The 60,948-nt window shown below is 44.7% G+C and overlaps 1 long non-coding RNA gene across 2 annotated transcripts; it reads left to right on the top strand.

Moving 5' to 3' along the window:
* Positions 1–352: 352 nt before the first annotated feature.
* On the top strand, positions 353–33,883 carry LOC150006977 (uncharacterized). Of its 2 annotated transcripts, none has more exons than XR_016511777.1 (3): positions 353–604; positions 28,758–28,876; positions 32,849–33,883. It is a non-coding gene; the product is annotated as an uncharacterized LOC150006977 (long non-coding RNA). The 2 variants fall into 2 exon arrangements; XR_016511776.1 differs by lacking the exon at positions 353–604 and adding an exon at positions 3,102–3,560.
* The last annotated feature ends 27,065 nt before the right edge of the window (positions 33,884–60,948 follow it).

Raw genomic sequence — 60,948 nt, 5'->3', positions numbered from 1 at the left:
AAAGACGGAGTCAATACAGCTTGGCTTCAGGTGCGCCGCAGGAGTTGCCGGTGTTGACTACAACGTCAAACCGCCTTAGGGACTCCGGCTCCGGATTTTCTGTCGGGGTTTACTCCCTTAGCCTTTCCCCTGAAGAGGTATGCCGCAAGGCAGCGGAGGTTTTTTGGAGTCAGAGTTTTCCTTCTCTGATGTGCCCTGACTGGAAGATCGAACCAGCGACACTTAGCTCGCAGGCCGACGCTCAATCCACTGAGCCAAACCAGCCAGGGCCAAGGAGTGAAGTAAATTTTAATTATAGGATAGATCTATTATTGAATTATGTGGATCATTGGGGAAATAAATTTTTAGAACTTTTACCCTGAAAGGAATTTAAGGAACCATGGTCTAGCTTCCTTATTTTACAGATGAGGAAACTTAGGTCTAGAGAGGTTAAAGGCTGAGGAGGAAGTTAATGATGGACATTAACTGAAGAATAGAACATGGGTCACTGAACCAATTATCCTGTGTGTTTGCCACTCATCTATCACATCTGGAATTACATATGGAATTTCATCCAAATGTCTGCCTTCAGTAACAAACCTCTTACACAAACTGAAGTATATCTGTAAGTAGCTGTCTGGAAAATTTCCATTGTGTACAGTCTGAGAAGTGAATTGGGCTTGAAGGGTGGTTGGCAAGATCTGGCCCAGGACCAGAGCAGAACAACAGTGTAACTAACTGGGAGGTGGCTTGAGAAGAAGTAAATTTGCTTCTGGTTTGGGTACTAATTTTTTTTTCATATCAGCCATACTTAGAAATGGTTCTTGTGCATATAAAATAGGGCCATTGAGTTAAATAATAGATGACAAGAGACCATGGGGGTGGGAAAGCAAAGGCAAGAGAGGAGAAGTCTGATTTCAGCTTAAACTGGAAAGGACACTGGGCTGCTGAGAGACGGAAATGGAGGGTAGAAGGTCCTGTGGTGACAGGAACAGAAAAATAACTGACCAAAAGAAACATGTGGCTCTTTACAGCCCCAGGAAGGCTGAGCAAGAGGGCAAACTCAGTGTGGAAAGAGCAACCGTCCATCAGGAGTTTAGAAAGTGGGGGGATCTTGAAGTTATATTTAATACTAGAGAATAAAGCGAACAACAACAACAACAACAAACCAAAAACCAAAAACCAAAACAGAGAGTAGGTCCAGAAGTATTGACTCTTCACGGTGAAGGGGATTTTCCTGAACTGGATTGATCACAAACATGGCCTTAAATAGAGTCAACAGGGCATGGCTGATTTTGTCATGTTGTTTGGACATAGACAGGGAACAAGGCTCATCTGTGCTCGGTCGTCAGTCAGGATGCTGAGAGGAAGGAGGAAAGGAAACGTGGAGGAAGCTAGCTGAGCTTTTTGGATGGTGCCTGACTCCCCAGCCCCAAGGTTAGCTCACACCAGTCTCATCCATTTTCTCTCTAATCCATTGCCTCCCGTTCTTGCCACAATTCATGCTACACCTGCCACTGTTCTCATTTCTTCTAACCCATTCCATTCTAGTTCCAATCTATCACAGTCTTTCATTACACTTTTCAACTAGCTCATTCCCATTTTTATCCTTTCTCATTTCATTGACAAATCCCTTTATTCGGTGCTCATCACTATGACAGCACAAGCTTTTGTAGGATTAAACTCCTAAGACACTAGACGGTAGGGGTCTAGGAATTTGACATCCCTGAAGAAGGGCATTGCAGCCTTTGTCTTTTCATGAGTACACATGTTATTTGTACAGCCCACTGGGGTGGAGGGCTCCAGCCCAACCTAGGCCCCACCTAGTTACCCCATGGGCTGAATTATCTAGGCAAAGCTCAAATCCGTTCTCAGTACACAGTTTAGGAGGCTCTGCAAAGGACTGCTGGATTTCTCATACCCCCAATCACAGTATGTTCTCTACAGAGTTGTGTGTTGCCTATTTGCCCTTTGGCTGACTCAACAAATGACATCAGTTCCAGTGACAGGAGGGTCTCATTTCTCCTCTAGTATCTAAGGTAGCAACAAAATGGAATAGCTCGGTGGTGATACAGTTCACAGCAGGGTTGGCTCGTTTGCCTTAGTCAGGGAAAAGCAGCCGTGGTGTTCAGATACATTTAGGGGGAAACCACTCTGCTCGTTACAGAGCTAGTAACAGAGCTCAGGGCTGAAAGTGAGTATCGTGTATTTTATGCTTTTGTGAGCTTTGATCCTAGTAGTGGGGATGAGACAAGCCTGGGAGGACTGTAACAGAAGCCTGGGCAGATGAGAACCACAGGAGAAGTTCACAGGCCCCGAAGGCTGAAAGGAGGCAGAGGGTCTGTTCAGCTGGGAGCCAAGCTCCACAGAAGTCACCTCATTTCAGAGGGGCCTGAGAGAAGGGCAGGATTTGCCCAGGGGTAGAAAGGGCTGAACAAGTACACTCCAGGCCCAGTGAGGAGCATGAGCAAAAGTATAAAAGGGCCAGAACAACAGATGGGGCAGAGAAAACCACATAGTTCAGGAAAGGCGAAGAGGGTGTAGACTGTACAGGAATAGCATAGAGCAGTAATTTTTGACTTTTTTCATCTTATGGTACACATAAATTAATTACTAAAATTCTGTAGCACACTAAGGAATATATTATATTTTTTGCCCATCTGACAAAAAATAGGTATAATATTAATTGACTCCCAAAAAAGAAATAATAACAGTGATTACCTACCTTTTTTTGCTCCAAAGTGACTTTTTAAAAAAGTGTTTTCTTAAACTTTATTTATTGATGAGAAAGAGAGAGAGAGAGAGAGAGAGAGACAGAGACAGAGACAGAGACAGAGACAGAGAGAGAAGGAGGGAGAGAGAAACGTCCATTTCTTGCTCCACTTATTTATGCATTCATTGGTTACTTCTTGTAGGTGCCCTGACTACAAGAACCCTCAACCTTGGTGTACCCAACTGAGCTCCCTGGCCAGGACCTCAAAATGACTTTTAAAAAAATCAGGTGCCTATATTTGTATATAAGGATTTTGTTACAAAGAATTAACCAATCATATGCAACCTTATTATGCAATGTGACCAATAAGATGCAATTCTGCTATATGACCTATATATTTATGATTGGAGACAGGGCATTCACAGTGGATGGACCTTGTTGTGTTGGCTGTTATCATTTTGAAATTTGACAATCTAAGGGAAAAGAGGTCAGTACCTCTGACTAAATAGTCAGGTATCGCATGTTTTAAAAATTCTTGTGGCACATTGGTTGAAAATTGCTGACATAAAAAAGTGAATTGGGGACAGGTGGTGTAGGACCTTGACTCCAGGGTGAGGAGTGGTATGGAGTTAGAGGCAACAGGAAACCACTCACCCTAACTCTCCTTCCGGACCGTGGAAGTCCTGGGTGCTGGCTGTGAGAGAACCTCGTAGCTAGGGACTGACCTGGAGGACGCAGAGTCCCAGGCATGTAGACCAGAAGAGGAATCAAGACTGAATTCCCCCTGAAGCATACATTCAAAGAGATGCAGATGAGAGGTGAGCTCCAGAGCTGTGCTACCAAACAAGAACAAGAGAATTCCACACAGGTGAGAGAGAAAGTGGTAAGCTCCCTTGAACTTCTGGGAGAGAATGGTAGACCTCAGCCATAAGTGGGGAGGGAGTGACTAATGGCCCTGAACCAGCTCAGACACTACTGATAACTGAGGAAAGGGCTAGCAGCATGCAGGTGTTAGGAGAGGCAGTCCACCATGGACTCTGAGCTTGTCAGCTTTTGTCAAATGCTCCAGAATGCAATGCTTATCTGTCTCCTGAAACTCAGCAGTTCTCTTGCTGGGCATACAGGTCACCAAGTAGGTCAAGGCGACTATAGTGTGGCTACTGTGGAATTTGTTCCTGCTGCAGGAGGTGGGGAAGGTAACTGGATTTTTTGCTGCTTGCTGTTGTTAGAAACCCTTGGGTTTGGGCTCTTTTCCTGTAATGTAGTCCACCATGTATGCAGGTGCCATATGGGCCCACAATTTTGCCTTGTGGGACTTGAAAGCAAGGGGAAGCCATGCAAACATGCTCCTTGCTCAACCATGAATAATGCAGTCTTTTGCCTCTGACCCAGGAGGTCTTGTGCCTTTTGTTGTCATTCAGTGACTTTACATCAAATATGAGATGAAAGCCCTGGCTGGTGTGGCTCAGTGGATTGAGTGCTAGCCTGTAAACCAAAAGATTGCCAATTCAATTCCCAGTCAGAGCACCTGCCTGGGTTGTGGGCCAGGTCCCTAGTTGGAGGCGCGCGAGAGGTAACCACACATTGATGTTTCTCCCCCTCTCTTTCTCCCTCCCTTTCTCTCTTTCTAAAAATAAATAAATAAAATCTTTAAAAAAATATGAGATTAGAAAATTCCAGGATTGCTTATTTTGGCAGCTCACCAGGTCCTGGATTTGCTTCTCTATGGTTTTCTCCTTTTTTTCTTCTTCTCATGGTCCCAAGATTGCTGCCATAGCTCCAAGCATCACAACCTCACCGCGCAACAGATCCTCTTTCCCATGAAAAGTGTATATGTTAGGGGAAGAGGTTTCTCTTTGTGTGACTTCCTCTTTCTTTCCTGGAAGCCTTCCTGGAAGAATTCCCTTCATGTTTTATTGGCCAGTACTGGGTCACAGGCCCAATGAAAACCAATCAGTAGCAAATGGGAATGTGATGACCATAATTAATTTAGACTAGTGGTTCTCAAATTTGAGTGGGCTTGTTAATCCTTGGGGGGCTTTTTAAAATAGAGATCTCTGGGACCCACGCCCAAGGTTCTAATTCAATAGGTCTGAGGCGGAGCCCAAGAATTTTTCTTTTTAACAAGTTCACAGATATACTGATGCAGCTGGCTAAGAACAAATGGTTTAGAGAGATGGTTCTCAACTCTGGCTATGTAACAGAAATACCTTGGGAGAGTTTATGTATATGTAAAATATAAATCTCAAGGTGATTCATATACACACACATATGTACGTGTGTGTGTGTGTGTGTGTATGTAAAAAATCCCAAGGTAATTCATATACGCACATACCATATATGTTTGTATGTATAAATATATATAATATAAATTCCAAGGTGGTTCACGTACACACTCAGCCTAAGCCTCATCTCCATCTGGAGTGCTTCCTTGACCTTCCAAGGTAGAGCAGCTGCTTTCTCTTGGCTGCCCCACCTGGTCCTATTCCACCATTGCAGCACTGAATGTCATTGAGGCATATTCATTTTTTTGATGGACTTTGCATACCCACTTTACTGTGCAACTTAGGGCAAGTTGCTTCAGCCCTGCAAGTCACTACCTTAGCTATAAAAGGGCAAGTGATACCACTGTGTAATTTTATTATGAGTTTCAAACAAAATGATTTGTTTCCAGTATGGAGTATGTACAGCACAGGGCCTAGCATAGCAGAATGAACTGAAGATGTTACATCTGACTTTCTACCTCTAGACTAGCCCAGTAGAAATATAACAGAAGCCACAAAAGTGTAATTTAAAATTTTCTTATAGCCATATTAAAAAGAGAAAAAGGAATAATTTTGAATAGTGTATTTTATTTAACTCAATATACCCCAAATATTATTTTTTACATTTAATCAATATAAACATCAATGAGCTATTTATATATATTTCTTCATATGAGTCCTTGAAATTCACTCTTATTTTATAGTAACAGCATATCTCTTTTTCAGTTTAGCCATATTTCACATACTCATTAATCATATGTGGCCAGTAGCTATTATATTGGACAGTTTAGTGCTAGATTCAAGAAGTTCTGTGAATTTCCTGAGGGTAGGACAGTGCCTGATTTTTCTCTGTGTCACTCAATGTTTGACACATAGTGTAACAGAACCTACAGTCTGCCCCAATTGAAATAGAACCCATGGGCTGTTTGGTTATGAGGGACCCGATTGCCCGCCGCCAAAAGCATAACTCTCAATACCAGAGTTTGGTGAAAAGAAAATGAATTGTTTACTTAAAGGTTATACAGATTTAGATTAATGGCAGATTTCTGCCGTTAAGTCTTATTCTATTTAAAACACCCACAAACACATAGTTCTGCCTCCCCCTGCCGAACCAGGCCAGTTTTAGAAAAGTCAGAGATACTGTTTTCCTACTTTGCAGACACAGTTCAGCTTTACCACCAGCTCCCAACCATCTGAGCCTGATTGGGGAGGTTTTGCCTGTGTCATGGTGCTCTCCAGCTTTTAATACAGAGCCACAAGGAGTTTCCAGCCTCCTTGTAAACCTCATGAAGTTCTCCTTTCTCTTTCAAAGTTTCACAATTCTCCCCCTGTACATCCTTGCAAGCTGTGTGGTTCTCTCTCTCCCAAGATTGCCTGCCGTCTTATTTTTAAATCTCTGACTCCATCCTGTGACACAGTGGGCAGGATGACTAACTTCAGCCACTTGTAGAATTTTATGTAGGCCCCGTAAGCTTTTGTCACCGTTCTATGGTCAAAGCCCCTCCCATCTCTTTGGACACCCCACCCTGTAACAATAGTAGTGTTCAATAATGTTTATAAGATATTATTGAATTAAGTCAGGTAGTTACATAGCCATAAGATTGGGGACTAATTTACCTATATTTTCAAACTATAGTGACAGGCTAGGGAAACCAGGCAGTGACCAAAGGTGAGGCACTGCCTTCTACCTGCAAAGCCAGGGCAGAGGAGATGGGTCATCTATGCAGCAAGTCTGAGTTTAAAATCCTAGAATGGGAAAGGTTCAGATCTTGGTCCAATATTTGGGTTCCCTTCAAATTAGTCTAATATTAAATTAGAGACAACCAATTACCTAATGACAGAATGAATGACCTTTTTTTTTTGGTAGGATCTTGGAACTCTAATGATTGTTTATATGTATTTGAGTTCTAGTTCCACCATCAATGAGCTGTGTGACCTGGAACACTTAACCTCTCTGAGGTTTAGTTTCCATACCAGTGAAATGCAGAGGATAACAATATAATTTTTCTCATAGAATTGTTTTCAGTAGATCATGTACTGTGACCATGTCTTGAGATCATGTGCTTCTGACATGGCTCCCAATAATCCCTGCCTCCTGGTATTCACTTCCTATGTATCCCCTCCCTTTGACCATGTGCGGAACCTAGTAATTTTATTCTAACAAATAGAATATGGCAAAGTGATGGCATGTCACTTCCATGATTATGATGACAAAGTGATGGGATGTCACTTTCATGATTAAATTACAAAAGGCTGTGACTTCCATCTGGCTAGCACTCTCCTCACCGGAACTCTCTCTTGCCCTCTCACTTGCTTGCTCTCATGAAACAAGCTGCCAGGTTATAAGATGCTCTGTGGAAAGTCACACACGATAATAGACTGTGGAGATCTCTGAGTCTCACAGCTGAAGAGCAAGTAGATGTTGACAACAACCACATGAATGAGCTTGGAAGTGGGTCCTTCCAACTGAGTCTTGAAATAAGACTGTAGGCTTGTGTGAGCCAGAGGACCCAGGTGAGTTGTACCTTCACTAACAAAAACTGAAAAAATTTATGTGTGTTGTTTTAAATTGTTAAGTCTTGGGGTAATTTGTTACACAGCATTGGATAACTAATACACGCAGGCAACAGCTTGACACAGTATCTAGAACATGAAAGTTGTTCAGTAAGTTTAAATATTCTTCTTGGCTGGTGTGGCTCAGTGGATTGAGCATTGGCCTGCGAACCAAGTGTCGCTGGTTCGATTCCCAGTCAGGGCACATGACTAGGTTGCACATCAGGTCCCCAGTTGGGGGCGCGAGTGAGAGGCAACCACACAGTGATGTTTCTCTCCCTCTCTTTCTCCTTACCCCTCTCTCTAAAAATAAATAAATAAATAAATAAACAAACAAATTATTAAGTATTCTTCTTAGCAGTGGTGATGGAAAATTCTGCTATTGGTAAGGGAGTCTTGTTTTATACCAGAGAAAATCTCTACATTATGCAGTCTTCATAAGTAGCCAGGATTAAATCAGATTCACTTAAGTGGAGACATATATATTTTTAAATTGCAGTTCATTCTTTGCACTGGAGTCTGCATTTTCCTGCTCACCCCAGGCATGGTTTCCATCTCATCCCATCACATCCCATTGACAACCAGTGCCCAACATATTCACACTGGGAGGACACAAGTTGGATCGCTTTCTGAGATGGGGACCCATAGGAAACTTAGGGGCTGAAAGCTGTGATAGGCCTGAGAATAAGGTATAATCAGCATATATGTCAGAGGAGTATTTATCCCCCATTTTTCAGAATGTGGCTGTCCTTTGAGAGAAACATTAGTCTCAAGAATCTATACGTCATGGAGTTAAGCATCTGTAATTGTGAAACCTAATCAATTGTGAAATCTAGTTGATCACAATATGTCTGGTCTGGGAAGCAAAAGTGTTAGCTAAAGGTGGTGGTCTATGCATCATCTAGGGGAGGGGGACCCCAAGGAGCAATGACTTGTCAGTGTTTTTTCTGTGCAGGCCAGAGCAAGGGGGCCTTTCTGGCTGGCAGAAACATACACTCTGCTTGACAGGTGGCAGAGAGGAGCTAGAGCATCACACGATCATAACTCTCTGACATGGGCCATTAAGAGCATCCTGCTGCTCTGTGGCACCGAGTCCTTGCTTATTGCACAAACTTCTGATGAGAATAACTCATTTCCCACATATGGTGGCTTCCCACCAATGGACATGAGGTTCTGATTTTCTTGGAACTTACTGTTCTCTCTGGAACTAACACACTGATATTCTGGCTTATTTGTGGGTCTCTTGAGAGTTTGCACAGCCTGGGTCTGCCCCTGGCCTCTCAGACATTAAACAGATATTGCTGCTGCTTCTCAACGTGGAGAACAACTGTGCAGGACCTAGTGACCTCAGGTCCTTCCTCCCTCCCTTCTATTTTTCCTCCTTCTCTTTTTCCTTCTTTGCCCTTCTTTTTTCTTTGCCCATCTTCACCTTCACACACACACACACACACACACACACACACTCAGTGTTTCTTGCATGGATCATGGGACAGTGTTTTGGTTAAGCTAATGGTTTGAGTCCTGGTTCTGTCATTTCATAACTGTGGGCTCCTGGACAGGTTACTTTAAGCTCTCTGTGTCTCAGTTGTAAATATATTGGGAATAATAGCATGTGCCTTCTAAGGTTGATGTCAGGATTAAATAAATTGGTGCAATGCCTGCACTGATATGTGCTCACTCAGCGTTGGCTAAATAATGAGTACTGGGTGCCTGCCACATGCCAGTTCTGAGCTGGGGGCTAGTGATGGATAATTGGGGGACCAGACCTGCCTCCAGGGAAGTTGCTGGGAAGAGAGGGAGGCTGGGACATCAACAGGCCATTTCAAAGCATATCCCAGCCAGATGCTGGCTCACTGCGGGGGCTGGTGTCCTTCGGGGATATTTAGGTCTCATGGCTTTCTATTTTCTCACTGCCATAGGCATCACTGCACAGGGCCAAGGGGTGCAGCATGCTGGTCCAGGAGCCTTGTGTGGGAGGTGGCCTGAGAGAGGGGCAAAACCTATCAGGAGAGGTGGCGAGAGCCTGGGGGACTAAGTTTGCTTGTGTCCTAGGCTTCCAGGCATGCCTCTCCTTGGGCGATAGGGGCTGGGCTTCACACTCTGTACCACTTTGTTGATTAGATGCTTGGTGATGAGGGCTTCTCTCCTGGTTTATGAGCACTGTAGCCTTGGTGGCCTTCTGAGCAGACAGGGGGTGTGTTGGTGAGGATGTGAGTGTTGCATGATCCTGATGAATCTGTGTCAACATAGGGACTGACAGTGGTCTGATTGCTGATGCTGGCAGTGTCCAGGGAGACCTGATATCATTACCAAGAGTGAATGAAGTGATACAATTGCCTCTTTAAAGTTATGGGAAGGGAGTAATAAAATTCACACCGTTCTCTCCCAGGGACTGTGTGCTTTGCTTCTCTGAACCTCCCACTCAAAGGTTTGCTGCCATAGTCTGTTCTCCTGAGGCCTCTGTCATATCCCACTCTTCTTGTTTTGAGAAATGCATGAATTCTGCATCTTTGCTAATAGGTGTTGCATTTTCAGACAATTATAAATTAAATTAATTTCTTTTTGGAATAGGTGATGTTCTGGCATGCATAAAATTCAAAAGATACTAAAGGGTACGCAAAAAATGTCTCTGCCGTTCCTTTCCCCACCCCTACCACCTGGTTCTTTTCCCCAAGACAATTTGTGTTAACAGTTTCTTGTGAGATAGTGAAATCTTCAGATAAAAGAGACCAGGCTTTATATGGTTTATATCAATTCAACACTTCTTTTCTGAGCACGACCAGGTACCAGGAGCTGGAGATTCAAAGATCATGAGGGAATGGTCTCAGCCCTCCAAGATCTCATGGTCCACTAGGGGGCAGCCAGGTTGGCCAATAATTATAATCTGATTCTATTAAAGGAGAAATAGAGATGTATGTGAGATGCAGAGGTGCACCAAGGGGTAGAGAGAGGAAAATAATCTAGCAATGAATACAGGAAAGGGTTTGTAACCCACCTTTAAGCTTTCCACAGCCACCAGGATGAAGTGTTATAGAATTCTTGTCTTCCTTGGTGAATTACTTTTTGATTCTATTAGTCTGGTCTCATAGAATTGAAATCCGTTTTGGACCATCTGCCAACTCTTTTTTAAAAACAGCTTTATTGAGGTATAATTCACATACCAGACAATTCACCATTTAAAGCGTATGATTCAATATCTTTTAGTATATCCATGGAATTGTATATTAACACCACAATTAATTTGAGAACATTTCATTTCCCCAAAAGGAGACCTCATACCTCTTAGTTGTTACCCACCAGTCTCCCCTCCTCCAGCTCCTGGCAACCACTAGTCTACTTTCTTTCTGTATGGATTTGCCTAATTTGGACATTTTATAGAAATGAAATCATACAGCCCTAGCCAGCATGGCTCAGTTGGTTGAAGCATCATCCTGTAAACCAAAAGGTCGCAGTTCGATTCCTGGTCAGGGCACACGCCTAGATTGTGGGTTCAGTCCTCAGTAGAGGTGCATGCAGGAGTCAGCTGATAAATTTTCTCTCACATCGATGTTTCTCTTCCTCTCTTTCTCCCTCCCTTCCCCTCTCTCTGAAATTAATAAGCATGTCCTCGGGTGAGGATAAAAACAAAAAACTATAAATGAAATCATACACATGTGGCCTATGTGTCTGGCTTCTTTCATTTAGCATCATATTTTCAAGGTTCATCCATGATACAGCATGTCAATACTTCATCTCTTTTTATGTTTTTGTAATACTCCATTATGTGGATATACTACATTTTATTTATCCATTCATTAGTTGATGACATTTGGTTGGTTTTCATATTTTGGAGGGGTGTGTGTGTGTGTGTGTGTGTGTGCTATAAACATTCATATGCAAGTTTTTGTTTTAAAAACTTGTTTTGAATTCTTTTGCATATATACCTGGGAGTGGAATTGCTGAGTCATAGTAATTCTATATGTAACTTATTGGGGAAGCACCACATTGTTTTCCACAGCAGCTGCACCATTTACATTCCCACTAGCAGGGTGTGAGCATTCTAATTTCTCATCTTTCCACTTTTAAAATAGGAATTTCCCCCAAGATGCTCCTCTGTGATCACCCACTCAGCTCCTCCCTCTGTTCCTGCGGTGCTCCTGCGATCACCCCACCAGGCCTCAGTGGCGACTTATCTGATAGCTTCCCTGGACAGAGTTCCTAAACTGTGTCTATCTTTTAACTTCACATGTGATACCAACAGGTCACCACACCTGCACTCACTTCTGGAGAGAAGGGAAGATGTTAGGAAGCAGAGAAAGGGAGGTGGGGTCTATACGGTAGCTTTAGTAAGCTCCCCTTTGACCACAGAACAGTGAAGAGTTGCTTCTTTCTCTTGCTCCCCCACTCAGGGAGGACACAGCCCACTCTGGGCGGGTGAGCCCAGTTGGCAGGAGAGGACACAGGGCCGGTCGCCTCGCCGGTCGCCTCATAGGTTTGGCTGAGCTGCCTCCTCCTCTAGTGTCTTGGCCAACATCCCTCTCTGCTGCCACTCTGTGGCCACTCATGTAGGTCCTCTAGCTTTCTTCCATTTCTCCCTGTCTAAGGTACCAGATTTAGCAAAAATACAAAACAAAATAAAAAACAAAAACAGAAAAACAAACAACACAAAAAATCCCACAAAACCAGAACTTCCAGTAACAGTTGCAGTTCAGAGAACCAAAGAATAATTTTGTAGAATAAGTATGCCCCAACTGTTGCATTGTTATATTTGGGACATACTTATACTACACAATTATTTGTGGTCTCTCTGAAATTCAAATATAACTGGCAGTCCTGTATTTTATCTGGCAGCCCCATCTCCGTTTTCTGAGGTTCATTCTGAGGTCATCTAAAGGTGAAGAGTTGTTGCTGTGAATTCTCCCTCTTCCAGATAGTTCCTAAACTATTCACTTTCTATTGTCTCAGTGTGATTTTGGGGAAGTCACCATTAGCAAGTATCTATCAAGACATGTGTTTATTTAATCCTACTGTGCATTTCCAGATTGAAGGCCATAGCCTCACCAGTCCCTGAGCAGATGAATGCGTATGAGCCTGTGCTTTAAAACCACACCACAGATTTTTGAAATTCTAAATATGTCCTGTACATTGGTCCCTTCCCCCTCTCTCCCATCATGCCTCTCTATTTGCTTTTCTTTTAAGGGGAATTTGCTTTCTCTGAGTTTCTTTTGGGAAGTGCTATGCCAACTTTTCACCAAATTCATGTTCTTCAGGTGTCCCATGATCTCTCTTACAGGCCTGTTTGGAACAGAAGTCAGAGCCATCGCTCTCTGGTTCCCAGGCTCCTCTGCAGGCAGCCTTGGAGGTGGGAGACACTTTGACCATCATCCAGGCTTCTGGGACTAAAGGCCTTTTATAATATCTTTTTTTATTTTTATTTTTGCAACTGGCTTCTTGTCCTTGGGCTTGTTGCCTCGTGGTCACAAAATAGCTGCTGCAGCTTTAAGCATCATGCTCATGTTTAAGGACGGGTAGAACACCAACTCTTTTCCCCTTTTCCATCGGAAAAAGTGCTTTTAAGAAGCACTCTCTCCTGCTCTCCCTCACCCCCTGTCCTCCCAAGCCCATAGTGCAAGATTTGAGCTCATTTATCATTGGCTACTACTGTGTCACATAGCCACCCTAGCAGTAAAAGAGCGTGGGAACATGAGTGGTTAGGCTTTCCAGCCTCTTTGGTGAATGTTGGCAAGGTTGGGAATGGGTGTTTGGTTAGCCAGCTGACAGCGTCTGCCTCAGAAGGAAGCCATAAACATGATTCAGATCCAGCAAATCCTTTATTCCCCCGGTTTCCCTCTTAGATGGAATTCAGAAGTCAGGACATTTCTCATGAACTGGAGGTAGACATGGGACTTGAGTTGTGCCAGGAAGGGTGGATGAGAATTAGACATTTTGGGTCAAGAACATGCTAGGCTGGGGAAATGATGGAAAGTCCTAGAGATGAGGATACATAGCAGTCTTGAAGGGTAGTGGGCATGGAGTGGTGATTCATGCAGAGGAGAAGGATATTCAAAGAACTAACTTTAGTTGATTTTCCCGAAACTGTACGCTTGCCTTTGTCAGAGCTGCAGTTTGTCTACATGCATGGAGAGTAAGCAGTGTGTGGGGAGCAAGTGCCCGGAAAAGTTTGCTTCAGTTGTGTCATGTTACCCAACATCAGCTTCATGGGCTCTGAGAAAGTGCACTTCTGACCTGCTCATGCTGAAGAGCCTGTTTGGCTCCAAATCCTACTTCCGAATGGGTTCTTGTTTCTGGAGCCGACCCTCCTGCTTCTCATCTCTGTAATCCTTTCCATCTCTAGGATGATTCCATTGCCCTGATCCATTTTGGGATGTTGTGCTTTGTACACAGATGTTGGCAATTATATCCCTTTCCCAGACTTGACCTCTTTTTGATCATTAACAACCCTGTTTACATTCAGCTCTTGACAACTGGTACCCTAATCTTCATGCTTGAAATCTTATCTTGGCCACCATCTTGGCCCATCCCTCAAGTGGACTTGGCCAAGCCATTCATTCATCCCTTAGCTATGGGTCAAGAGCTTTGAGTGCCAGGCAATGCATTTGTTCTTTATTCAATGGCACAAGGTAGTCACTGAAAGCCATAGTTGGGAGAACCCAAGCCAGGAAAGTGCTGTCTTGGGAAGCTCCCTTTTCAAGTGGTATTTAGAAGGAATGAAGAGAGGTGATGCAGTGATGAGCAGCCAGGAGGATTCTGCAGAAGCCTGTCAAATCTGGACTGGGTTGGGGCAGGGAAGGGCCTGATGTAAAAAAAATATGGAAGTGTATGTCAATATGAGTTGGGACATGATGAGTTTGGTTTGTAATCAAAGAAGTACAAGAGGAAGCCAATGTTTCTAGCAGAACTGTTATCAGGAATAGGAGATGAGGATCCGTTGAACCAGTTTTTGTTTGTTGGGTTGGTTTGTAAGAAGATGCATTTGGCTTTGGGCAAGCTTAGTGTGAAGTGGCAGCAGGGCTTTTAAGGGGGTGTGTCCAATAAGCAGTTGGAGAGATGGCAAGGGGTTTGAGGACAGGACCCCCTGGAGGTGGAAATGTGTAGGAGCTGACTGGGAACAGGGAGGAAGTGGGGCTAGGAAAAGGGAGAAACGAAGGACCTTTGGAGCAGGTGCTGTGTGGAGGTCAGGCAGAGACGAAGGGAGCTCAGAGAAGGAGCTGCAGGCAGGAGGACAAGTGAGCGTCTGAGAAACTAGAACAGGAGAGAGTATTAAACAGGAGGGAATGGCTGGCAATGGCAGGCCACAAGCACCATCCTTTGCAAGGTAAATAATTTGAGTTCTTTTGCTAGATCCGTATCATTTCTGAGTCCAGTCCTGGCCCCATGACAAAGTACCTTCTCTCATCGCCAATTTTCTCCCTTGGGATTTTTTTTTTTTTTAAATCTTTGGAGTAAAGTCATATCTTGCAAGATGCTTTTCCAATATATTAGACTTAAGTTAATTCTGATTTTTATCTGCCTATCACAGTGAGTGAATTCCCCCATTTTCCCCAATTTGAATATTTCTCAGTTTTCAGATTCTTTAAAAACAAAGAATAACTTATGTGGTGTGTTGGTTTTCCTTTTCTTTTTTTTTTGGCTTCTTGTTAAACATTTTCCTTGTGCTTCCTAAGGGGTGCTAGTAGACATTCTTCAGGATTTCTGTGGCCTTTCTCCTTCTTTCTTTTCTTAGCTCATTCTTGTATTTTCCTGGTTCCCATGTCAAAGCCTGAGATACCATATCATGGATTTATTTTATCTTTTCTCAGATTCTTGAAGTTAATTTTGTTTTATAATGTTAACAATAGCTAACATTTGTGTAGTGCTTTACAATTTACAAAGCATCGCATACATTTTCTTATTTTATCTTCACAGCAATCGTGTGAACAAAGTTTAGGTACAATTGTCCTTATTTTATGAACAGGGTGGCTGAAGGCTAGGGTGGTAATAGAAGGAGCCAGGGTGATGTTAGATCTTTGACTGTTTTCTTTCTTTCTTTCTTTCTTTCTTTCTTTCTTTCTTTCTTTCTTTCTTTCTTTCTTTCTCTCCTTCTTTCTTTTTCTTTTTTCTCATCTTTAAAGGACTGATATTTTTCCTCCAAAGAGAAAAAAAAGACAATACATGATTATTTGAGGAAATTTGGAAAATCTGGGAAAGGCTAAAGAAATATATATCACTGGCCACTCCACTGACCAGGAACTACTTGGTCAGCACTTCACGGTATTTCTTTCCAGTAATATTTCTATAGGCTAGTGAAGATTTTATGAAATTGGAAATTAAGTACATCTTGATGTTTGACCCCAACTTTTAAGCATAACATTTTATTGTGAGCATTTTTTCATGCCATTTATCTATTTCAAAGTCTATTCTAGCATGTAGATACATTATAATCTATGAAACCATTCCCCTCTTGTGGGACCTGAAAGTCATTTCCATTTTGGACTTGTGCAAAAGCACTCTGATGACCATTCTTACACCAGAAACACCTGCCTGAATCTCTGTTCTAAGCATTGGGGTGAAATGACTAGACAAAAGAGCACATTGTTCAGCTGCACTGCACAGATGTGCCAGTTTTTATTCCAACAAGAAGCATGCATTTATGTCTATCTTACCACACCCTTGCCAGCATGGAATATTATATTTTAAACTAATTGTGAATACTAGGCATAGAAACAAAATTTCATTGCTTTGTTTAACATTTCTTTGGTTGCTTTGAGACAGAACATTTCCCCTCAACTTATTGTCCATTTGTATTTTTTCCAATAATCTTATTTGTGTGCTCTTTGCTCCAGAGTTTATGGTGCTTTCAAATTTGTCACTGATATTTAAGGCCTATATGAGTTAAGTGCTCCCTAACTCTTGACATCCTCCAGGCACTCCATGCATTCATGCTGTCTACCCCCACTGAAGAAAACACCCTGAGAAGGTGATTGTAGTCCATTGTTAGAGGAAAAACAATAAACTGAATCAACTCATACCAAAGTATAAATGTCATATCCTCCCCTTCTCCAGTAGCCCTCATAGGGCCTATTATCTGGCACAGGTTAAGTAAAGATTTAGATAGGTACAAATATGGTATAGATACTTGTTGAGCAAATGAATTCACATGGTTCCAACGGATCGAATGGGATTAGGATGAGGATGGAGGGGTGGGGGAGCTCTGGTGAGACAGCTTTCCAATCAATATAACCCTTCTAATAGACTCAGTTGCTCAAAGATGGAATGAGCTACAACAAGCAATAATGAGATATCTTGGCAGGGACATCCTAGTCTCGGGGAACTCTAGCATCATCTCCAGGTCTAGTACAGATTGTTCTGATGTCCCCACGGCTTCCTTTCAGCCCATGAATATGGCCTCAAACATTAAAAAAAAAAAAAAAAAAAATTCCCTCTTGGTACCATTGTCCTAGGTCAGGAATGGCAAATATACTTCATCCCATGTATCAGTACCTACAGGCCTGTAGTGGCTGCCTAAAGGGCTAGTTGAGCAGTGTGATACTGCTACTCTGAGTTCTGCAGAGCTGGATACTGTGAATATGAGGGTTTATTTCTGGACTTACAATTCTATTCCATATGTCAGGCATGGATGACATTTAAATTCCTTCCCACATTCTGAGATTCTTGAATTTTCTGCATAGACTCCTATTTGACCATATTAAAGAATTTGTTTTTCAATCTATCTACAACGTTGAATCCATTACACTTTGATGAAGTTTGTGGTAGGCAGACTGATGTTTACCTGATAAAGCTTGTCTCTAACAAAACTGACTAAAATTGACTTAAGAAATATGGAAACTTAATTGTTTCTTTAACAAGAAACCCAGAGGCTGGTAGCTCTAGAGGGCTCATTTAGCAGCTCAGTAGAACAGAGTAAAGAGCAGAATCCAGTGAAACTTGAGTGGGGGCTGGGGCGTAGGGTGGGAGCAATTCCTTTGACCCTCTCCTGGCATGAGGACAGGTTTCCATGAGCGGGCAGGCACACGACATAAGTAGGTGGGCCTGGCCAAGAGACCAAGGAAAAGGGCATACTATCGGTGCTTGGCACCATGTCAGGTGACAAAAACATGTCTAGGGCTCTTTCCTACTTTCAGGAACTTTCAATCTTACCATTTATCCAGGGAACATGACTGACAGGTATGAAACAAAGGCCATTTCTGTCTTAGCTTGGTCTTCATTCAACACAAGTTCGTGTCCTGCCTCAAACTTCTAAGCCAGGGGAAGCTAAGTTCCTCCAGAAGCAGCTCTTAGCCCTAGGGATACGATCTTTCACAATAACGCCCGTCACCAACATTTACTGAGTCGTCACTATTTGCACAATTCTAATCGTTTTTCTTGTGCTACTAAAACTTTCATCAGTTCAATGGAGCAGATAATCATATGATCATTCCTATTTTACACATAAGGAAACTCAGCCATTGAGAGGTCAGTCGATGTTCTCAAGGTCTTGCATAGATAGAACATGGTAGGTCAGGCATTCAAACTCAGGCAGCCCGATGCCGAAGCATGACTGCTCCCACGGATCACCCCTTTCTGTGGAAGAGATTCTTGTGTATCTCTCTGAGACAGTTGGATCATGAATGCTGGAAGAATGTGCTGATCCTGTGCTATGTGGTCCTCGCCTCTCTGTGCCTTGGTTTGCATATTTGCGAAATGAGGTGGTCACCTAATATTCTCAAGGTTCCTTCTGCCCAGAGGTCTGTGAATAATCCTCTAGAAGGTGGGCAGCCATGGCTGATGTGTGGAGGAAGTTAAACTCTTTCTGCTTTTTAAATCTTAGTTTCATTGAATTCTCACAGACATAGTGACAAAGAGCATCCGATAAAAACCCCCCAAAACATCTCAAATGGTATTGATAGAAGCTAGGGGGATTCCCAGAGGGAGGACCAGGCAAAGGCAAAGGATGTGATGGAGCTAGAACCAATATGTGTCTCTCCTGATTCCTCTTCCTTTGGAAGAGGCAGGGAGTGTGAGCAGGCCAGTTCATTATAAGTGTATTTACTATATTGATTTCTGTTGCTTTAACGAGAAAAACTCCTAACAGGACATGCAAATTGCCTTGGGACCTACAAATCCTGCCAGTACAACCAGTGTGGTGATTTCTTCTATGAATAGTGTCTCTGGGTGTTGGAGTGGAGAAAGAGAATAGCCCAGGGCCATGGGGTGGGGAGATCTGACCATGCGATCTTGGCCTTGAGAATCTCCACTGATGAGGATCTTGGCTCCCCAGTCTATGGTCACAAAAGCTTACCTCCAGCAACATGCTGCTGTGGGTCAGACAGCTGGCTCTACCACCAACCTCTTAGCCTCAGTTTCCTCATCTGTGAAATGGGAAAAATAGCAGTACTTATCCCATAGAATTACTGTGAAGAATAAGGGAGTTACACTATGTAAAGCACCTTTAGAATAGCAACTGATCTTGTGAAGTGCTAAAAAAATTTGTCTCTAAAATATTTCCTTGCCAGTCTGGAAGCTTCCTAAAGGCAGAGGTCTTGACTCCCTGTTATAACACCATGCCCACAGAGCTGACTACAGTGCCTAGTCTGTAGAGAGCCTCCACATGTATTTATTGAAAAAACGTTGATGAATGAGAATGCTTTGCAAACTGTTAGTGCAACACAGGAATCTGGCAGAAATATTTATTCCTTGTTTTTACCACTGGGCTTCCCTTGGGATTTTACTGTAGTTCAGAAACTGGAAGGTACTGGACACCTCAGGTCTGGTTCACTGGTCTTCCTTTAGGCTCTTCAGGGTCTTGGGACCCAGCCATTAGTTATCACTGGCCAAAGTCTTGAAGACACAAAGGTCAGCTGAGAGAAAGAAGACAATGGTTTAGTATTGCAGATCTACTGCATACCTTTGGCAGAAAACTGCTCTTTCAACCAAAGCAGCCATCTGGCACGCAAAATCTCATCAGGTCCAGAAAGGTAATATCACAGAGTAGAGCTGCTGGTGGTGGTGTGTGTGTGTGTGTGCAGTTGTGCATGCGTGTGCATGTGTGCATGTGTGCTTGACTTTTTACTGAAACTTGTTTGGGCTATATTGTTTTGAAACAGACACATATATTAAGGCTCTGTAATTACTCTTCACTTCCATCAAAATTACACTCACTTATATTACCTCATATTGGGCTACCCTTGTGGATCAGTCTTGGTTTTCCCAGTTCTTATACAGACACCAATATAGAAACAGTGTCCTCACTGTGAGAAGAAGAGAAGAGGCTCCATGATGTGTGTCACCCGATTCCCAGGCTCAGGTGGGGACAGTGGCAAAATGGGGAACATGGCCCCCTCTCAGTTCTGGCCAACTGATGTCAGTGGATTCTAAACAAAACTCCAGGACCACCATTGCAGGAGGTTCCAATTTTTCAAGAGAAGGTAAAAATCTGGAGCCTTATGACACAACAAATGAAAGAAGCATTTCGCATGCTGTGAATCAAATAACATCTCCCTGCATCCCCATTCAGCCTGCAGCCTTCAGTTTGGGGTCCTGCCAGAAGGTAGGGAGAGAGTTCAAGCTCAGATGAGGCAGCCCGGAGCACAGTGAGCACAGCGCTCCTCCCCATTGGTAGGGCTGATCTTCATTCAGTGGCTGAAGGAGTTCCAGGGAGCAGCGGCTCATGTTTGATTACGAGGTAGAATGCATGGGTGAGGGAGCTGAGGGTTGGCGAAATCCGGAGGCCAGTTTAAGGCAAAGCTGGGGCACAAAGCACGTCTCCTGACACCAAGCCAGGGGCCTCTGCTTACAGAGCCCCACAGCACTCGGTGTTGTTTGTGAGACGTGGGGCTCGTTAGGGCTTGGCCCCTGCAGGCTGTGTGTGTGATCTTCGACAAGTGACTTTCCTCGGCGTCTTGCTTCCCTCATCTATAAAACGGGGCTAGCAATAAAACCTACGTCCCAAGGTTGTTGCAATGTGAGAAAAGTGCTGAACTCAGAATGTGACATGAAGAAAGGGTTCACGTTCTGACCACCATGTAACCACTGGTCGTACATTATGTGCCAACTGTATGCAGAGACAGATCCTGCACCAGGGTGGGATGGGAAGAACTCATGTCTTCCCTTAACAAATATTTCAAGGGCCAACTATTTACCAAGCACAGTGCCCAGCACTCAGGAGAGAGTGGTGAACAAATGGGGCTGATCTGTGCCCAGTGGGACTTAAAATCCAGCAAGACAGGCAACCCCGTTAGTGGGAAATCCACCCAGAACAGATGATGAGTGATGGGGCCTGTGAAGCAAAACTTAGAAAAGAGAGGTCAGGAAGGGATTGACCCCCCCCCTTTTATACACATAAAATACAATATTTGAAAAATATTTAAAATTCTAGGGAAGTAATGTCTAAATTAAGACTTGCAGATGTTAAGCTTGACACATCTGGAAGTGTCCACAGGTAGCTGGCTCCAACAGGTGACAGAAACATAGCGCTGTCATCACACAAGTGGGATTTATCCCGTGTGACCGACCGGGTGAGCTCACTCAAGGGATGAAGAGATACACAGAAGAGGTTCAGACAGAAGAAATATGAGACTGGTCCATCCTGCTGTGGGGAGCTTGGAATGGTTGGATAGAAGGTGAGCCCCTCATCTGGGGACGACAGCTAGAGGCAGGCTGCAAGTAATGGATGGTAGAAAGTGAAGAGGCAGTTGGGACCAGCACGTTGAGGAAGAACGGAGATAGGCATGTTCTGCCCATTGGGGTTAATCAGAATGAAGAGAGGCTGAGCCAGGCTAACAATGCAGAAGTCACTCAGGATCTCCGTGTTGCCCCAGCAACAGCATCCATGGGCTTTCTGGCCCCAAAAGGTCGGATGGTGGCCAAGGAGCAGCAACAGAAGCAGATGACTGTGTGAGAGCCGAGTGCTCTGTGTGTGTGTGTGTGTGTGTGTGTGATGCACATCTCAAACAAAAATTTAAAAGCTCTCTTCGAACCTTCTGGTGTCTTAATGGTGTGTGCTATGTGTTAATCCTGTGAAAGCTCCAAGTGCCCTTAATTTGAAAATGTTAATCTCTCCTGCAGGTGCTGTTTTGGTTAAATAAATTTTCCCCCCTCAGTGCGGTGTTTTCATTTTGGGGACGTCTCCTGTGCCAGTTTCAAATGTTTGTTTTCAGGCGCAGTTATTTGGCTTAATAAAAAAATGTAATTGCAAAGCAGTCCCTGAAGGGTAATGGTTTTTACTGGCATTAGGTAAATTTTTTAGGTGGCCTTCCTTTCATTCCTTCCTTCATCACTCATGAGCAACTGTGTGGGGAAGGAACAGTTCTAGGAGAGCTAGAAGAAAAAGGCTCAGGTGGGAGAGTCTGGGATACAGACATGAAGGGGCTACACAGCCTAGCAGAGAAAAAACAAAGGGGCGTACAGATCAGTCACATACACCTGGAAGAGCGCACCATAATGAGTCAGTGCTCGAGGGGGCGGGGGAGAGCCTGGATGCTTTCAGCTGCAAAAAACGGAAACCTGACTAAGAATGGAGTAAACAGGAAGCTTTAACTTAGCATGAGGTTGGAGGAGGGCCATCACTGTGCATTATTCTTGCCCAGTTTATCTAAGATTGTTGTTTATCTCATCCTCCTGCTCTGCCATTCGGCTAGTGTCTATGATGCCTCTTGGCCTCAGAATGGCTGCTGCACCACATCCCTGTGAGGGAGCATCCCAAGCTCAGAGGAAGAGAGGAAGATTTCTCTTCGAAGTGCTTCCCTTCCCCATTTTTACTCAAAAGATTACCCAGCCTTTGGGTCCCAGATCAAGTGCCTTGCCTGGTCATCCCATGAATATAGCCCCCCTTCCTCTAAATCTGGCAGTTTTGGGTTTGCTCCACTTTGTCTCAGGGCACACGTGGCACTTCACATTATAACTATTTGTACTTGAAAGCAGATCTTGTTGATCCCCTTTGAGGACTCAGGAAACAAACTGTCATGAACATAATGGAATCTTTCTCTGATGAATAAAAGTCTTCGAGTGACTTTAAGCCATCATTCTGGAGGTCTGGAGGATCCAAATTTCCTTATGGCTGGCCTGGTTTTCCCAAATAAAACCTGGAGGGAAAAGTTACTAATGAAGTACGCTGGTTAGTTGGCTAGTGATACTCTGTTATCATTCCTCAGGTGTTTATGTGAATTAGCTTTCTTTGACAGAGTAAGTTCCTTGAGGCCCTTCACTAACACTGTCATCTATCATGATACCTAGCAACCTGCAAAATACATAGTATATGCTCAATAAAAAGAAAACTGTTGGATTAAATTATAGCCACATCTACATACACATCTCCTTTTTCATACTCTTCACTATCAGACTGTGGTGACGTGTTTTAATTAAAAGACTGAGATTAAAAATGGAGCCCTGATGAGTAAACATGGTAATATATAATGGAGGGAATAATTCACAAGCTTCCAGCCACCAGAGTTTAATTAATACTATTATAATACCATTTTATGTCATCGGATACTCACCATGGGGTTGGGGTGGGAGGGGATGGCCAGGCCCCGGCAGGGAATATATTAAAAAAAAGGGGAGGGGGCACTCAGCCTTCTAGGATTCTCATTGACTGAGGCCCAAAGAGGACTATTTCTCCTTAACTTGTCTCCTGGCTTATTTAGTAGGTACCTTTGTTCCAGAATTTACTTTTTTCTACAAAGTCTGAATTTCAATGCACAATTGGCACCACGCTATTCTTCCCATAGGAGTTGCTTTATTTTCTTCTTTTTTCACCCATGGGTGTATATTCCTACCCCATCCACTCATTCACCCATCTATCTATCCATCTGCCCACCCATCCACCTACAGATGCACCTATTCCATTCAGTGGCTTGCATTGCGTGCCGTTTTGTGCCAAGTACTGTTCAAAGACAGAGTCCTACATGATCCAGCCCTCCCTTACCTCATCTACCACTTTCTCCTTCACTCTGGGAGGGTCACAGCAGCCTTCATGGTATTACTTAGACAAGCTAAGCTTGGTCCTGCCGCTGGGGCTTTTCATTGAAATTCTCTGTGGCTGAATACTTATTCTTTTATTTCTATCAGGATTCTTCTCAAATATCCCTCTAGTATTCCCACCTCCCATTGCAGTTATTCCTGCTTTGTTTTTCTTGGATTACTCACTTATAATTACTTGAAATCATGGTATTTACTTATTTGTCATCTATCTCTACCCCTAAAATGCAGGCTCCCTGAAGACAATAATTTTCTCTATCTTTGGTGCTGTATCCCTACCTCCTTAAAGAGATCTGGGCACAGAGTAGGTATTCAATAAGTATTTGTTGAATGACTAAATTAGTATGGCCTTAATTGTGACCTTAAAAAATTCAAAGTATATTAGTCCCCCCTCCCCTTATCCATGGTTTTGCTTCCCTTGGTTTCAGTTATATGTGGTCAACCACAGTCTGAAAATATTAAATGGAAAATTCCAGAAATAAACAATTCATAAGTTTTAGATTGAGCACCATTCTGAGTGGCATGATGAAATCTTGAGCCATTCTGCGCTGTTCCACCTGGGATGTGAATCATTGCTTTGTCTGGTGTCTCCACGCTCATTAGTCAGTTAGTTGCTATTTTAGTTATCAGATTAACTCTTTTTGTATCACAGTGCTGTGTTCAAGTAACCCTTATTTTAGGTGTTGTTGTTAATCTCTTACTGTGACTGATTTAGAAACTAAACTTTATCATAAGTATGTATGTATAGGAAAAAACTCATAGTATATATAGGGTTCAGCATTATCCATGGTTTCACACATCCACTGGGGTTTGGAATGTAGCTCCCGTAGATAAGGTGGGGACTACATTATATTGGGGAGATGAAGAAGATATCTATGTTGATAAATAAAATAAAAGGTGACCTGTGCTAAGAGCCAGACAAATGGTTTCTGATCATCAGAGGACAGAATGGGCTTGTTTTGCAGAGGGAGGAGGTCTCGGAGGGCTGGGGACACTTAGATAAGGTGGTGTAGCTAACACCATGGTTTAATCTCACATATCCTCCCCACCCACCCTGGCTCCCCTGCGTCTGTAATAGACAGCGGCCAGCCGTGCACACTGGCTCTTCCCACTCAGACGCCAAGTTCTTGGTTCTGGGTTTTTAAGGTTCCAGGGGAGGTTGCTCAGTTTGGGCACCAGGTGGCCCAGGGGGCCTGGCAGCACTCACCCAGGACTGAGTGAATAAATACCTCTGCTTCCCCGATCAGCACAGGGCAACGGGGAGGCGAGGCAGGCTCACAGCCTCATGGTTCACTGTCCTTCACTTCTCTCCCCCTCACGCTTTATTCATCTGCATTTACCTATCTCACAAATCCACATGCCGGGTCCAGATTTGGGGGATTGGCTGGTCAAACACAGCTTCAGTTGTCCTGGGTAAGGATAGGTGAGGCTTAATCCATGCAGCACTTGTTGGGATCCTGGAGAAAACAGTTTTCTCTATGCCTGAGGCATCATTATTGTTAATAATGATGATATCAATCTAGCTCATCAGGACCCACGAGTACTTAACTAAGAAAAATGCCTTTTTCGTCATTAGTAAATATAAAGTGTGCCCACTCAATCAGAATGACACCCCAGACGGGCGAGTTCGCTCCTTCCTTGCACCCTGACTGCTCGTTTGAAATCCTGCTCTTCTCCAGACGACAGTGTTTATCTTTTATTGATGTTTCAGCACTTTGACAAATACATTTTTCCATGAAGAGAAACATAATTAACTTAAGTCATTTATATTAATCACAGGGGGGGAAAAATCATGCAAAACAGGGGTAATTTTGTATTGAACAAGGCATGTTATCTAATGAATATAGATGATGCTGATTTATGTGTTTATCCAAAAAGCATCAGTGGGGAAAAAAAAGGCAGCATCAAACTCCACCCCATCCCCCCAAATAGCTGAAAAAACAAATCCCTCAAGGCCTGTTTAATGATACTTCCTGGTTTGGCAGCATCATGCCCACAAATCGAAAAATAAAATGACTTTTCAAGTGTTTACAGAGCTCGAACAGCAAGAGAAATTCTCTCTCAGTGTGGGTGTCCTCTGAGTGCATCTCAGGGAAGCTGTAATTATTTATTCCTGCAAACACTGGGCTGATGCAGCCGGATCTACACAGGTGGACGGCGTGGACCGCTTCCCACCGAAGCTTCGGGATAGGACCTGAGGTGCGTCATTGCAGGGTGTGGTCGGCGGGGGCATAGCCACTGTAGCTCCGGTTCCCCAGCTCAGCAGGGGGCTCCATTTGATGGGGAAGTGCGGTTGGAACGATTCACTACTGTGAACCGGAGTGGAACTGCCTCCATTTGTATAGTTTGCTCATCTCCACACACTCACGAGTAAAGTGGTTGGCTGGGGCTAACAGATGCAAAGAAGAGAGGTGAGTGGGAGGAGACCAGGCAGCATCACAGAATGTTCCTGCCAGAAGCCCCAACTTGGCATGAAACCCGCCCCTAATTTTCCCATTGAGGAAACTGAAAAACAGAGAATAACAACAGTTGGTATTTATCCAGGGGTAGTGGGCTCTGGAGCCACACTGTCTAGATTCAAATCCTGCCTCTGCCACTTGCTGTGTGACATTGGAGGAGTCCCCTAACCTCTCTGGCCTCAGTTTTCTGTACCTCTACCAGGGGATGGCTAAGGATGAAAAGAACACTCACTATGTTTATTTTCCATGTTTTAATTGTGGTTTTAATTTTATGGGATAGGTGTTATCATTGTCCCATTTTAAAAATCTTAATTTTTGATTTTAGAGAGAGGATAAGGGAGGGCGAAAGAGAGGGAGAGAAACATCAATGTGAGAGAGAAACACTAATCGGTTGTCTTCTGTATGTGCCTTGACCAGGGTCTGATCCTGCAACTGAGGCATGTGCCCTGACTGGGAATCGAACTGGTTACCTTTTGGTTTGCGGGAGGATGCCCAACCAACTGAACCACATTGGCCAGGGCATTGTCCCCATTTTATAGATGAGAAAACTAAGGCTCAGGAAAAGGTGGCTGCTTCTGCAAGCCTCCACCAGCAAGGGATTGGCTGAACCAGACCCCAGACTGTGGTCTTTCTCAGAGCCAAAGCCTCATGAAGAAGGGGAGGGAAGACGGTCATCCTGCCTGAAGGAACTACCCTGGGGGGAGCATTTGAGCAAGACTTTGGGAACTCTTTGAGGGCTCTGTTCTGTCCGTTTTCTTTTTGTTTTATGTGGTCTGTTCCCTTTACTGTCACTAGCCATAAACATCCCTACAAAATCTCAGGGGACAGCAGCCTGCCTGGGGGGTAGGGAGGGGACAGTTTAATGAGCTATGAGAAGGTACCCCAGGAGTATCTGGGTTGAAACTACTGGGTGGAGGCAGCCAGTGTGTGAAGACAGAAGAGCCTGTGCTGGAGTTTCCAGAAGAACAGAGAAAGGCCGTCCTTGGAGCTGGTCCAGAACCCAGGTGGACAAACTGGGATGGGCAGCCTGTTCCTGACCACTCGGCAGGTTAATGAACAGCCAGGCCAGGAAGCTGGATCCTTTATTGCTTCTTTCTGTTGTCTGTCCTGGACCCGCAGTGATTTCCTCTCTACCTCAATCCCCCAGATAGTAGCCCCTAGAGGTAGAGGGCTCTGGAACCAGACTCTCTGGGTTCAAATCCTGCACCTGCCATTTGCTGTGTGACATTGGGAGTCCCCTAACCTCTCTGGCTTCAGTTTCCTGTACCTCTCCTAGGGGATGGCTAGGATGGAAGGAGTCAAGGTACACTCAGATTAGAACTGTGCAACACATGTGTCAGCTGTTATTATGATTATTATGAAAAGAGCCGAAGTCCCATGAGCACTCACCTCCTTATCTGTGACTCCTCTCAAAGCCCTAAGGAGATGTCAGGTTTGAGATGTTCAGGCATAAGTAGGGAGGGGCAGAGAGAGAGCAGGGAGGGCCCAGGAATTGCTGGGAATAAGGAGGCAGGATGCTGGGCAAGTGGTTTCCTCTTACTCTGTGCTCCGTACCTCCTCACTCACTGAATAGGCTGCATGCAATTTGTCTCTTGCTGGGTCCACGGCTCCCCAAGCAGTCAGGCCAAGTGGGTGCCAGGGCCTCATCCATCCTCAGCCAGTGGAATGGTGGCACTGGAAAGCCCATCTGTCACTGTCTCCAGCGGCATGGATGACTGGTGTGTCATCTTTGACAAATGTCTGTACCAGCGAGCTCTGCATGTTGTGGGTTCTTACAGATGCCAAAAACTCACAAACACAGACGGGCTTCTCCACAGGCCAGCGAACACTAGTGGGGGCTGGGGCTGCTGTGGATGGGGGTGGGGGCAGGAAGGGGGATGACAGAGGGCAGGACAGTGACTGGAAGACCTGGGTCCTGCCTCTCACTCTTCAGGATGCTTTGGGCAAATCATTTCCTCTCCCTGTGCCTGGGTTTCCCTGTCTGTGAGGTGGCAATAAAGGTTTCTGCCCTGTCCTCAGGGATGTCATAGGAACAGCCATCATTTTCTTCACACTGTCAGCAGTGGTAGCAGCTAACCTTTATTAGGCACCTGCTGTGGGTCAGGCATTTTGTGCACGGGAACACTAGGTCACCAGATCCTCAACCAAGCCCATCTTACTGATGAGGAAACATTCACTAAAACAATTCAGCTGGAGTCCTGTAGCAAGTGGCAGAGTTGCCTTAGGGTCTGGGCATGCATGCTCCAGGCTGGGAGCTGGCCACCTTGACCTGTAAAGGGCCAGAAAGTCCTTGTCCTATATGCTTTTCAGGCACATGGTCTCTGCTGCGTCTACTCAATTCTGTTGTTCTTTGAAAGTCAGACAATAAACGAGTGGGTGCGGCTGCGCCAACACGGCGTTACCTGCCACAGCGGCCACAGGCGCGCCTCCTGCTCTGCGGTTCCAAATCAAAGGGGCTGATTCTGAGAAAGGGCTGTTCACACTTCAGGGAGGCAGTATCCGGTGTGGTTGAGAACTTGGGCTTGGGAGCCAGACTGCCGCATTTCAGCCTCAGCTGCGCTCCTTATTGGTTGTGGGACCCTGGGCAAGTGACTAGTGACTTACTAGCCCCATGCCTCCGCGTCTTCATCTATAAACTAAAAATAATGATACTGTCTACCCCATAGGGCTGTGGTGAGAGGTAAGTGAGTAAGTGCCCATCAAAGCTCTGAGAGGAGAGCCGAACACATCACGGACGCTGGGTATCACCAGTTCTCACACGCCAGGGACTCTTTATCACCAACACCCAAGAGTCTGATGCCTATTTACTTACTTATTTATTTAATCCTCACCCAGGGCATTTTTCATTGCTTCTGGAGAGGGGAAAGGAAAGAGAAAAGCATCGATGTGAGAGAGAAACATTGATTGGTTGCCTCCTGTATGCGCCAGGACTGGGGATCGAACCTGCAACCCAGGTATGTACCCTGATCAGAAATCAAACTCGCAGCTCTTTGGTGTATAGATGACACTCCAATCAACTGAGCCACCTGGCCAGGGCTGATGCCCATTTAAGTGGTGAGTTGGGCAGGAGCTCTCTTGGTTCTAGCTTTCTTCTTTCCTCCTGCTGCCACCAAACCAAATTCTCAGTGGAGAAAGCACCTGCGCTACCATTTGCTCAGCTCCTAGCCCCCTAGGATGCCAGACAAAGAGACCTTAGGAATTAGCTGCTTCTTGCTAGCATAAGGACACCAAGGTCCAGAGAGGGAAAGCAATCTCCTCAGTCATCCAGCCTTCAGGTGTCAGATTCACTTCTCCCTTCTCCTCAGTCAATACTCTTTCCCAAAGTCGGTAACCTCTTTTCAGACCAGTTCTCCTGGCTCGAGCAATGCAAAGCATCTTTCTCCAGGCAGTGTTATCTGGGGGAGACCACTCCCTAATGCCTGGGTCTGGAGAACAAGTGTGAAGTGCGGATACGGAGCCCAACCTTGTCCTGTCCAACACAAGCCTTGGAGGCGCCTCTGTCCACCCAGGCACCGAGCCCAGCTCATCCCCAGCCCAGGCTACTGTCTCCTTGCTAACTGCTAAGATGCCTCTATCCTTTGCTTGTTGAATATTCCTTGGGGAATGACTTGAGGTAACATTTTCTAGAAAAAGCTTGGAGTAGACACTTTGTAGAATATGCACACAAATTAGTCAGGGGGCACTTGAGCTCTCTCGTAGTCAGTACCTGTGGTTGTACATTAGGAAAGAAACAGAGTCCAGAGAGCTGAACTGGCAACTACTAGTTAAACCCTAGTGGTTCCTGTTGAACATGAACAACTTCACACAATATCAGCCTCAGATGAGGCCTCTCCATGACATAAGGCAACATGATAAACACAAGGATTTTATCAGAAACCCTCCCCTCCGATGAATGAATATTTTTTCTCCCAGGCGACACAAGTGACTTCTCTTTCATTATCAATGACACTTCTAGCCTTGTTCCCTTCCTCTTGCCTCCTAGATCAGAATGATTAAGACACCCATTCAGCTAGATGCCCCTGCTTCCTGACAGCATACAATGTGGAACAACCTTTGTGTCCTTAGCCCTCCCCAAAATCATACACAACAAGCCCAAACCCTGTACCAGCCTCTTGCTGAGGCACCCTGCGGTTATCTTCAGTGCCTGCTTTCTTGTTGCTGCTACAAGTTAGTGAACCTCATTTTGTTTGACACTGAGGTGCTCCTGGTGATCTTTGGGCCTTGGGCTTCATCAACATATTGATCAGTATTGAAACATGGCTGAGTGAGGTGAAGAAGACGTGTGAGGTGATGACATGAGAAGGTTGAGAGTCATAGAAAACCAATTTCTGAGTCCTACAGAGAATCAGATGTTTTACATGTGGTACAGTACATCGTTTTTATAAGGTGGATTCTGCCATAAGCATTATTTCATTTATGTTCTTTATAACATCAGTGAAGTATCAAAACTTCCTTTTGTAGACAAACCTGAGGCTCAGCAAGCTTAAGGAGGTTGCCTGTAGTTCTTCAGCTGGCAAGTGGTAGGGCCAGGAGCTAGGAGTCTTCTGAAACCAGAGTTGGTGCTTCAATACATAACAACAAGGTCCCAGGCACTTTGGGGTTCTTGCTATTGACAGCACCAATGACCTTAAGGTGGGCGGTCTCCTCTAGAACATGCCAACCACATGGTCAGAGTCAATGAAGGTGTTTTGATGACCATGGTCTCTCCATCTTCAGAGCAGACATCAGCCCCCAAGGTCAGGCTTCCAACTCATCTTGTCTGAAGGATGCTGCTTTTGCTGCTGGTCTTGCACTGGGAATTGAGGGGCAGGGAGGAGCCCCACTGATGCCTTCTCCTAAACTCTAATTTCTGCATCCATCATTCTACATTTACTTTTTTAAGCTCTTCTTTCTCTGGAGAGAATATACAGAAGGGGACAACTTAACCTGATCAAAAGATGTCTATAGTAGAGTAGTGGGGAGCATACCTGTCTTCATGAAGCCTCTCCCCCAGCTATACGAAGAGGCACTTCCCCGTTAGGTTCTATGGGCCTGCACCCATGTGGAAGAGGGGATGTCTGTACGGTTGCACTTTAGAAAACAGAAGAGGTGGAGGAAGGAAGGGAGGGAGGACTTTACAAGCACCCACTCCATGACAGGAATTGCGCTGGGTACTTTGCATGGGTGTGGGAGCCCATTAGAGTTTGATTTTATTTTAGTATAAGAACTGTTACTTGGAAGCAGCTGGTAGTGTGAGGATTTTGAACATGGAGAGGCGCTTTCGTCTTTGGAGCCCACTTCTCTTATTTTAGGAAAATCAGCAGGCTGAGCCCTTGGGTAGTGAAATGTAGACCAGGTACCCAGCCATTGTTCTTGGAGAAAATGGTGATCTCAGCCAAGTTTGATTAGTTATTCTTTCAACAAACAGAGAGAGTGTTCAGTCAGCCATGGAAATTTGGTGTATTTAATCAATCTGTGCCCTCAAAGAGTAGAAAATATTTCCCTAATTACACATACCTTTGAAGTCCCTGGCATAGTGTGGTTTCAGGCTGAATAATCCTGACTGTGGGAGATGTGGCTTTGTCTGGCCCTGGAAGCCAGCTCAGCCCTGTGGATTCAGGTGTGGGTTTCTCTAGAAGAATGACATCATCTCACCTTTCACTGGGTTGGAAGGTTCTAGTGGAAACTCAGGGGGAGGTAGGGTCTACTGATTCTGATGCAACAGTGCTCAGCTGGCCTGCCCCATGGTGTCTACCAAAGATGGGCAGAAGCGCTGAGCTGACAGCAGGGCCTGTGGGCACAAGAGTAACGATCTCCTGAGGCAGTATAAATGCTTCTCTGAGTTGTCCCTGCTATGCCACAGGTGTTCAGTGAAGCTTTGCTGAGCACCCACTGTCTGGTGGCAGCAACCAGATAAGGGATATCTTGTCCTCAGGCACCCATGAGACACTGGTCTCCTTGAGCTGTTTCTCCAGGGCATGTGTGCTTGCCCCTGGGTCTTCATACTGCTATTCCCTAGCTGGGGACTTCCTTCCTCTCTCTTGCTTAGGTGTCATTTCTCAGTAACACTTTCCCTGACCACCCTGTCTAAAATTATAACTTTCTATTCCCTGCTATGGTTTTTTTCTCTTTAGCATACATCCCTAACGTAACACATACTTACCTGAGACATCCTGTGCTTTGTCTCTCTTACTAGGATATAAGCTCCCTGAGGGCAGGGAACTTTTGTCTGATATGGGTCCCAGCTACAATACTCAGGGTTTAGAACCAAGTTTGACTCATAGTAGACACTTAATACGTACTTGTTAAGAGAATAAATAAATTTATTTCTATTTTACCTAGAATATATAGTTCATTAAACACTTTCATCATTTATTAATATGATCATATTTTCCCCTTGAGTTTGTTGGTGCAATGAATTACGTTAACTGTGTGTTACTAGGATAAATCCCATTTAATCATAATGACATTTTGCCAGGTATCATTTACTAGTGTTTTATTTTAAATTTTTATATTTGTATTCCAGGACAACAATTGGCCTACAATTTCTTTTTTCTGAGTGACCTGGTTTTGGTTCTAAAGCAGTGTGGGCTTCATAAAATGAACTGTAGCGCTTTAATGTTTTTCTGATTAACACTGTTCTTTAAAGGATACATAGAACTCAGCTGAGAAACCATCTGTTCCTGGTGCCTTTTCTAATGGTAGATCCTTAATCACCTTCCTAGTCTCCTCTTTGCTTATTGGCCTTCTCATTTTCTACTTCTCCTTGGGTCAGTTAAGGCAAAGTATATATTGCTAGGTAAATATCCATTTATCCTAGATGTCCTGTTTTGTTTCCATAGAGTTGATATAGAATTCCCTTGTAATTTTTTAATCCCTATGTCTCCTTCCTAATTCCTAATTCTGCTTGTTTGTTTTGTTTTGTTTTTTCTTTCCCCTTTAATCAGGCTCCTGACAAATGTGCCTGGTCTCAGCACTCAGGGGACACAGAGAGGCTGGTGGCCAACGCTGGTAGCCAGGGGCTGGTGGGAGGTGATGTGAAGCAGTTCAAGGTGGCAGTGGCGGCTGGACCGGCGTTCAGGGCAGGCGGGTGGTGCTGACAGCTGGATTTTTACTTCTGGTTGTGTGACCTTGGCAAAACACCTTGCTTCTCTGCACTTCAGTTTTCCCGTCTGTGAAGGGGGATGGTGGTAGCAGTACCCAGCTCGTGGGAGTGGAGAGGAGGACCAAATGAGTGTACGTGTGCAAAGTGCTGGCCGCCACACCTGGCAGGGAGTGATGAGCAATTAACATCAGCTTTATACTGCGGAGGGAACACGGCGGAGGGAGCAAGAGGCCATAGGATTCCCCAAATTACTGGGAGTCCTACAGATAAGTGGATGTTGTGCTCTTGTCCTGCAGCTATCTGGGAGCTGTGATTGGATACTAAGGGGATTGTGACCCCCTCTGTGGTCCCAAGCTAGTTAGATATAAGGCCACAGCAGCGATACATGTACTCTCTCACTAAATCTTCCCCACAACCCTACAAGGTAGGTGTTGGGTAGAACCCATGAAAATGCCAATATCCAACCATTTTAAAAATTAAATGTATTGTAGTGACATTGGCTAGTAACGTTATATAAATTTCAAGTGTAAAAGTCTATAATACATCATTGCATATTGTATTGTGTGCTCACCACCCGAAGTCTAGTCTCTCTCTGTCATCATATCTTTGACCCCCTTTATCCTCTTCATCCTTCCCGCACCCCTCTTCCCCTCTGGTAATAACCTTCTGTTGTCTATGTCTGTTTGGTTTGTTTGTTTGTTACTTTCTGTTTTATATCCCACATGTGAGCGAAACCGTACAGTTCTGGTTCTTTCTTGTTTGACTTGCTTCACTTAACATGATATTCTCAAGATCCACCCTTGTTGTTGCAAATGGCAGTACTTCATCCTTTCTTATGGCTGAGTAGTATTTCATTGTTATATATATATACTCACCACATCTTAATCCAACTATCCACCTATTTCAACCTACAAATAGGCACTTTCATATGATTCAGTCTAGTGTTATTATCTCCATTTTTCAGATGATAGGTTCGAGGGTTTAAGCAACTGCTCTAAGGTCACACAGCCTGTCACTGGGGGGTACTTTGGTCACACCAGGACCATATAATTCCAAAGCCTATGTGACGCCTCCCAGCATGGTCAGAAGAGCCCAGAAAAGCCATTACAAAGCCAAGTTGAAAGACGTGGCCGATACTGTTGAGAAATGGTAACTGAGCACCCAGAAGGCTGATCTGAACAGGAAAGGAGGAGCAGGGCTCCAATGCAGAGAGTTAGTAGGGTCTAAAAACCAAACCCCCAATACTCTGGCCCATGAGTGGCAGCCACTGCCATTCTACCATTCTATTTATGGAACTATATCAACAAGTATTCTACTAGAGAGCAGGTGTTTATTTGCAGGTCCCAGGAGCTCTTGAAATGCAGGGATCGGCCCTCTCATGTATCTTGTAACCACCTTACAAGTAACAGTTTCCTGGTAACTGGTCAATTGTATAAATTTTAGTTTGTTGCACAAGGGAATGCTCATTCAGACAGAATTTGGGGAGAAAGGAATGGGTGCTGTTTACCTAGTTTTGCTTAATAAGGGCAGGAAAAAATGAACTCTAATAATCATGTCGGGTCTACTCATCCAGGGGCCCACAGATGACAACTCCAAGCATGGGCCCTTAAACTTGGGACTTTATGAAGATAGTAAATTATTTGTTGATGCAAATGTCTGGATTTTTAGAAGGGTGTACACTGATGTGTGCATGCAATAAACTGATAAGGATACAGAGGATGTGATGTCAACCTCCAGGCCCCCCACACCAAAGAACGAGGCTGATCTTCTAGTGGAAGAGACAGCACACTACTCCACGCAGTTTGGGTTGCAGCTCTGTGCCGTGGTGGTAAGCTCCTGTTCCAGGCCCCTCCTTCCTGAGCCTCAGCCGCGGTTTATGCTCTTATTCAAATATTCACTAAGAGCCTGAAGAACTGGATCTCAGTTATTTCCAGGGGAAGGGTTGCCTCTCCCAGCACACTGCAAAATTCTGACTCTGTGTGGCATCGCTGCAGCCCTGGTCTCCAACCTGAGAGCACGCGGGGTGCCTTCCCTCTGTTGGGACCAGTGAGACTCTGCCCAGGCATTTCTATCCCTGCTTACAGGCATGTCTTCATCTCAGTCCTGTTTTCTAGAATGAAGATGGTTCTTGGAGTCCACACTAAGAATAGAGGGCACACCTGTGGAGCTGGGCAGTTGCTGTGATGCCTGCTGTGGTCCATGCTATGCCCTGCCAATCATTACTCCAGGGCTTTGGCTGCAGGAGAGTGCTTGGCTTAGGTAGGGGACAGAGTAGAAGTGTTGGGCTGTTCAAGTCTATGGGAAGAGCCTTCAGCCTAAGATAGATGAGAATTTCTGAATAAATACCTTGGTTCCTTGCCCCTTGGGGGGACAAGGAACAGCCCTGTGACATATTCTGTGCAGTCTCCTGGAGGGTCCCCAGTGGAATTGAGCTCATTAACACCCTCATTCCCTTCCTCACTTCCCTGCTCTCCAGCTGGTGCTTCCCAGGATCACTTTCCAAATAAACTACTTGCAAGCAAATCCCTGTCTCAGGGGTTGCTTCTGGGGAACCCCACTAAGACACATGTTAAACATCTCTCCCGCTGAACCCCACAGCGTACACATGCCTGCTGATCGACTGGGTGATGCTCTGCTAACCCCAGCAGGCAGCTGTCTTTCTCTTAGCCAGTCTGTCCTCTTTGTAGCTCAGGCCTTGGGGGCTGTGGATTCAGAGAATATTAGTCATATGTGCTCATTCTGCCATCTGAACAAAGCTTAAGCAAACCCATATCACTCACTGCACAGCAAGGACCCCAGTGAGCTCCCGGGAGGTCTTCAAGGATGGATGCACCTCAGGGAGGAATTTGCCCACTGGTATCTAAACACAGTGTGGGCTCGAGGTGAATGTCAGCCCCAGCACACCAGCTCTTCTGTCAGTTACCACAGGGCCTCTGCACGTGTTGTCCCAAGGACTGCGTGCAACTTCTCTGCCACCAGTCCAACCTTTCCTAAGTGATAGACTTTTCTTTTTTTGGTTCACTTTTGAAGGAATAAATATGAAATTTTTAGTTAAGAATATTTCTGACTTGAAGGATGTCAGATATTTATTAGAATTTTTTTAGCTTATTTGAAAACTTAATATTGTTGCTGTACACCTGAAACTAATGTAAAATGATATTGAAAATTCACTGTAATTGAAAAATAAAATAAAAAAGAAAACTTAATATTGTATCCAAGTATGCTTTCCAAATAATAGACTTTTCAACACTCCGAAGTTCGGGGAACTGCCTGGCTTATGTCACTCTTCAGTCAGAAGCAGCTATCTGAGCATGCTCAGGTTCAAGGCTGCCCCTGTACCGGTGAGCTTTTCTCAGAGCTGACTCCTGTATCCACCGCCTCCTTTCCACTCTCCTCTGGACACCTAAGGGCACCTCAGCCACACCCTCAGCCCGAAGCTCACCCTTCCGCAGCCTCCTGCAGCATGGCCAATGGCAAGTCCTGCTTTCTAGTAGCTGGAGACAAAACTCTTAGGGTCCTTTTGACTCCTCTCCTGCTCTCACACCTCACAACCCACCCTTCAGTAAATTCTCTTGCCTTTGTCGCCATCATTCTTTAGACTCTGCCTCATCCCACCTCCCCATCCCCACTGCTGCCTCCTGGTCCAAGCCATCACTATTTGTTGCCTAGATTTTTGCGGTGGCCAAATATCCCACACTGGCCCCCCGATCTCACCCTTGCCACCCTCTGTCTATTCACAATACAGCAGCCAATTAAAACCTAAGTCAGAGCAGGCCTGGTCTCTGCTCAGAGCTCTCCAGTGGCTTCTATCCCACTTCAGTAAGGGCCATGTTTTATTTCCATTCATATAATGTTGTTTAAGGCACACTCTGTCTCTCTCCAGAGCACGCCTGCACCTTTCCCCCTCTCCCTCCCCCAGGTGTGTTTATTTTCACCTTTCTCCTGAGTTCCGAGGGCCCTTCTTTTGCCTCTGTAACCTGTCCCCTGAGCCCACACAACCCAGCTGGCTCACTTCTTCCGTGGCTCTCTTCATCCTCCTCTGTGACTTTCTAAATAAACTTTTACACAAAAGGAGCATAATCTTATTTAAAAGTCTAAAGGTTTAACTTGTACTTATAAAGTCAATCAATGAAAACAGTAATTTTAACACTGAACTTGGGAAAAACAAGATTAGAGCTGGCAGGTGCAGCCACATTATCAGCCTGAGAGCATCTCTTTGAAGGTTTTTGGTGGCATGGTACTGAGAAGATGCTGGCAGGGGATGTTCTCTTTTAGTGTCTGGGTCCAAAGGGGGGTGCCAATATTGGGCCAATGATGTAGTGGCCTTCCTTTGGGCGGCAGACTGTCACTGTTGTCCACTGGCGGCAGGAGTGAATGAGCAGGAGGTCTCTCTCACTGACACCTCAGCATACTCTCCTGGACCCATGTCAGGGACAAGCCCACCTAGGTGATTCTCAAGACCCTGTTCCTGCTCTTTGGTTTTATGCAGAGGCCCACTCTGAGAAGCTGGCTCGAAGACAGGGACGCCCCCAGCATTTGTTGGCCACATTGGGACTGAGCTTCCAGCTTTCTCAGCTGAGGGATCAACTTGTGGGACAGAATAAGTGGACAAGGTCAGAGGTATACCTTGTATTTACCATGTTTACCTGTAGGGTGGATAGTAGAAGCAGGGATTCCGACATCTGCCACTGGGGGCACCTGAGGTCTCTGTATAACTTGCTCCAACCCTGGAGTGGGAATTTTAAGTGTCTGTAACAGTTTTCATTAGGCCCCAGACTGGTGTGTATGTGTGCATGTGAGTGTGTGAGTGTGTGTGTGTGTGAAAGTACCCAACAGCCTAATGAATAAGGACTCAGGAATATGAACCAATGTGACAGTGGCAATAGGATGGCAAAACCAACACCAGTTACTCAGCCTTCTTCCAAAACCATGGTTCCCAGCCATTTCAGGCATTCTGACCACTGCTCCGACCAACTAGGGTCTGCTTCCCTCACCTGCTGTCACAGCTGCATGGCTCCTTCCTTCTGGGAGTGGGGCACACCCCTCTTCCTATGCCAGGGCATAAGTGCTATATGGAGCCCTCCAAGCTGGGGCCCTGCCAGCCTATGCACAAGCACTTTCTCTCTGACATGGTCACAGCTACTGCCTGGGGGTCTGCAGGGAGACTGCACCCCCCGTCCCCCCAGTCAAGGGGCTAGGCTGGTGGTGAAGTGCATCTTGCAGGACAGGAGGTGTCTCCCCACTATGGCAGGGATGTCTGGGGACAGCTGTCCTCTTGCTCTGGCTGGGTTGGCAGTGCTCCACCCTGCTGAGCTGGATAACTGCAGAGCCCTAACTGGCGACACATCTAACCCTTCCTCCACAGGGCAGCCAGAGGGGCACTGCCAAGTAATAAATTTGTGATGGTTAATTCTATGTATCAGCTTGATTGGGCCAAGGGTGCCCAGACAGCTGGTTAAAGATTATTTCTGTGAGGGTGTTTCTGGAAGACACTGGCATTGGAATGGTGCCCTACTCACTGGGGCGGACATCATTTATTATGTTGGGACCTGAATAGAACAAAGGAGAAGAAGAAGATTAAATTTGTTCTCTACCTGATGACTATAGATGAGACGTTGATGCTTGGCCCTTGGTGTCCTGGTTCTTAGGCCTTTTAACTACACCACCAGCTTTCCTGGGTCTCTAGCTTGCAGAAGACAGTGAATAGGAATATGTATATTCTGTAATTGTGTGAATATATATATATTATGTTTCTCTGGAGAATTCTGACAAAAAATTCAGTGATGTCACTGGCCTGCTTAAAGCTCCTCTATTATCTGTCCCTGACCGCTCTTATGATAAAATCCAATCCCTGTAGCATCAACCTGGCCCATCAAGCCTTTCGTGAGCTGGCTGTGGCTGCCTTCCTGTCTCTCCATCCTCCCATCTGTACTGGGGCAGCATCAGGCCTCCCTGCCCTGCTCCTCTGTGCACCCAGGAGGCTCCTGTTAGTGATCACAGCACACATTACACTACATTGTAATCATCTGCTTCCCCTCTGGGCTGTGAGCTACTCAAGGGCATGGACTGGGCCAAGTACATATTCTTTGAATTATTGACACTTGGCACAGTGCCTGGCCCGTGGTAGAGCTCAGTCTGTGTGTGTGTGTGTGTGTGTGTGTGTGTGTGTGTGTGTGTGTGTGTGTGTGAAATGAATGGATGAAGCCCAACTTCACAGGGTCCAGGATATGAACCAACTTGCCCTCTCTTCATTTTTCCCTGCTCTGGGTAGAAGAGGCCATGGTGGGCACTGCAGTCCCTTCTCCACCTTCCACCCCCAGAGCCACTGGCTGCCTTCCACTTCTCCATTCCAGGCTACCACACAGCCTACTGCATCTCCTTTTCGTGCCTGCTACCTGTCCTCAGGTAGCTGATGTCACCCCTCCTTTCTTGTGCACTTGTGCAACCTTGAGCCCCATCCCTTCCACAGGGCTGAGTGGCCTCTTTACTGCATAGCTTTGTGGCAGAGGCAGTCTGCGCTCGGCCACCAACTGACTATGTGACCTTGGAAAAGTCACTTAACCTCTCTGAGTCTCAACCTCAGGGTGGCCACCAAAGGCCCCTGGGTTGGGCACTGCACAGGACTATAGAAATTTAGTCTATTTGATGGCACTCCCCATTGAGTAATGCAGTGACCTGCCTCAGTTTTCTCTCATCAGGGTGGTAATCTCCACTGTGTGGGATGGCAGGTTTTGGACATAAAATAATGTGTAAAAGGCCTAGAACATACAGTGCCTAAAACTGAGCACTTAGTAAGCACTCATTTAAGCGGCATCCTTTAGGGTCATTTTATTATCATCATTATTACTATTATTAATACATAATGAATGCTAGCCTCTCTGTCTTCTGACCCATAAGCTGTGGTTGCAGCTTCCCTCTCGGTTGGTGGGACATCAAGGGTTTCAGTCTTACATGATGTTTCTCCAGCTGGTGGCACATCAGCATGGATTGCTTCATCACATGGAAGGTGTCCCTACTGCCCACCCCTGATGGGGAACCAAGGCTGTTTGCATTACTGCCTCAGCTGGCTCTGCACTTGTGCAACCTTGAAGTCCCTGCCTTTGAAAATTTTGTGTCCTCGATGGCTCACTCTAGTTCTGGCCCGGCTTCTGTCTTGCAAGTTTTTATCACGTCTGACCTGGCTTGTGAATCAGAACTGTTCCTCCACTTGGTATTTCTTAGTCAACAGCTGGTTTCTCTCCAGACAAGGAAGATGAACAGAGCACTGAGCCCTAAGGAAAGAGGGCGTCTTAGTCAGTTTGGATTGTTTTAACAAACTTATCAGACTGGGTTGGTTAAACACAGGCATTTATTTCTTATAATTCCAGAGGCCGGGAAGTCCAAGATCAAGGTGCTGGTAGATACAGAGTCTGTTTAGAGCTCTCTTTGTGGTTTGTAAATGGCTGTCTTCTCTGCGTGCCTCCACATGGCAGAGAGCAGAGGGAAGGGGAGCAAGCTCTTTGCTCCCCTAACCCCATTCAGAAGGGTTCTACCTTCATGACCTAATCACCTCCCAAGACCCCTGCCTCCTAAAACCATCACATTGGAGGTTAAGATGGCAACATATGACTTTTGGGGAGACACAGCCATTTGGTCCATAGACGAGTAGAAGGGACCTGTTCTGGTGTTCCTTCACACTATACTGTAGTTGGAATTTTTTATATGCTTATCCTCAAGTGTCTGAATACAGGTAGACCATTCTGCAACGTAAGGGCTGGTGTCTCTGCCAAAAACTGTTATCAAGTCTATGTGGGAGAGTCACATTCCCACTGCTATCATTCTTCTGGCTTTATTATGCTCAACATTGAGTATGCATCAGAACATGTGGTGAGCTCATGACAACATAGATCCCTGGGCTCCATCATTCTGAATGTCTGAGTCAGTAGGTCTGAGATGGGGTCCAACAACTCACATGTTACACTTGCTAGGTGTTATTGATGCTGCTGGTCCAGGGACCACATTCTGAGAACCACTGAGCTGAAGAAATCTTTGCCCCTCCCCCAGCCTTGGTTTAAGTAGTTAGGTTCTCTTTCATGAACTTGAACTTGAAGGCAGAGATCCTTTGACTGCAGAATGTGTATGAGATGGGGGGAGAGGGAGAGCATGGAGAAGGGTAGCTTCCTCACATTCTATGATTACAGTTGGCACACAAAAATGTTAGCTATTTATGGGCCCTATAATGAATGAGGCATTGTGCATTAACATGACTGGGATGAGATTCCTGTTTAATAAGGTACAAAAGTACCATACATTATTAGCACAGTGCTTTGTAGTTTATAAAGGGCTTACACATTCCACTTGCATTGTCTAGTGTGATCCTTAGAGAGACCCTGTGAGGTGAGCAAGATGTATATCATTACTCCATTTTGCAAGTGGGAAATCACAAGGGCAATTAGCCTTTTTGCTTGCCTGCTGCGTTCCAGGCATATTCCATGTAGCAGCTCATCGAGTCCTCACAAGAACCCTCAGAAATCAGTATTATTACTTATATGTAGATCAGGGAGATTGAGGCTGAGAATCTGAATGCTTTGTCAAAGGTGTGCATTTAATTAGCAGCAACGCAAAAACTAAAATCAATTTCTCCTGACTCATCATTCAGGACTCTCTAAAGACACTGTATTTTGTGTGTGTAACTGGGATGAAATTTATAACCATTCAACTAGTTCAAATGAAAGAGAATCTTCTTGTTCTTTCAGTTTCTGTTTTTAATTCCTCTCTCTGCGTTTAGTTTTTTTCAGTTGAGTTTTTAGATCTTTTGCGAAACAGAATCAAGGTATTGGGGAGAGAGCACTGGAACCAGAGAGGCTAAGCTGGATCATGTTAAGAAAGAGTGGGTCAGTGAAAGGAGGTGGTTGGGAATGCCTTCTGGGCTGAGTGCTGAAAGTTTTGTGGGTTTGGCACGTGGGAGACTCCAGAGCAGTTGCCAGGTGGGAAGTGAGAGAGGAACTTCACTGTTTGTGGAAGTTAGATTCCTATTACCATTTTTTAAGAGATGCAGAAAAAGATTGACATAAATGTAAAATTACTTTTGATTGCTGGACTGGGGTCCCTTACATATGATGCTGTATGGAGAATGGGTCACATAGAACCCCAGCTCATATTAAGATTTATGTATGTATGTATTTGAAAGAGAATATGTTTCAATGTGAAAGATAAGGTGTAAAAAATGATTCAGTGACAAACATATTAAGACTTGGAAAGAAAAGATAAGGGGAGAAAGAAATGAAAGAGAGAGAAACAAAGAAGAAAGAAAAAAAAAGGAAAGGTATCAGAAAAGTGGACAGATAGGGTAAATATATAGCTAAATATCTGGAAAAGAGAAACCAAGTAAAGTAAATTTGTCTTCTATCTGAACTCCAAGGCTCCTGTTTCTCAAGTAATTTCAACTGTGATTGACTATTAGAAATATGTTTCCCATTGCTACTCACTATTTATACACAAACATAGAAAGGAAAAATCATTTTTTTTTTTTTAGGAGTTAATGTTTACCTTTATGGTCCCCAACGAACCATCTTTAGCAGTATTCATTTCATGCCCTGCACAGTGCACTCCCACAATGACTATGGGCTTGACCAGGTGAATGGCTTCAGCTAGCAAAACATTACATTAGTAAGGGGGATGCAAGTGGGGACTTGATAAACTCTTGTACATTGGGGCTTGTCCTCTTGCAAGATTTGCTCTTGGGATGTACCCCCTGGGAACCTAGAAGTCAGTTTACGGAAACTGGAACTAGCTTTATGGAGAGGCCACTAGTTGGCGCACCAGTGCCCTAGCTGACCACCCTAGCCGAGCTCCGGCTGAGGGCCAGGACCAACTTGCCTGTCATATGAATGAGGCATCTTGGAAGTAGGTCCTCCAGCCCCATTCAAGCCACCCATGGAGCAGAGTTGAACTGTCTTCACTGAGCTCTGCCTAAATTGCAGAATCATGAGATAATAACCGCTGTTTTAAATCTGTTAAGTTTTAGGTTGGGTTTGTTATGCAGCAATAGATAACCAAACATCCTTATTATATTTAAAGCACCATGATAGTTTCTATCATAGTCAATTCTATTTTTCAAAATGCTAAATTGATTTCATGACCCACTAATGAGTCATGATCTACAGTTTGAAAAGTGCTGATCTCATCCATGGTAGATGTGATTGAGATCATCTGTCCTCCAACCTCTCCCTCTGTCCTGTTGCTCTTAGAATCATGACGTATAAGAGATGAAAGGCCATTTCAAGATACCACCCAGCCCAGGACTGTGTCAAAGTAAGAGCTTCCTCTAAAGTTGTCTCTGTCTTCAGGTAGACAATTCTACTCAGTAGATAATTTTACTTAGGGGAAGTATTTAATCCCTTTGTATGCTTAGCTCTGAATTGTGTAAGCATAATTTATAACCAAATAAGGTCTCCTGGTACCCAACTCTTCCAGATACCAAATTCATCCCCATAAATAGAGGGAGAATTTCATCCCTACCCATATGCCCATCCTTATGACCCTCTAGGGTCAAATCTCTAGGTTAAGTTAAAGCAAGATCTTTCCATGTTATTCACGCTTCCTATAACACAGTCCTACCAAATAAACAGTTTCTTCCTCTGATACAGCAATTCCTGCATCATATTCCACAGACCAAATGCGTTAGAACCACCAGGAGAGATTTTCAAATGCATATTCCCAGGCCCAACTAAGAGCTACGACCTCAAACATTCTCTGGAGAGTAATACCTGGAAACCTGCTTTTTAACAGGCTTCTCATTTATTCTGCTGCACATTGATGTTTAGGTTCAATTATTCTAAGGACTTTGGTCTGAATCAACACATTCCAGCCTTTCTACCTCAGGTAGTAAGAAATACACTTGTGTTCTGTCCCCATGTACGTGAACACATATGTAAAGGAAAGAGAAGTTTCATCAAGCTCTACAATTAATGTTTGCTGCACTCTGACTTGTCTATCCTTTTTTATTTTAGTTTTTCAAGTGCTGGTTGTAAGTCATTAAACTGATCTTAGGATTTACCCATGGGTCACATGGTACAGTTAATAACAACTGACCTGAGCAAACACAGGCTATGTATCTTTCCAGCAGATATGGCTGAAAGTCCAAAGCTTTGCTACGATAATGATCATGTGGAGTTACAAGTCTGGTCACCATCATTTTCCTCTGTGTCCTTTGATTCTACTATTGAAAGGGCTTGCATTCATGTTGCCCTGACCCACACCCTCCTCTTTGTCAGTGCAGGGTCTCTGGCTGAACCCCGGCCAGAGCTCAAAGTACAGCTGAATTGGGGGCCTGGCTCCCTTCAGGGCTCAGTTTGCAAGAGCTAATACCTCTAGGAGCTTTTGGTTGAGGGGAGAAGAAAACAGAACAGGGAAGGACAGTACAGGACAGTGCGGGGGTAAGATGCTAATCTCTGCTTTTCCCCGTGATGGTTGTACCTGAGTCCTGGGGAAACAGGAGTTTGAGTCCAAAGTCCAGGAGTAGGGTCTGTGGAGGGCCATGCATGTGAACTTCCCTGCAAGGGCAGAGCTTCTTCAGTGTCCAGCACCTGTGATGCACCTCTAGGGACTTCCAGAAACAAATTGGAGAAGACTCTCGAGGCAGAACATCGAGGCCTTCATCTGTGTTGCCCAATAATTTATGTAACTTTCTCTTGAATTTATATTTTCATCTATGCCACTTTCTGGGCTGAGAGGTTCCCTAGATTCACTGCCTTCCATGTAAATAGAGATTGCTTGTCCTAAACCATCTTTCAGGTACAAAGCAAGTGACTGTCTTGGCTACTCCAGGACTGGTGATGGGTCCTTGTCCATCGTCCCATCCTGTCTGGGCCTTTAACCTTCTTGTGTCTTCATCATTCAGCTTGATGAAGTCCTGTCTTTAGTCTGTCCTAAGAGTTCAGCCTCTCCATCTCCTTCATCACTTTTGACATTTGAGACAGCCATAGAAATCCAAACAGTTTCAAAAATGTGCCATTTATGGTGTCCAAGAGAGCCAACTATCCTCAAATGATTGATTCAGTGGTTGCAGCTGGGCCTGGATGCAGACAGACAGCTAATGAGGTGATTTTTCTAAATGCAAAGTGTAAACAAAATAACAGCTCCCTCCTTCTCTGTGAGTCTCTCTGAGTTCCCCTCCCTTGCCTTTAATTTTCTGCAGAGATGCACATACCAGTTTGTGTATTTACACTGTTTTGGGTTGAACTGGGTCCCCTCAAAATGATATGTTGGAGTCCTAACCCCCAGTACCTCAACAGGTGGCCTTATTTGGAGATAGGGCCTTAAAACGAAGTCCTTAGGGTCACAAGGGGAAAATTTGGACACAGAGACAGAAACACACAGAGAAAAGATGGTATAAAAAGACACCCACGGAGAAGAGGGTCATCCACAAGCCAAGGAGAGAGGCCTGGAACAGGTTCTCAGACTTCCAGCCTCCAGAACTGCGAGATAACACATTTCTCGTGTTTTAGCTGCCCGGTCTGCGGTGCTCCGTAATGGCAGCCCTAGTAGGCAAATGCACACTCATTTAAGCTTGGTTGCTTCTGTGTTCTCTCTGTTGGTAATTCTCCTTCCTGAGGTGCAGGAGAGCCAAGAAGGTGGAAGCTGTGGCAGATTTCCCCTTCAGGCTGGTGAATCTTACGCTGTGGGGCCCTCAACAGCATCAGCCTTTCCGAAGCCCTGGCAGGGTCCCTGTGATGTGTTCACGTGACCTGATGTTTCTGTAAAATTTGCAGGTGATATTAAGCTGCATTCACTACAGCTCTCCCCCCAGCATACTTTCCATGACATCAGGTGGCCTTCGAGCAGCCACATAGTATTCTTAGGTCCAAGTACAGGAGACTTGAGTTGAAAATATACACGATGGGATTCACTTCCACGTATATTAGATTCTGCTAGCCATCCCCATGTAGAAATGGCTTTCAGGGGTCCTCTACTGCTCTCTGTGTCTATTTACCTGCCACAGGATGAAGGCCAAAGTCATGTCACTATGTGGACAGAGCCCACGGGGCCCAGAACCAGAACTACACAAACAGGGGAGAACCATCAAGTTCGAGATACAGAGCCAGAAGCTAGCCTATGGAGATTCTTCAGTCATCAACTGTGTAAAATGATAAGTCCCTATGAGTTTTTATTAGAGGGATGTGACAGGCACTTAATTAATAAAAATACATTTTTCTGGATTGTGTGACATTTGTAGTATTGGTCTGTTTTTTAGGATTTGTTATTCATTACAATTTCTTTTCTTAGTTAAAACATTTGTTTTGGTATCTAATTTTGTTCATAATCTTGTGGTCTTTTCCTTTAAAAGACTCCTGAAATTGTGCAAGCGGCCGGCCCCATCCAGCTGAGATTTAGCCCTAGACGGGCTGTGAGAAGTGAAGAGGGATGGGAGCTACAGTGAACAGGCAGGCAATTCGTGGGAGATGAGGGGCCACTTCGAGAAACAAGTGGGAACAATGAACAGGGCTTTGGACTGGGAGCCTAGGGACCCAGTAGCTAGGCCCAGCCCTGCCATTCACCTTGTATGCGGCCCTGGCCAAGTCAGTTTCCCTCTCTGGAATTTCTTCCAGAGACCTCTAAAGGCATGTGAGGCTCCAATAGTCAAAGATTCCCTTATCCTAATCACCAAAGGGAAAAGATGGAGTCAAAATTGTTAGTGGTTGGCAGAGCTGTCGTTTGAAGGAGAAGAAGAGGCAATATGAGAAGCTTCTCCCTCTGTTGGGACTAGAGTTGCCAGAACCCCCAGCTGGGACTCCCATGGGATCGGTGCCGCTATACCTGGATGGCATTCACTCATGTCTTCACTCATTCCTTTCTTCAACAACTACGTGCAGGGAAGGTCCTCCATGCCAGGTCTCACTGGGACTGGGCACACAGAGATGAAGGAGACACAACCCCGCCTTTGGGAGTCAGGTTGCTCAGGGATGCGGGGAAGCAGGGATGTGCGGGGTCTGTGGCCAACATTGACTGCACATTTAAATTACTGGAGACGATTTTAAAATAAATATAGTTACCTGGACCTACCTCTGGAAAATCTTAATTAATCTGGGGCGGGATGTGGCCCCAGCATTTTTAAAAGCCTACCAGGTGATCCTAATACACAGCCAGAGTTGAGACCCCCATCCCACGCAGCACTGCTCAACCTTAATTGTGCATAGGAGTCACTTGCGGGGCCTTGGTCAATGCAGATTCCCACTTAATAGGTCTGGGTTTTAGCCCACAGTCAGGTGATGCTGATGCTGCACTTGAAGCAGTGACCCTGAGATTAGGCCCTCACTGTGGCTCTGATCTCATTTCACACTCGCCACCCCCGCCCCCAACCCAGCCCTGGGCTGCTCTCTCTGCTCCAGCCCTTCTAGCCTTCCTGAAGATCCTGGAACACTCCAGATTCTCTCATTTCTTGGGTCATTGCATATACTTTATCTGGAACATTCATTCCCCAGATGTCTATAAGGCTTGCTTCCTCATCATTCAGGTATCTGCTCAAATGCCCACTTGTTGGCAAAAGCCTTCCCTGGCCATCTGGTAATCTGACACAAAATAGCACCCACTCCCATCATCATCCTTCCCCATCACCCTGCCTCTACCTCTCTCCACAGCACAGGATAATAGATCATAGGTCTGTGTTTATCACCTGTCTTCCTTACTATATAATATCAGTCCCACGAGACTAAGAACTTTGTCTTACTCTCTCTGATAACCTTCCACATAGAACAGTATCTGGCAATAAAAGACACTCAGTAAATATTTATTGAATGGAGAAGTAGGGAATAGAGGTAGGAAAAGGAATAGTTATAACTTGAGACTCACAGACTTATTCAGGCTGTCAAGAACCTCCTAGATAATATAATTCACCGATTCCCAGTGAGTTTGCTCCTGGCATTTGAACTCCCTGGCATTTGGGATGGATAATTCTTTCATCACATGACTAAGTTGCACATGCATTGTAAGACATTTAGGATTGATGAATTTACCCACTAAATGTCAGTAGCATCCCAAGTCACTGGAATCCCCATAGGTAAGAATCAGGCTTCAGTGAAGAACCACAAATCTAGCTCAATTAAATCATTACGTAAAAAAAAGTAAGGTGAAGAAAGGTGAACCTACTTGCCTACGTATACATAGCAAGTTAATATGAGAACTGAGATTAGAGCTTAGGATTCTAGACTCTAGCTTTTGGTAGATTTTTTTTCTTTCTTTCTTTTTTTTTTTTTTTTTTGCTGTAGCCTCACCATGTTGCTTTCAATGAAAGTCCTCTTGAAGCACCTGCAGGATGGGGCTGTGGTGGCCCTGGTTCCCAGGTAGGACTTGCAACCAGAGAGTTTCGGTTCTCCCGCCTCACCATGGGGTTGATATCAGTGTGCAGGGTTTGTACAGTCTAGATTGTGCTGGAGAAAGCAGAGAATATCTGCTTCTCCTGAAGAGGTGAGTTCCTCTGGTCTCCATGACAAAGCATCTTGACTGAGAGTCATTCTTCAAACCTTCTTGGTCTATTAAACAAGGGAAATGGATTTGAAATTGAGCATGAATTGGTACAGCTTTGGGAAACCACTTTTATTAATCAACATTGATTTTATTTTTCAAAGTTACATAATGGTGCCATAAGTTCTACTAAGCAAGAATCATGGGACAAGTCGGAAGTAATGACTCTGGCCCATGGCTCCTTGGGCAGGACCCACTGGGGGTCTGATGCCTGGTTTCTTCAGAGTCCCAAGCAGGCTCCCTCTAGTGGCTGCATAAGTGGATTCTCCTTCAGCTGGGACCCATCTGGTACTTGAAAAGTCTCCATCATGTGTATGCGAGGGAGGCTGATGTGCCTGTGCCTCAGGGTCCCGTGAGGATCTCCGAAGAAGAATGGAGCTAAGTCAATAAAACCTGGAAAAACACTTCTTTCTCCTCTGGTGGTGTGGGACTGGAGCCCCAGGGTAACTTCTTGGATGCATAGTGATTTGCTTGGGAGGGAACTTGAGTAGATAAACTGGATGGGCAACTTGAAGACAACCTTTCGTGTGTTTCACATGAGAGAAAGTGAGAAACCAGGGTTAGTTCCTTTGTCTAAAATAAGATGCTTAGTGAGGGGCTATACATTTCACACAAAGGGACCAGGCCTGCTGCCCTGTACCTGGCACATAATAGGAACACAATGTAAGTACTGTTTGAGTTAAAATAATTGAATGATTGCACTCAGGTTCCTCTCTCTGGGCACCTAGGTCATTCAGAGTGTGGGAGGAGGGATGTGTGAGCTGTGTGGGGACTGCAGATGAGGCACCCACAGCTTCACACCCAGTTCATTGGTCCAGCCAGACCCCCAGAAGCCTCAGTGGAATGTAGAGCTGCAGGTGAGGAGTGTAGAGCTCCAGGTGAGGGGTGGAGTGGCTTCTCCTCCCAAAAATATCAAGAATGTGATATTCTAATTCTAGAGGTCATTAATTCTTTCAAAAGATATATTCACTAACTACCTATGTGTTCAAAGTTGATGTGAACCTGTGCCCACGTGGGCAATGGGGACACCAATAGTCTTATCTCTGAGGGACAAGGAGACCTGAGGAGGACACTGTGTGGTGGAAAGAACCCTGTCCAGGCCCTGGTGGCCCTGAGGACCCTCCCAGCTCTCTCACGTGGAGAGAATTACTCCCTCATCTAGGTTCAATTCCCTCACTTGAAAAACTAGGACATTGAATGAGGTGCCCTCCACAGCCCTCCCAGCTCTGACACTTTTAAGAGTCAGAGTCCTGAACTTGAAGGCCACCCTGGCTGGAAGCTGCACTGATGTGTCTACTCCAGACAGGAGTGGGGTTATCTCTGGCCCTGAGGGATGGGCATGAGTGCGCAGCTCTGCTCAGGGCCTGAGGGTGGATCTGGGAAACCGCCTTATCCCAAAGGAATGCCCCCATCATTTAATCAGTACCTTCTGTGATCCTGCCAACACTGCAGGCTCTGGGGCTGGCACAAAGACATGACACAGGGCTCCTGCCCTCAGGGGCTGCTCAAGTTGAGCACACAGCTATGCACACCTAAAGAGCAGCAGCGGATCCCCATGGGACAGGTGAACGTGTGGAGGAGAGGCTGCAGGCTTGGGAGAGATCTCTTTAAGAAGCATCAGAAATCCCTCTTTCTAAAACCAAAAACTATTTGTGCAGGTTCCTGCTTTTGCCTGAAATGCATTTTGTCCAGGATGGTGACTCCTGAGAACAGTGGCACAGAACGCACATCCATGCATTTACACACGGAGGAATGCTGACAGCACCTACCACGTGCCAGGCACTGGGGATCCAAGAGGAAACCAGATAGCTTACAGTTGAATCGGGGTTGGGGCCGGGGGGAAGCCGACATTACCAGCCTCACAAAGGACTGCCTTTGCATCATTGTTGAAGTGTTCTGTTTCCCTGGGGGACAACACTGGTCATTTTTCAGAGGAAACATTTTCTTACATCACTTTGTGACAACCACTGCATACATGACAGAAGAGCAGAGCAAAATGAAACTGAGTATAAATTCGAGTGCTGGACAGTCTGCCACGTTCTGTAGCTAGGGAAGTCACTCAGTTCCAAAATGCCAGCCTCACCATAAGATGGTAAAATCTACATCAGCAAAATTGCAAATTACCATAGACAGGGAACATTGGGGCACGTGGTTCAAACTGTAACTGTTATAACTGCTCTTGCAGAGAATTGACCATACCAAGGAAGGTTACGAGAATGGGAAGGGGCTGACCAGGAAGGGCTTCTTCCTTTGCTCATTCAGTCTTCAACTTTGTGGCTCTTGACCCAAAGAACATACTGATCACTCATCACTAAGTGAGTGTTGGTCTCTAAGGAAGTTCAGAGCTGCCATCTCTTCCCCTTAAAGCCACAGGAATGAATTTGCTGAGAAGGGAGTGGTCTTCAAGGTGCAGAGGATGGAAAAGGGGTGAAGGATCTGGAAGCCAGAAGCAAGCCTTGCAGGAGCACAAGTGCAGGGAGCTGGCTAATGCAAACAAGCCAAGCTGGGAGGCTCGGAGCTGAGAGGGTGGGGAGCAGAGGGCTGCCGGAGGGCCTTGAATAGAATGTGGACTTTATTTCATGGGTCGTAAGGAGCTTTTGAAAATTTGTAAGCCCTGTGGGGAAAAATGAACTCAACTGTATTTGAGGACAATCAATTTGTCAGCCATGGCATAGGAAGACGAGCTTGGAAGCAGAGGTTTAGGTTTCTGGGGCTTCTGTTAATTTTGAGGAGAGGTCTTGGATTGTGAGAAGCTCACGAGAGGTTGTAACTCAGAGTGTGGGGATGGGAGAGGGAGGTGGCTGGAGAATGAAGGGGTTAACCTCAGGACCCCTACAGGTCCTGGTCTCCAGGCAGAAAGTGAACAGCAACCAGGCCCAGTGGTCACGCTGGCTGACTCAGCACCATCCAATCATCGTTCTCATTAAAACACTCAGACCCAAGTGGTATGTCTGTGATTGTGTGCTTTTGTACTAATTAATTTATCCTCATTAGAGGAAGCAATCCAAGTGCTCGGCCACCCCTTGTCCTCAGTGTGTGGGGACCATGGGCACATGAGCCACAGGCCAAACCTCCCAAACTTTGGTGGCATTGCAGAGAGGAAGATGCAGGCTCATTTGTTGTGGCTGTGTCTTCAGCAGGTGCCCTATGCAGAAAGGTTGGGAGTCAGAGACATATTTTTCAGACTGCTTTATAACAACCTACAAGAATTTCCTTCTTTGTTTCATGCTTCCCTGAAGCAGAGCAGCAGCCTCAGCTGCACATTAAGACAGTTTTGCACCTGTTGGGTGCAGGTGGACAGATGAGGCTCTGGATGAGCATCTGTCTCCCTCTGCCACACCCTGGTGTCCCCAGGTCAGAAGCAGCCAACTGTCTTTATGTTAACTTTGACCACAGAGGCAAAACATACTTCTCCCAGTGAAGCAGGTCCCCATCCATGCCTCTGTTGCTTTTCTGCCCACCTAGTTGCCACCTAGTTGGGGGCCCCTCCTCTGTGAAGCTTTCCATCCCAGCTCAGGAGACCTCTTCCTCCTCTGCCCTCTTGAAGACTAGATTCACCTGGCATTTCACCTATGCCAGCTGTTTCTTCTTTCATGATTTCTTTTCTTTTTTTATTGTTATAAGTTTGAAACTATCCTTAGCCTCCTCCAATAAATTCATTCATCGAGGGGTAACAACTGTGTCTTATACTTAGGGTGATATATAATCTTTCACCTAAACCAACAATTTTCAACCGGTGTGCTGCAAAAATTTTTAAGACTCGCAATACCTGACTATCTAGTCAGGGACACTGACCTATTTTCCTTTAGATTGTCAAATAAAAAAATGATAACAGCCAACACACAGTAGTCATTCAATATGAATGTCCTGTCTTGAACCATAAATATGTAGGGCATACAGTATAAAAGAGGTGCATTTTATTGGTCTTGTTGCATAATAAGGTTGCATCTTATTGTTCAATTCTTGCTACTAGAAATCCTTATATACAAGCATAGGCACCCAATTTTTTTAAAGAAGTTACTTTGGAGCAAAAATGATAAGTAATTACTATTATTGTTTTTTTTGTAAATCAATCAAAATTATACCTATTTTTATCAGATCAGCAAAAAATATACTTTTTGTTGTGCTACAGAATTTTAGTAATTGGTTTATATGTACCATGAGATGAAAAATGTTGAGAATGACTCACATAAACCAATACAGTTCCGAGAGTGATAGAGATGTTGCCAATGCTTGTTCACATTTTCTGGACACTTGCTGTTCCTATGCATTCTGACATTTTCTCATTACAAGCCTGAGGCCTTCCTCATTTCCTGTAATGGGCTGGAAGGGCCAGCGCTCACACTGCCAGGAGCAGACCCCACCAGTGACCGACAGGACTGTGGAGGAACACCCACTTCTTCTGCTGGGACACTCTGATGTATGTTTTGTACAGTTTCCCAGAGATCCCCGGTGGGCTTGAACCCAGTCACCAAGAGTGGGAACCTGCTCATTAATAGACCCTGAATTGACTCCTTCCGTTCCTGTGTCCTTTCCCCACCTTCCATTGTCACCTGCCAAATAAACTATTTGCATTCAAATCTTTGTGTCAGGGATAGTTCTGGGCCAACAGGGATGTAGGGTGATTTTACTTAAAGGCCTCTTGGTCTGGCACTGCCTAGCATGCTGCTGGCCCAGAGCACTCGCTCACATTTTGCCAAATGAATGTCTGAATGAAGAAATATACCCCCCCTGTGCCCCAGGGAAGAAATGCAAATCAATTTCTCATGGCACAGAAGGGAATTATCCATTTCACTTGTCCATCCGTGCTCCTCCTGTCCTATATAACTATTTCACAACTTCTCCTTTCCCCTATCCCTTAACATTTCCATTCCTATCCTCATACTCAGCTGTTGACCTGGCTTCTTCTTTCTCTATGAACACAGAAATCATGGGAAGAGAACATCAACATGCTCCCCACGTCTACCCACCATCTGCAGTGTGCCCTGGCACTCTGCCTGCCTCCTGCTACCGCCGGTGAGCTGTCCATACTGCTAAGGCACTCTTGTCTCTGACCTGGGGTCCCAGAAGCTCTGCCACTGACCTTTGCTCATTTGTTGTCTCTTGGGAAAGCCTTGCCCAGTTAAAATCGCACATCCTTCTAGTCCTCGTTCCCTGTCCTCTGCCTACGTTTTCTGCAGAGCCCTTCTAACCACCTGACATTTTGTATATATTGCTTATCTTTATTGTCTAGCCTCCCTCCCCAAAATGTACGCTCACTCCATGTGGGCAGGAATAGTTGTTTTGCTTATTGCATTAAAAAATGATCATGGAAACAAGAAAGGCAGGCAGGCTGGCAGTTGTTTGGAGTGAGAGAATTAAAAACATTTAGAATGTAAGGCCAGAAATGGACCTTAGAGGTTAATCTAATCCAACTCTCTCATTTTATAGATGAGAAAAGAGTAGCCCCAAGGCCCCCTAGTTAGATGAAGAGCTGAGACTGGAAACTCCATCTCAGATCCCCAGTTTGGAATGAATTCCATAGCTAATCATGATAGACTGGGAATTCTCATCCCTAGTTTTGTGATACTTTGGGGTTAGCTTACTGTTAGTGCCACTATATGTCTGTTGCTTGTCATATTTCCTAATGTGGTGTCAACTTTCCCATAAAAATGAAGCCCTCAAGATCACAAAGCAGGGCTTCTTCTTTTGAAATTTCCAATGCATAACCCAGTGCTCAATGTGGTATGACTAGGGACCCTGGGAAGGTCTCCTGCGCTCTTCTAAGCCTATGATTGTAAAAATAGCCACTGCTACTGAGAACTTTCCATGTGCCAGGGACTTAAGATACATGACTGCATCAACCTAGAGGAGGAGTATCCGGGAAGGTAGACCCTGTCCCCTGTGTGTGGCTGAGAACACCGAGGCCTCAATATTAATCAGCTAGGCAGTGGCAGTGCCAGGATTCATTTCCACCGTATGGTGGATAGAGAGCCATGGGGTGGGGAAGTGCAGGAGAGACAGCTGATTAAAGGACAGACATTTGCCACCTGCTCATCCCCTGATACTTGGAAGGCCCCCAAGAAGGGACGAAGCTGTCCTTTGATCCGGGTTGAGCTCAAGGGTTCAGTGGCCAAGCTAGATTCTTTCCTGAGGCAGAGTTTGGGTCAGGTAATGGAGTGAAAAGAAGGTGCTAGGTATGAGAACAGGCAGGGGCCCAGAGGGTGCAGAGGTCACAGGAATGGAGATTCGGGTCACAGGAGACAGACTCTGCCCCATTCAAAAGTTGGCTGATGGCACAGGACAAGAGGTGAACATATATTGATTGATCAGTTGGTGGATTACCTCTGACATTTCTCACTTTCACCCCGAAACCAGGTCCAAGGTGCTGACAGTCTGCTTGATGTGGGAGTTTTGTGATTATAATTTTCCAGCTGAAACCAAATATAAACTCACATTGAGCTGGAGCACTTTGCTTGCAAGTAAATTCTCACAGCCTGGGTAGCCATAAAGAAGCTTACACCAGTAACGGCTCAGTCACTTTCCTGACTGTGAATCTCACAATGCCTCTTTTGGAGGTGTTGATGGATATGCTGAGATTCAAAAGTGAGCATCACAGCTGCTTCTTCAGGCCATGATAAATATTTTACAACTTTACAGGCAACTTGCAGAGGGAGGGACTGGCCTGCCTCGGAGCTGTGGGCCTGAGTGAGGCCTCTGATGCTCCCACTGCCAGCAGATGAGAGGGGCAGAGGATTGAGAGGATTTAGTCCAAACCTCTGGCTTCACTGAAGAGAGAACAGTTTCAGGAATAGGCAGCTTCCCAGGAAAAGGGATCTGGTGGAGGCCACAGTGGAACCAGAAATACACCTGGGCCCTTCTGTGTACATCTCTGGGCCTTGGACCATAATAGTCATGTTGGGCAAAGTGGATGTGTACACATCTAACTCAGCACCGAGGGCATGGTCTGTGGATTATTGTATTATGGCAGCGCTAATAAACTACCACACTGAGGGTGTGCTATGTATCGTTAAAAGCAGGAACATCTGGGTAAAATCTTTAGCTAGAAGTACAGCCAGAAAAGGTTTTCATTCTTCTGAGCTGGAGGAACTTAAAAGGAGAATATGAACCAAGTCTCACGACACTGCAGTCCCTAGGACTTGTACTGGGAAGAAAGCTGCTAGTACAGCAATTTTGGAACAAGTGAACTACACCATCGCCTGGAAGGAAAGGAATATATAACAAAAAAAGAGGAAAAAAATCCCTTAATGTGTGATACCAGTTTCTCCCCGAGGTGCTGCCTTAGTTCACGTCTTTATTCCTTCTCTCTCAGACTCTTACACTCACTTATTCAGACAATTAAAAAAAATCATAAGCATATTTAAAAAATACAATAAAATACCAAGAAAAACATAACAAGGGCCTACCACCACAATTTAACATATGTTTATGTTATATTATTATATACATATATAGTATACATACAGATAATGCTATATATTATATATATACACATATAATACATTCATGACACGCAAGGTGGGGCAAAAGTAGGTTTATAGTTGTTCCTATGAAAAATAACACAATAATTAATAACTAGTAATACAAGAATAAACTGTTTTGCGTACTCATAACTGTAAGCCTACTTTTGCCTCACCCTGTATAATCAATTATATACACACAACACATATATTATATATAATTACATTATATACATTATATATAACTAACATTATGCATATTAACACATATATACACACACATATATATATATAATACAGTTGGAGCCTCTTTCCACCTCCCTGCAACCCCATCCCCATCCCTCCCTCCTGCTACTACCATCCTGAAATTTCTGTGTCTTCCCAGTCATGTTACATGATTGGTCTCATATTGAGTATATTTTTTGCAACTTTCCACTCAACATTTTGTTATCAAGCTGAAGCCATATCAATGCATATTGATCTAGTTTTTCTTTTCACTGAATTAATTTTAATTTTATGCTCCCATCAATATCCATTGTATTAGTTTGCTAGGGCTGCCATACTAAAGCACCTTAACCTGGATGAACACAAGGGATCAAAGAGTGAGCTTAAATAGTGGAAATTTATTTTCTAGCAGGTCTGGAAGCTAGAAGTCTGGGAGCAAGGTGTCAGCAGCATTGTTTTCTTCTGAGGCCTCTCTCCTTGGCTTGCAGCTGGCTGCCTTCTCCCTGTGTCTTCATGGCCTTCTCTTTGTGCATATCTGCATCCTTATCTCCTCTTCTTATAAGGATTCCAGTCATAATTGGTTAGGGCCCACCCTATTGGCCTTATTGTAACTCAATCATCTCTTTAAAGACCTGTCTCCAAGTACAGCCACATTCCGAGGTACTGGAGGGCTGCAGACTTCAACATAAGAACTCTGAGGAGCACACAATTCAGCCTTTAATAGCCATAATTTTGCTCTTAGGGTTTTTTTTTTTTTGTTTGTTTTTTGTTGTTGTTGTTACAAACAATGCTGCAATGAACAATCCTGATCTTCATATGTCTCTGTGAACACATGGGAGAGAGTTTCCTGGGGCTGATACTGGGAAGTGCAACGCTAGATGCAGTGATGTGCACCCTGCATGTTTATTAGATGTTGACCAATTGCTTTCCAAAGCAGTCCTGTAATATATACTCTCACTGTCAGGGTGTGGGTGTTTCACAAATGCTTGGTATCATCAGATTTAAAAATTTTGCCAATCTGCTAATTGTGAAATGGCAACATGTTGTGGTTTTATTTTAATTTCCCAGCTTGATCATGAGATTGACATTTTCACCTATATTCATTATGTTTTCCAATATGAAAGTTGCCTGTTCATATACTTTTGCTTATTTTTCTATTGTTTTTTTCTTTATTGATCTCTAAAAAATTTATATATATATATATATATATATATATATTATGGATGTGGATATGACTCCTCAGTTAACTATAGTAATCTCTCTCTGGTCTCCTTGCTTCCAGTGTCTCCACTTGTCAGTTTCTCTTCCAAGATCTTTATCCACTTCTCAGAGACCACAGGATAAAATTCAGACTTGATATGACCTACCAGGCCCTTGTGGTCTAGCTGGAAACTGGCTTTCCAGCCTCATTCCCTCACCACTCTCCCTATAGACTCTAACCCCTAGCACAGTCCCAGTTCCCAGAACATGAGACATGTTTGTGTGTCCTGGCCTTTGTAGATGGCTTCTGCTGTCTGGAGTGCCTGGCTTCCCCTTTGCTGACTGCAACAATTAGACATGCCTTTGTATATCCAGCCCCGATGTCACCTCTTGGTTGAGGTCCCCAGTCTTGGACTGAGAGAGGACATCATGTGCATAGCATGACCATGGCACCTGCCATCCGCTGCTCAGATTGATTGTTGAGTTTTTTTTTTCAGCCATATGTGAGACCCACCAAAAGCAAGCTATTTTCCCCCCTTTATTCATCTTCATGTTCTCAATGTTGGTACATGGTAAATGCTTGATATTTGCTGATTTTTATTTTTTAAATCCTGGGATGTTATTTGAAAGGTTACAATTGTTAATGAGTAGGCAGCAGTAATAGAATTGTTCAGTTTATTTTTCCTGTCTGAAATTCAAGGTCATAAACTTGGGTACATAAAACAAACTCCACAGGGGCTGTGATGGCAGAGGTGTGGCTTAGCAGCTGCATGAGGCCAGGTTGGAAGGGATTAAGAGAAATCTTACTGTGAATAAGTGCTGAGAGGTGTTTGCTATAAAAGCTACAGTAATGCTAAGATAATAGTATCAGAAAGGTAGTGTCTAGAAGAGACAATAGTTTTATTGTTCTCTCATCAGCTCATTATTGGAGTGCTGTGTTCTGAGCATCATACTTTACCAGGGAGGGGCAGAGACCAATTAGAGGTAACTTCTGGAAGGAGGGCAACCAGAAGGGCTAGGAGGTGATTTCATGTCACCTGAAGTAGAACTGCCAGAGCCAGGGCTGTTGATCCTGGAGGCTGGAAGAAGCAGAGAGGCTGTAAAACTGCCTTCAAATACTGTGTGCAAAGGATGACTTTCAGAACAAGGAATGGAAATGTCCTGCATCATTTAAAAAGACACACCAGAACCGGTGAAGAAATTTACACAGAGATGGCTTTCTGCTTCATAGATTAGGAAATTTTAAGCATCCAGAGCATTAGAGATGAGTTGGCTGTTTTGAGGAGTGAGGCCCATTCCATTGGGGAAGTATGTATGTGGTGATTGGATTACCAGTTGTGAGGAATGATGTGTAAGGGGCTTGAGGATCAAATGGTGATCGGGTTTGGATTGTGACCCTTAAGGTCTTTTCCAAAGCTGAAATTTCACAGGTTCATGACCTAGAGTCGGGTAGATCTAACTGGAGATCAGAGTCTTAAAGCATCTTTGAGTCTTGTTAAGTGAAAGTTACTCTTTGGTAGCAGGATGTGTGGCTGAGTCTTCCAGTGCCCACCTCCCTGCCAAGCCTGACATCATCTTAAGCAACACCTTACCTATACAGGCTTCTCGGTCCATATGCTGTCTGTGCTTTTCGCCTTCAAAGATCTCCTGCACTGTTCTCTTGGGTACCTATCCACATGGCCAGAACCCAGCCAATGGTTGTTAAACTTTATGCCACTAGAAAAATCTGGACAGCTTGTCAAAAACACAGATTCCTGGGCTATGGAAGGGGAGCATATGATCTAGGCTTAAGCCACTCAGCACACTGCGTTCCCATGGCTTCCATGATTGGTTTAGGGACTGGCATGTGAACAAATCAGAGCTGATGAGCTACCGTGAGACACTCTGGGGTAGATGGTGATTTTTTTTTTCATTGACTGAGACATCATTGGACCTGAAGCTGCCACCACTGTTAGTTGTCACCAGGAAGAGGCTAGTAGCAAAGCTACAATGTGGGAAGATGAGGCTGAGAGATTGAGAAAACCTTGTTCAAATGACATGATTTGAGTTCTGAATCCATCTACTCCTAAAGCCAGGCTATTCCTAGGTTTTGTGGTTATCTGAGTGAATTAATTTTGTATTTTGCCTAGTCATTCAAATTAGGTTTTCTGTCACCTGGAAGTTCCTGAATAATACATACCTAAACACCATTTTTTTTGCATGCAGATTTGATTGGGTTGGGCTGTCGGAAGAAGAGTGATTAGTCTGCAAAATGCATGCCCTTGCAAAGGTGTAGGGATGCCACCCCAGGCCCTGGGGGTCAGTATCTATTTATCGAGCATAAGATTCATTAGGTGCCAAGCATGATGCCTAATGCCACAAATGATAAACAGAAACAGAAGACTTGGTTCTTTTTCTCTAAGAGTTTAGGATCCACTAGGTGCAAGACAAAATTGGCTATCAAGACAAGATGAGGCAAGTGTCAGGGGAGTGAGGTGGGGTCGGACCTTAGGGGATCATTGTGTACTGGGTTGGTCAAGGAAAACTTCATGGACAAGAGTCCTTGAATGGGGCCTCAAGGAGTTTATATGTGAAAGAAAGGACAGAGGCTTTATTAAAAGCTGAACACCTTCTCCAAGCAACTTATGTAAACTATGAGCAGTATATAAACTACACAATGGCAATAAAGAGTTAAATAAATTCCACATAATTATATCACATTTTATGCTTTGGATGGTATAATTATACATGCAGATACATCTGGGCAGAAAAATAAATCCTAAGGGCCTAGGAAGTAGAAACCTTTTGGGTTACTAATACAGTAACCCTATAGGGCTAAAAGTGGCCTAAAATGTTTAATTGTATAAATTATATGCTTTGAGAGCTGTCAGGTCATGTGTGTTTCTGTGGCTTTGCAGGGTAATTGTTCTGTTAGCTCTGGAACAGGGCTTGCCTCCTCTAAAACTGATGGTAGACTTAATCCTCATAGCCTCTCTTTCTCTCTTTCCTAGGAAAACTGGGGTACAGTTAACCCTGGACCACACTCTGCTCATTCTTGTTTATAGAATGGGGTTTGCAAGGGTCCCATCCATCAGGCCTGTTCTCCTGCCTCCCAGATCTGGAGGACCCCACTTTCTACTGGCACAGAGAACCCTGGGACAGTACCTAAAGTCACTTCTAGTCGTTCATGTGGGTGATTTGAGAACTTGGTGCTGGCTGGTTTCATACTGATTCCATAGATAACACCAGCAGACATTTGTTTTACTTGCTTCTATTCTACCTATGCAGCTAATTCATAAGAGCATTGAAGGAAAAGGGCCATATATATGTTTTTTTGCCACACTAATGTCCATCACCCCCTTTCACCCTAAAGCCCCACCCAGTCCTTTGCACATAGTAGGCACTCAAAGTTTGCTGAAGAAATGGATGTGTACATTTAATTCTGCCATTAGGGCTTGAAAATTTATCTTAGCCCTGGCTGATGAGAATTACATCCAGAGTCTGACCTTTCTTCATGTCCCTTTCCATCCCCAGGTGGGTGCCTGGAAGCCCTCACTCCCTGAGATCTTCTTCTTCA

The sequence above is a fragment of the Furipterus horrens genome, unplaced genomic scaffold (assembly GCF_987537825.1).
Source record: "Furipterus horrens unplaced genomic scaffold, mFurHor1.1.pri manual_scaffold_6, whole genome shotgun sequence".
In the NCBI taxonomy this organism is placed as follows: domain Eukaryota; kingdom Metazoa; phylum Chordata; class Mammalia; order Chiroptera; family Furipteridae; genus Furipterus; species Furipterus horrens.
This window is presented reverse-complemented; position numbering and strand designations above follow the sequence as displayed.